Source organism: Tinamus guttatus, unplaced genomic scaffold (assembly GCF_059628265.1).
Source record: "Tinamus guttatus ecotype Peru unplaced genomic scaffold, ASM5962826v1 Tinamus_guttatus_pri_ptg001160l, whole genome shotgun sequence".
Classification (NCBI taxonomy): Eukaryota; Metazoa; Chordata; class Aves; order Tinamiformes; family Tinamidae; genus Tinamus; species Tinamus guttatus.
In genome coordinates, this window is record NW_028289694.1 from 289,313 (window position 1) to 359,749 (window position 70,437).

Genomic DNA, 70,437 nt, shown 5'->3' on the forward strand with positions numbered 1-70,437 from the left:
TACTTCTCTCTTTTACATACATCTTAAAATAATAAACGATAAAGACACCTAATTTTTGTCACGTCTGCACAGGAATCTCTCATTTAGCACTTAAACACAGACCATGATAAAGCAGGAAGCCAGGCTTCCCCCTTCACTAGTAGAGAGGGGGGATTCCCTGAGCCGCTTCTTTGAGCTCCCTTGGATGTGCCCAGTGCAGGGAGGAGAGTTTCCCTCTGCAGCGTCTTTTCCAGCACTGACACCAAGGGACCTCTGGGGTACAGAGTCACGGCGGGACAAGGGCAGGTGGGCTGAGACCAGGGGTCCAGTGTTGTTTAGGAGATCTCCGCTCTCGTGGCTATGGCTACAGTGTGATCTCCAATCTCTCTAATATGACAGAAATGGCAACCAAGGGTCACCACAGGTTTCCACGGTTGTATGCAAAGCTCCAACACACAAAACTAAACATGAGTGAATTGAAGGAAAGTCTAGAGGCAGCCTTCCCATGGCAGTTCATCTTTCCTGAAGACATATTCCAGGAGGGCAGCAGGATTTTCTCTATTTAGAGCTGTCCTCCTCATTTCCGTGCTTTCCTTCCATGCTTTATTCTGCAGATATGGCCCTGGAACTCTCAAAACCTGGTAGAGATAGGCTTGTTTTTCCCTCACACCCTGGAGGAACAGGCAGGACCAGTCTTTGGTCTCCCTTAAGACACAGCTGGACTCCAGAATAACATTTCCATAATAAAAGGGGATCTGCCCTATGATGGTTCTGAATGCGGCCTCTCTTTAGAAACTGGAATCCAAAAATACGCCCAAGGATGTGCAACCACAAATGGGCCTGCTCTTCTGCTTGTGAACTCCATGAGATCCAGGGGATGACCTCAGCATTCCAGGGTGATCTGTTAGCCTCAATCTAGGGTTCATCTCTCAGTGACCACTGCAGATAGGCAATGGTCTCTGCATTGCCTGTGCCAGGCTGCCCCACACGTGACTGTGCTGATGAGAGAAGAGTAGTAGAGGAGAAGAAAGGCAGAGGCAAAGGCAGAGGCATTTAGAAATATTGCCCAGCATCACATTACAAGGACAAGTGCGGGGTCCTGCACCTGGGGAGGAATAACCCCAGTCACCAGTATAGATTAGAGGTTGACCTGCTGGAAAGCAGCTCCACAGAGAGGGATTTGGGAATCCTGGTTGACAAGGAGTTAACCATGAGTCAGCAGTGTGCCCTCGTGGCCAAGAAGGCCAATGGCATCCTGGCCTGCATCAGGAGGAGTATTGCCAGCAGATGTTGCCCCCTCTCCTCAGCTCTGGTGAGGCCTCACCTGGAGTATTGTGTGCAGTTCTGGGCTCTGCAGTACAGGAGGGACATGGAGCTTCTAGAGAGGGTGCAGCATAAAGCAACCAAGATGATTAAGGGACTGGAGCATCTATCATATGAGGAAAGACTAAGCAACCTGGGCCTGTTTAGTCTGGAGAAGAGAAGAACGAGAGGAGACCTGATCAACATGTAGAAATAAGTACCTTAGGGATGACTGTAGGGAGGATGGGGCCAAACTCTTCTTGGTGGTGACCAGTGACAGGACAAGGGGTAATGGGTGCAAGTTGAAACACAGGAAGTTCCATCTCCATGTGAGGAAGAACTTTACTGTGAGGGTGCCAGAGCCCTGGAACAGGCTGCCCAGAGAGGTTGTGGAGTCTCCTTCTCTGGAGATCTTCAAAACTCACCTGGATGCCACCCTGTGCCACATTCTCTAGGTGTCCTTGCTTGAGCAGGTGGTTGGACTAGATGAGCTCTAGAGGTCCCTTCCAATGTTAACCACTCTGTGATTCTGTGAACTTGCTGCTGGGGACAGTGCCCATCATTTCCCTTACCACACCTTCAGAGTGCAATTCAGCCAAGTCTACATTAACTCACGCAGCAGACAGGGATGGGAATTACTGCAGCACAAGGAGCCTGGCAGTCATCAATTACTAATGCCACTACTCTTGTTACACCATGCTCACTCAGGCACTGGATTCATTTAGCAGCCTAAAAGGTCTTGCTGGACTCCCTGGTCCAATGGTAGCTGGCCACAAGTCTCTGCTCCTTGTCCACGTTCGCCAGAGAAGATCATGCTCACAGTGGCACAAATTCATGGTGCTAAGTGCTCCATCTCCCTCCTCTTGATTAAGGAGCTGCCTTTCTCCAGGACTGCAGAGCTCCGCAGGTGTCAGCCCCACCACGGGGCACCCTCAGCAAACCCTCTCGTCCCCGCCGCTGCTGCTGGGCCCTCACTGCTCTGGCAGCAGCAACCTCAGCGCCAGCACCCGCCGTGAGCCTCCTGCTGGCCCAGCAGCTCCTCGGGCAGGGGGACCTCGCTCGCGCACAGCCCAGCGTGGGCTGCTGCCACCGCGGGCTGCAGGGACACCAGGTTCCTCGGCAGAGCCGCCCCGGCCAGGAAGGGGCTGCTGACGTCACAACCAGCTGCGCGGCCTGGCCTATCAGGGGCTGCGGCAGCAGTGACGTCACCAGCCGACGCCCACGCGTCAGCACAGAGCCAGCCCTGCAGAGAGCAGGGGCCTCCCGGCAGCGTCCCCGCAATGGCCTCCGTGTCCCTGCCCGCTGCTGAGACACCCCTGGCCTCACAGGCAGCGCCTGCTGCTGCCCCGGCAGCTCCGCGCACACAAGGGACCTCCCCGCGTGTCTGCACCAGACCCCGCTGCCGGCCGCGCTGCTGCTGGGACAGGAGCGGCCTCAGAGCCCGTCCCCAGCCATGGGCCAGCGCTGGCCTCGCAGCTGCTCTGCCAGCAGGGACCTCCCAAGGAACTGCCCAGCCAGGCGCCTCTTGCTGGCCTGCCCGGGACTCAGCAAAGAGCAGAGCTCATGGTCACCCTCACAGACATGGATGGACCTGCTAATGCCTGGTGCTATCCAGTCAGGAGCACAGACAGTGTGACCTCCCTCCCAAGCAGGAGCAGTGCCATGTGCCTGCTGCTGGCCTCCCAGGTGCTTGCAAACATTGACTTGACCATCATCTGACTAGATGATCTCCAAACGTCCCTTGCAACCAGAGAAAGGTGCCTTCTCTCACTCAAGACCCCTTGAAGCTTGCTTATGAGCCAGAAATGTCCCCTTGCTGCCAAGAAGGCCAATGGTCTTCTGGGGTGTAGTAGGAAGACTGTTATGAGGAGGACAAGGGAGGTCATCTTGCCTCTCTACTAAGTCCTGGGGAGGCCACCCCTTGAGTCCTGTGTCCAGTGCTGGGCTCCCCAGTGCAAGAGGGACATGAAGCTACTGGAGAGAGCCCAGGATTGATCTACCAAGTTGATCAGGGAGGTGGAGCCTCCCTCCTGTGAGGAGAACGGGGCCTATTTTAGCCTGGGGAAGAGAAGGCTGAGAGGGGATCTTATCAGGGTGTGCAAATATCTGAAGGGAGGATGAAAAGGGCAGAAGAGGATGGCCCAGACTCTTTTTAGTGGTGAGTAGTGATGGCACAAGAGGCAACAGACACAAATAGAAGCACAGGAAGTTCTGTCTGAATTTGAGGAAAAGCATCTTGACTGTGAAGGTGACAGAGCATTGGCATGGATTGGCCAGAGAGGTTGTGGAGTCTCCTTCTCTGTAGATATTCCAGACCTGCCTGGACAGGATCCTGTGCATCGTGCTGTAGGTGACACTGCTTGATCAAGGGGATTGAACTAGATCATCTGCAAAGCTCCTTCCAACCTCAACCATTCTGTGATTCTATAAATGGTCTCCACTGGAATAGATCAGCTTTTTGAGCTGTAGGGATCTGCCTGTCCCTCAGCTTTATTGTGAGTGCTGCTCTAGTAGGATAGAAGGCATCCAGGGTCATTAGAGATGACCAAGGAAATTGCTGACCTGGCCTCCCACTGAAGCTCTATCTCCAGTGATTCCATTAGGACCTTTAGGCCAGGAGCTTGCAAGCAGACCATGTGCATGCATAGCCTGGTAAGGGGGAATCCCACCTGCCATGTATTTGGGGAGTTCATGAGTTAGCTGCATCCTTCTCCAAACCTGGCATTTCTGAACAGACATGTGGAGCCCCAATAAGCCATCTGAATAAGTCATCTGAATCATATACGCACCATGTATCAACAAGCTCCCTTCTTATCCCTGTCTGGGTGTCCTGCCTAGTTAAGAGATGTGAATCAGGACTTCCCGTGGGACATTTCTAACTTTGGTAGATAATCATTATCTGATGAAATAAACTGCAATGTTGGAATCTGTATCCCTGTACTCTTTAGAGCAGGAAAACAGCTTACTCTACTTGATGGAACATATCCCAGAAGGAGGAATCCCAAGGGACAGAGTAATTCATGAATTCAGCTGGGCCGCAGCTCGTGGCAGCCTGTCAGCACTGCCCAGAGACAGCCGAGTGCAGGAGCAGCTCCTGTGCCAAGAGCAGCAGGGCTGCGGGCACTGCCTGCTGCTGCGGACAGCAGAGGAGAGAGGACAGAGAGGTGAAAGGCAGCGGGGAGTGGGAGGACAGAGGAGAGCTCATGGTGGGAGCAATCTGTGACACGGTAAGTCACCGGCTGCAGGGTAATGCTACTGATGCTACTGCTAATGCAGCACCCCTTCAGCTGATGACTTTCTTTTTTGAGGATTGTTCTCCCTGCTTCTACTTTGCATACGAGGAGATGCTTCAGAACAGAAATTCCCTGTCCCAGCATCACAAGGTCAGGGCATCATGGCTACTTCTTCTGGAGCTGGTGCAGTACAGTGAAGGCAATGTGGGCACACAGGTTCTTCAGAGCACTGTTCTTCAGAGCAGTGTCCATGCGCCCCAGGGTGCTGTGTGCCCGGGGCAGTGATTCTGTGAGGATCAGCACTCAGCCTGCCAGGGCGCTGCAGGGAGAAGCTCTGGGTGGGAGGAGAGATCCCCCCGGGCAGGTTCATTCTCCTGCTGAGAGGCTGCTGTGTGGGGTCAGGGCTGCTCACAGCTCAGCCTCACCCACACCACATATCTGGAAGGGGCTTTTCAAGAGGACACCCTTGGGAAGCTTCTATGAAAGGGAAGGCAATATCCAGAGGCTAGGATTTTGTTTGGTATCCTTGACAAGGCAGCAAATGAATGGGACATTTTAGGTTTAGATGCCTGAAGGAGAGTTCTGCAGTGCTGCTCTGAGGGATCAATAGGTCTGCGAGGACCCCAGAATATTCCTTCAACTGCCTTTTCACCTGTGGGCAGCAGCAATATACCCTTTGCAGCCCTCCTCATTCTCATTGTGCTTAGTCTCACTCCACTCTCAAGGGGAAGGGCTCCAGGGCATTTCTGACCTCCTCTGCAGTCAGATTTCCAGAACAGCAGAGCTGCCTCTCTCCTGCCATGTGCCCATTTCCCATTGCAAGGCACAGGGGCTGAGAACCACTGCCCTGGGAGTCCACACTGTCTGGGAGGTGCAACCTGGGGACGGTGCTGCTCTGTCTCTCTGTCCTCCCTTGGCAGCAGTCACAGTGTTTCTCCTCGTTTCCCTGCCTCTCCTTTCTGCTCTTGTCCTGGCAGTCAGCTGGGGCTTCAGCTACAAATTCAGGTACTCACCCTGAGGTCCTGCCATGGAGGTGTCTGGAGATGGGCAATGTGCCCAGGGTGCTGGGCAGTGTCATTGGAGGGGCTGCAAAGGGGTTGACTCTTCCTTTAGGAGACTCTGTGGCTGTCAGGACATGTGACTGTCTCTGTTGTCCTTCTTGGGGTTGTGAGGGGCCCTCCAGAAGAGAATTCAGTGCACAAAGTCTTTGCCATGTCAGGAGCAGTGTCCTGTTCTCTCCATCACATATTCACCTTAAACTTAGAGGGAGAGCAAAGTTAAATGAGTGCGAAGAAGAATTACTGAGAGTTGGGAAGGGGTCAAGAAGGATTTCTATGAAAAAATGGAAAGTTTATTTCAGAGAAAATTCTTCTAAGCTATTATTGCCTTTTCTTCCCTACACAGTATTCCCGAGCCCAACAGAACAGATGTCCAACAGCAGCTCCCTCAACGAGTTCCTCCTCCTGCCATTCTCAGACACACGGGAGCTGCAGCTCTTGCACTTCTCGCTCTTCCTGGCCATCTACCTGGCTGCCCTCCTGGCCAACGGCCTCATCATCACAGCCATAGCCTGCGACCACCGCCTCCACACCCCCATGTACTTCTTCCTCCTCAACCTCTCCCTCCTCGACCTGGGCTCCATCTCCACAACTATCCCCAAATCCATGCACAATTCCCTCATGGAGACCAGAGCCATTTCCTACTTGGGATGTGTTGGGCAGCTCTTAAGTTTTACTATTTTCATGTCAGCAGAGTGTTATCTCCTCACAGTCATGGCCTATGACCGCTATGTTGCCATCTGCAGACCCCTGCACTATGGGACCCTCCTGGACAGCAGAGCTTGTGTCAGAATGGCAGCAGCTGCCTGGGCCAGTGGCTTTCTCAATGCTCTCCTGCACACTGGGAACACATTTTCCCCACCCCTCTGCAAAGGCAATGTGGTGGAGCAGTTCTTCTGTGAAATCCCCCAGATCCTCAAGCTCTCCTGCTCACACTCCTACCTCAGGGAAGTTGGGCTTCTGGTGGTTAGTGCCTGTTTATTCTTTGGGTGTTTCACTTTCATTGTGGTGTCCTACGTGCAGATCTTCAGAGCTGTGCTGAGGATCACCTCCGAGCAGGGCCGGCACAAAGCCTTTTCCATGTGCCTCCCGCACCTGGCCGTGGTCTCCCTGTTTCTCAGCACTGGTCTGTTTGCCTACCTGAAGCCCTCCTCCATCTCCTCCCCATCTCTGGATCTGGTGCTGGCTGTTCTGTACTCGGTGGTGCCTCCAGCAGTGACCCCCCTCATCTACAGCATGAGGAACAAGGAGCTCAAGGATGCCATTAGGAAAGTGATTTCGTGGACCTTTCTAGGCAGTGGTAATTTTTCCACATCTCTCCACAAATGACTCTTTCTGTATCCCGTAACTGGATTGAACATTGTTTCTTCATGTTATTTTTATTATGACTTTTACTAGTGATAATATTTTTTATTGTGTTGCTACACAACTACTTGTATTCATTCCCCTTTTTACAGTGTCTTCTCTGTCTCACCTGATACCCTAAATTCTGTCGAATGCTGGACAAGGACTGGCTCCCTAACAGTGTCTCTGTACGAAAGTAATTTGTATCAGTACAGTGCGTGAAAGCTGGGCTTTTCCTCCAAAGCTGGTGTCAAGAATAGGCCCAAGGACTTGCACCCCTCAAGGGCCTGCTGCACAGGATTCTCCATGGGTTCAGCAACACAGAGCTCAGGATCATGTAATGATCTTTCAGAGACCAAGGGCTGGTTTGAGAATTCACCTCTCAGAGTCCAAGGATAGTGGAGATGCTGAATGGTCATGGATTTACACATGCACAGCTCTCCTACGTATTAAGGCACAGTGTCAGACGGCTGTTCTCATGGAGGGGAAGCTGGATGTGTCAGGAGAGCACAGAGATCCTCCTGGGACAGCATATGCCTGGGATGGACTGTGAGTAGAGCCTCATAAAGGGAGAGCTCCTCAAAGATGGAGTTTCTTAGAGGTAAAGCACTGGGTATTCGCAGGCAAAAGAGGACTCTGCAGTCTCAGGAGAGGCAGGGAGGACTCAACTGTCAGGAAGAAGGGAGAACGGAGAGCCCTCTGGGTGACCATCTATCAAATACCAGGGGCAGGATGTATAGGCACAATGGACACAACGAGCACCCTTGGAAATGCTCTGCAGTCCAGGTGCCCTGGACTGTGCAGTCATCTGCAGTCCCCCGGGGGGATTAGAGGTCGTGATACCCATTTGGTTGGGTCTGACTCCTACCCCTGGTCACAGGGGCACTGAAATGTCACCCTTAGCCACTGTATTCTCCCCTCTCCCCCCTCCATATCCTTCCCAGCTCTGGATCTCTCTGTTCTGGCCATTGGGTACTCAGTGGTGCCTCCAGCATTGAACCCCCTTGTCTACAGCATGAGGAACAAGGAGCTCAAGGAGGCACTGAGGAAACTTCCTCAATGGGTATAATGTCAGTGCCAAAAACTGTCCTGTGTGCAGTCACTTGTCATTCCCATGTACTTGGCGTGAAACATGTGCTCCTCATTTATTTCTTTCTGAATTTTGACCTTTACCTTCCTGATAAAATAATAATAAATAATTATTTAAAATACAATACAATACAGTAGGAACAAAAGGCTGACTAGGGAAAATACGGGCCTGCTGCTAAATGGGCCAAGAGCCCTGGTGAGAGAGGACACAGAAAAGGCCACCTTTGCCACAGGCTTTAGTGCTAAGAATGACACTCAGGAATCCTAGGCCCTGGAGTCCATGGAGAAATGGAGAAAGGAAGACTTTCCCTTGCTGGAGGAGGATCTGAGTAGGGCTCACTTCAGCAAACTGGACACCAACAAACCATGGGCTCTGAGGGGACTCTCTTGCACTGTTCAGTGCCCACGTCTGACAGAACTCCATGAACTGGAAGAAATTGAGTCCCTCCAGTTACACTGCTTGTACTTCTGGTCCTTGGCAAGCGACCTTCACACATCAGAGACTCTCTGAGCACCGCCCGATAGATGCAAAAAGCGGCTCACATTGGAATGCTGCATTTATGGCACTGCATCTCGCACTGCTTTCATGCCTCCTGATGGTTAGCTTGCTTCCCTTTACCCCTTCTCTGTTTGTCACACTGCACCATTGCATGTGTCACGATCACATCTCAAAGTGCACAAGTGGCAGTTTCTGCTCTGGTGTTATTCCTGTGTTTCACACCTCAGACCACTTCACCTGCCACCTGCATGGTCAAAGTGACAACTGGGAATAGAAGAAGCTGAGCGCAAGGAAGGACCTTGCTCTACCTTGCTTGGTCTTGTTACAGGCATTGCCTGCTTCAGGCTGGGCTGCTTTTTCTTGGAGAGCAGCAAGAGAAGAGGCATCTTTCCCTTCTTTTAAAAGTCATCAGGCAATAATTTGCATCCTGCTTGTAACACACACTTGCTACTCAGGGCCATAAGGGCAGGGGGCTTGGGGCATGCAAAGCAGCACCATGAGAAATAATAGCACCGGCACAGCTCAGGAGCAGACAGGGCGATGGAAAGAACCAGACGCCACTGGAAAGAATGGTCTTATTTCACAATTAATATTAAGGCAGTACGGAATGATACATTTAACAAAATAAGCTTATTACACACTGGTTTTAGCAACAGACAAAATAATCAAGGTAATGCACATAACCATGAGTATATGAGAAAGAGAATAGTGATTAAAAGATACATCACCAATTGCCTAAATGTACCATCATATGTCATCATCATACAAATCCCCAGTCGCTGGGGAGTCCCTGTTTCGGCGATTTGGAGAACTTTCCCAGCAGCTGGGAGGTCTTACGTAGCGCATAAACCCGTGAGGTCTCCAAAATCGCAGCAAGAGTGTCCATGTTTTATAGAGCCAAATCAGCAAATCATGATAACTTGCATTTTGTTTGTGAGCGGTAACATCTGATGTGGCATACTTTCCCTATCATGTGGGATGGGGATCTGGTCAGAGCCCAGGGCTCAGATGGGAGGGTTCCCTTCAAGGTCAAAAACAGCCGCACGAGAGCTTTAAAAAGCTACTGTTTAATAAGCCTCCGTGCAAGCTGGCATGAGCAATTCTACAGGCGAGTGTTGTGCACTGCAAAGGCAGTGCCGTATTCATCTCTAAGTCAACCCCGACTCGGGCCTGTCGTTCAGGCCCTGGCACTTCAGTTCCTCTTGTTGCACTCTGTTGTGATACACAAGGTTATATTCGCCCCAAGTGAAGAAATATCACTTGAAGGGTAGAGCAGTGGTGCTACAGGGCACCCAGAGCGAGTCTGTTACCACGAATGGCTTTGTGTTTCAAGAAACAGCCACTGAGGATGGAAAAGCTCTCAGTGAAGGGAAGGAGTACCTCTTGTGAGAACTTGCTGGGGAAGGACATTAAGTGTGCATAGTCTGCAGGGACACAGGAGCAGCTATAGGATGACCTGTGGTAGAGATGGCCAAGAGCACTGCCCACGCCCCAACACAATGGAGGTCTTTATCCTCTTGACTATGGCTGTTGTGTCTGTCACCGAGGCCTACCCCGAATCATCAGGACTTCTTTGCCCCCTTTATCCTTCTGGGGACCCTGGGAGGTGTCGTGTGTTTGTCCTGCACTCAGCATTGCACACCCTCACCCAAACACTGATGCCAGGAAGAGACTTGGGCAACGCATGGAGGAAAGGATCTCCCTTCCCAGGTTTTCTCTGCCAGTGGTTGGCCAATGTGTGTTGACAAAATACATCAAGGGTGTGTTCAGCATCAGAGCCACATGAGTATTTTTTCTACCTATCTATTACCAGTGATTATATTTTTTAGCTTTAATCAGGCCCTGGTGAGTTGTTGTAGTTAATGGCCTCAGTGGGATCCATTAGCACTCTACAAAACTTTAGGGTTTCCTTCTGACTTTGACTTTTTCACGGATATTTTCAATCTCCTTTCAACAGCTGCAGTTCATGGACTCAGCTCCAAGTACTGCATGGAGCTCATTAAAAAGTAAAAAGCCCTGATAAACTCGGGCTCTCCCTGCTATTTCCTTCAAGTGTCCATGGCTAATTGGAGACGTTCTGTAAGCATAGCATGAAAGCTGAATACAACAATCATATACAAGTATTTCATATTTTTAAAGTTTTCTATTATTATTCTAAAGAATAGGTGACAGCACACCGTCCAATTCATAGCCATCCAGAGCGACTCCTAATGAAGGCAGCACATGTAGGAAAAGCAGTGTCCCAGAGATGAGGCACTGTATGCACAATCTTCCTCCCCACCTCCCCAGCCCTACCAGTTCCCTCATCAGCCTCTTGGGAATTTAAATCACTCGTGTGGAAAGCCAGCCTTAGTCCACCTAAGTCTGCACTCAATGTTATAGGTCACCTGCCCCAATTCTCACCTGCTTTACTTAGACAACTGGCTGCCAACAGGCACAGGGGGATCTTCTTTTAGCTACAAGGAAACAAAAAAAAATAAAGCAGAGCGGAGTTTCATGGAAAATAATGACACTCTTTGAATGTATGCTAAGTCCATACAATCCATACATATAGCAAGGGCTTGGCTAATGGGGCAGACTGCAGAAAGACAGAGCAAGCTTTAACCTCCCTAAAGGGCAAACCAGCCACTGAGTCTCTGAGTGAACAGAGTGTCGGGCGGAGTCACAATGTGTCCAGATAGTGCCCAAAAGGGGATGTTAGAAATTGTCACTTTAAACAGGACATGTTGGAATGGGAGACTTATGTAGATGCACAGGAGACAGGGGAGAGAATGGGCCAAGACCCCCAGCATGAAGAGCTGGGCTCACAGCATCACTGATGAGCTGCCACAGAATGAATAAGCAACCCAAAGAAGTCCTTCCTTTGGCAGTGACTTGGAAAGCCACATCTCTGACAGGGTTCCAGGGAGATGGGGTTTTCTTCTTTAAGATGGTCCCCAGGACTCTGCAGAGATGAGGAAGAGCATGAAGGGAGGTTGCAGGGATATTCACCAACTTCATCAGCTGCAGAGAAGGGAGCTGGTCATCTCACAAACTGCTGATGGAGTCAAATGAGGAGGGGACTGATGAGTGAGATGGGGACTGATGGATCAACACCAGCAGCCTGGACCTCAGTTCTTGTTCCCAGGGATCCTGCTGCTCTCCAACAAGGCTCCGAGCTTTGGGAGCTCCTTCCCGAGGTGTCACACAGAAACTGTCACTGCAAAGACCCCTGTGGATCCCAGGCTGTGGCAGCAGCTGCTCAGGGATGGGGGTGTCGCAGGAGTCCTCCCTGAGGGTCCCACCTTGCTCAGGGGACAACATGGTAGCCAGGACCCCTGGGGCTGGGGCTTCCCCAAGCCCCAAGGCTCCCGTGGGGCAGCTCCAACCCTTGTGTGGGTGCTGGGGGCAGAAGGAGAGAATCCAGGGCAGGTTTCCCTGGCACTGGCTGCCCCTCTTCTCCCCCACGCCGGGGTGGGCAGTGCTGGCTGAACCCAACACAGCAGCTCACACAGCCCCCCAGGCCCCCACACCAGCACCCCCAGCACCCGCAGCCCCGAGCTGGGCTCCCCTCCCTGCCCCGGCCCCGCACAGCCCCCAGCACAGCCAGGAGCCCCGCGGGGCCTCACAGCCAATGGCTGCGCTGGGCACGAGGAGGTCACTGCTGCCGCAGCCCCTGATAGGCCAGCTGCAGGGAGAGGGCGTGGCTGCTGCTTGGGAGGTCCCCGCTGCGGGCAGAGCTGATTGGGCAGCAGCAGGGCTGGCTCTGCCTGGTGACTGTGAGGTCACCGCTCCTGCAGCGCCTCATTGGGCAGCAGCCGGGCCCTGCGGGGCTCTGCGCTGCTGAGATCATCTCCGCGGAGCAGCTGCTGAGCCCGGGCTGGGCTCCTGGCGGGGAAGGGCTGGGGAGGCCATTGCTGCCCTGGAGGGCAGGGCCAGAGAGCTGGGCGGGACGGCGCTGTGACGTCATGTCTTTGTGAGTGCCTGATTGGCCGGCAGCAGGCAGGCAGGCGTGGGCAGTGGGTGGGGGGTCTCTGTGGTGAGAGGAGCTGAGAGGGCAGCAGTGGTTCCTGTGTTGCGAAGGGATTTGAGGAAGCTGCTGTCTCTGCAGCCCATAGGGCATCAGCAGGGATGTGGGGGGTTTGCACCTGTGAGGTCGCCTCCGTGTGAGCAGCTGATGGGTCAGGAGAAGTCCCATGTGCCTGTTGAAAGGTGCTGGTGGTCTAGAAGTGCATGGAATGGATGGAGACTTGGGCTTCCTGCATCTTGGGGCACTTTGTGGTGTCCTGTCTGATGCCATGTGTGGTGCTTAGCCCTGTGCATCCTTCATGCAGAGGCAGGTGTAGGCTGTCTAGGCTGTCCACCCTCTGTTTAGGTACGGAGGTTGTGGAGAGCTGCAGCGCAGGATGGCCCCAGGGTGTCCCCAGGGTCTAGGTGCTCAGAAGGGAGGAGATGTCTGGAGAGGGCGGTGCTCTGCGCCCAGAGCCCAGCCTGCCACCCCAGGGTCCTTCTGGGAGACCAGGCATGCAGAAACATTCTCCGATCTCCATCTTCAGGGATAATCCAGAGCTCTGCTGGGACCTGCCTTCAGCAGGGCGCTGGATCCCCCAATGCAGGTGCAAGGGATCTGCTCTTCTGAGACAGGCTGCACTGACTCTTTGCTTTTAAAAGGCTTGAGCAAGGTTTCTTGGTCTGTGGTACTTGAGATGGAAATGATACATCAGAAAAGGTCAATGTGCCTTTAACACGTCTTCCTTCCAGAGGGCTTTAGCTGGGACACTGGTTCCTGCCACACTAAAAACCATGGGTCAATCCAGGTAGCAAACGTGGGGAAGTTTTTCCAGATTCTGTGAATTTTGCCAAGCTTTCCTTTGTCTGACCCGGAGGAAATCCATTTCTTATCTTGGACCTTAGTTGGGCCTTGGGCTTTTCTGTGACACCTTCAAGTAGTGTTTCTCCCCTGGGTGTAGTCCCTGGCAAGCGGTCTGTCTTTTGGGTCCGTAGAGCACCTTGGATCTCCCACACATTTTTGCCTCTGGGCGCCTCAGGACGTGGCCACACACTGCAGTGCTGCCATGCAGACTCCTGTCTGGAGCCCGTAAGGCACTGCCGGGCTCAGGAGCTGCATTTTCCAATATGGTGTATTTTACCATGTTTTCTACTTGTCATGAAATCTTGAATGCAGCAACCAGAGAAATGGGCATAAGGTAACAGGGCTATGGAGTGAGCTCTTTCACATAGGAGGGAAGCCTTTGTGAACTTGTCAGAGGTGAGGTCTGCTAGTAAACATACATGCTGAATATTAATGGATTAAAAACTGTTTAAATATGGGACAGGTTGCCAAGAGAGGTTGCGGAGTCTCCTTCTCTGGAGATCTTCACAATCTGCTTGGGCACAGTTCTGTGCCATGTGCTCTAGGTCACCCTGCGTGTGGAGGGGTGTTGGACTAGATGACCTCTACAGGTCCCTTCCAACCTTAAGCTTTCTATGACTCTATGATTTTGACTTGTTCACAAGGTGGTGAGATGACCATCTCCCAGCTCCCCAGCTGCTGAAGCTTGTGAGCATCCCCACAACCAACGTTCCTCTCCTCCTAATCTTTGCACAGTCCTGCGGCCAGTCTTGCAGAAAGCAGACTCCATGCTCCTTGGAGCCTGTCAGAGATGGGGCTTTCCAAGCCACTGCAAAGGGAAGCACGACCTTTACTCCTTTATTTGTTACTTATTCAGCCTCTATCATCCTGTCTATGGCACACTGAGCACGCGTTTGGAGTTTCTACCCTTTCTCCTCTCCTCTCTCCATTGTCTCCTCCATGTCTACTGAATTACCAGGGTCATGGGAAGTGCTGGTTTAGGGAGCTCCCTTGAAGCTCTAAGTTGTGCATCTGAAGGCCTGATGGAGGCCTTCCTTTGACATCCCCATGTTGTGCTTGGGTCGCTCTGAGCAGCCAAGAAAATCCCTTTTGTCTAGGGACTTGCATCGGAGCTTTGTGCCTGCCTTTGTACAGAAGCACAGAGAGGTCTACGATTGCCAAGAGCGGCACGGCCCACACCATGGCCCAGGACGCCTAGGAGTTGTGTGGCTCTCCCATTCCCACATGTCCTGCTTGAACTGACAAGTTCTAACCTCACCTTCACAGCACACAAGGTGGGCATTGTAAAGCTGCAGGATTGGGAATCCTCCCATTACTCTTTATTCACTCAGCAAACCAGCTGCTGGTTTGCTTTGGACTCCCTGGGGTTGCAGAGTCACCAGATGCAGTTCAGACACCTACCCTGCAAGCTGTGGAAGAGAGGAATATGCATGGGAGTGAGGTGCTTCCAGTCCCCTCTACAACTCCATGAAATGCAGCCCAGGGGTTTAGGAACTGAGCTAACTCTCCCTTAAGCAAAGTCCATCTTCAATACAACTTCATTTGATCCTTTTGCCTGTAAAGTCTTAACAGATTGGAGGTGCCCTCAGGAGGGACCTTACTGCCTCCTGCCATCTCTGTGATGTCCAGGAGACCTTTGAAGAATCTGTTACAGAGACTGAGAGTATGAAAAAACGGTTTGGAAACTGCATACGGGCAGCTGAAAAGAGCCCTGCATATTCTTGCCTAGAAGCGAAGCTTGGAGACCTCCCTCAGGTGCCCTGAGAAAGGGAGAGAAGTTGGAGATTGGAGGTTTTGAAACTGGACTTCTCTGCTCTTAGGAGGGGCTGGGTTCTTTCTAGGACAACTGATTAGGGTGATCATCATGCACTTCAAAGAGGTTTGGGCACACAACAGCTGCAATCAAGGCTAATAGGCAGAGGAGCGCTCCTCACTCTGCATAACGTGACTATAAATCCATTTTCTCACGATTCCCAGTAGAAATGCTGAAAAATTCTGCCTCTGAGGAACACTCTGCAGAGGTGAGAAGGGCATCCCAAAGAAAACACATGTCAAAATAACTGTTAAAAATCCCCAAATTGTGCTCTCAATACACGTTCATTATAAGTGGTGCTGTAGATACTGAAAAGCCCTTCTACAAACCAGGGGGTTTTCACCTGAAAAATTGTGAATCTCAGAGCTCATCATTCCTCTTGTCTCCTTCCCACTACTGTAGAGCTGGACAGACTTCTCTGGAGCCCATGGGAAGGTGCCCCTGCTCCTCACAGCACATTCGGCCACCCCACGCTGAGACTCAAGGAAGGGAGCGGCACAAACATCTCCATGAAGAGAGGCAATATGGGCAGTGTATTAGAACTGGAACAAGTCGGGAGATATTTAACTTTAAAAATCTGGGATAACTGCTCAATATATTTTCTTTTCTGAACAATCCACAAAGCTTGGAGAGAGTGAAATGTCCAACAGCAGCTCCCTCAGCGAGTTCCTCCTCCTGCCATTCTCAGACACGCGGGAGCTGCAGCTCTTACACTTCTCGCTCTTCCTGGCCATCTACCTGGCTGCCCTCCTGGCCAACGGCCTCATCATCACAGCCGTAGCCTGCGACCACCGCCTCCACACCCCCATGTACTTCTTCCTCCTCAACCTCTCCCTCCTCGACCTGGGCTGCATCTCCACAACTGTTCCCAAAGACATGCACAATTCCCTGTGGAACACCAGGGCCATTTCCTATTTGGAATGTGCTGCCCAGATCTTCTTCTTCTTCTTCTTCTTTTCAGCAGAGTTTTCTCTCCTCACAGTCATGGCCTACGACCGCTACGTTGCCATCTGCAGACCCCTGCACTATGGTGTCCTCATGGACAGCAGAGCTTGTGTCAAAATGGCAGCAGCTGCCTGGGTCAGTGGTTTTCTCTATGCTCTCCTGCACACTGGCAACACATTTTCCATTCCGCTCTGCCAAGGCAATGTGGTGGAGGAGTTCTTCTGTGAGATCCCCCAGATCCTCAAGCTCTCCTGCTCATACTCCTACCTCAGGGAAGTTGGGCTTCTTGTTGTTAGTACCTCTTTACTCTTTGGGTGTTTCACTTTCATTGTGGTGTCCTACGTGCAGATCTTCAGAGCTGTGCTGAGGATCCCCTCGGAGCAGGGCCGGCACAAAGCCTTTTCCATGTGCCTCCCACACCTGGCTGTGGTCTCCTTGTTTGTCATTACTGCATTGTTTGCCTACCTGAAGTCCCCCTCCATCTCCTCCCCACTTCTAGATATGGTGGTGTCCATTCTGTATTCTGTGGTGCCTCCAGCCCTGAACCTCCTCATCTACAGCATGAGGAACAAGGAGCTCAAGGAGGCACTGAGGAAACTCATCCAGTGGGTACAAGGTCAGTGATAACAACTGTTTCATTCACTCACCAGGATATCTGGCATCAAGGCTGTATTTTATCCATTTCCTTTTTTAATTCTCTCTTTTACATCCATCTTAAACTAATAAATACTAAAATAAAGATGCCTAGTTTTTGTCATGTCTGCACAGGTATCTCTCTTTTAGCACTTAAACACAGACCATGATAAAGCAGGAAGCCAGGCTTCCCCCTTCACTAGCAGACAGGGGGGATTCTCTGAGCCGCTTCTTTGAGCTCCCTTGGATGTGCCCAGTGCAGGGAGGAGAGTTTCCCTCTGCAGCGTCTTTTCCAGCACTGACACCAAGGGACCTCTGGGGTACAGAGTCACAGCGGGACAAGGGCAGGTGGGCTGAGACCAGGGGTCCAGTGTTGTTTAGGAGACCTCACTCACGCACAGCCCAGCGTGGGCTGCTGCTGCCGCGGGCTGCAGGGACACCAGGTTCCTCGGCAGAGCCGCCCCGGCCAGGAAGGGGCTGCTGACGTCACAACCAGCTGCGCGGCCTGGCCTATCAGGGGCTGCGGCAGCAGTGACGTCACCAGCCGACGCCCACGCGTCAGCACAGAGCCAGCCCTGCAGAGAGCAGGGGCCTCCCGGCAGCGTCCCCGCAATGGCCTCCGTGTCCCTGCCCGCTGCTGAGACACCCCTGGCCTCACAGGCAGCGCCTGCTGCTGCCCCGGCAGCTCCGCGCGCACAAGGGACCTCCCTGCGTGTCTGCACCAGACCCCGCTGCCGGCCGCGCTGCTGCTGGGACACGAGCGGCCTCAGAGCCCGTCCCCAGCCATGGGCCAGCGCTGGCCTCGCAGCTGCTCTGCCAGCAGGGACCTCCCAAGGAACTGCCCAGCCAGGCGCCTCTTGCTGGCCTGCCTGGGACTCAGCAAAGAGCAGAGCTCACGGTCACCCTCACAGACATGGATGGACCTGCTAATGCCTGGTGCTGTCCAGTCAGGAGCACAGACAATGTGAGCCCCCTGCCAAGCAGGAGCAGTGCCATGTGCCTGCTGCTGGCCTCCCAGGTGCTTGCAAACCTTGACTTGACCATCATCTGACTAGGTGATCTCCAAACGTCCCTTGCAACCAGAGAAAGGTGCCTTCCGTCACTCAAGCCCCCTTGAAGCCTCTCTGCGCACCTGCAGACTGCTGGCAGAGCACCCCCTGAGGCCAAAGGTTCCTGCTAGGCAGAAGATGCCCTGAAGAACACGGTGGTGCAAAGCAGCTCTGCAAAGAAGGACCTAGGGGTCCATGATCTCCTGGTGTGCAGTAGGAAACCTGTTGCCAGGAGGTCAAGGGAGGTGATCCTGCTTCTCTACTAAGTCCTGGGGAAGCCACCCCTTGAGTCCTGTGTCCAGTGTTGGGCTCCCCACTACAAGAGGGGCATGAAGCTACTAGGGAGAGACCAGCACAGGACTGAAAAGTTGGTCAGGGAGCTGGAGCATCTCTCCTATGAGGAGAAGGTGAGAGAACTGAGCCTATTTTAGCCTGGAGAAGAGAAGGTTGAGAGGGGATCTTGTCAGGGTGTGAAAATACTTGAAGGGAGGGTGCCAAGAGCAGAAGAGGATGGCTCAGACTCTTTTCAGTGGTGACTAGTGATGGCACAAGAGGCAACAGACACAAATTGAAGTACAGGAAGTTCTGCTGAATTTGAGGAAAAGCATCTTGACTGTGAAGGTGACAGAGCACTGGCATGGGTTGCCCAGAGAGTCACCTCCTCTGCAGATATTCCAGACCTGCCTGGACAGGATCGTGTGCATTGTGCTGTAGGTGACAGTGCTTGATCAAGAGGATTGAACTAGATCATCTACGAAGCTCCTTCCACCCTCAACCCTTCTGTGATTCTATAAATGGTCTCCACTGGAATAGATCAGCTTTTTGAGCTGTAGGGATCTGCCTGTCCCTCAGCTTTATTGTGAGTGGTGCTCTAGCAGGATAGAAGGCATCCAGGGTCATTAGAGATGACCAAGGAAATTCCTGGCCTGGCCTCCCACCGAAGCTCTATCTCCAGTGATTCCATTAGGACCTTTAGGCCAGGAGCTTGCAAGCAGACCATGTGCATGCTTAGCTTGGTAAGGGGGAATCCCACCTGCCATGTATTTGCGGAGTTCATGAGTTAGCTGAATCCTTCTCCAAACCTGGCGCTTCTGAACAGACATGTGGAGCCCCAATAAGCCAGCTGAATAAGTCATCTGAATCATATATGCACCATGTATCAACAAGCTCCCTTCTTATCCCTGTCTGGGTGTCCTGCCTAGTTAAGAGATGTGAATCAGGACTTCCCGTGGGACATTTCTAACTTTGGTAAATAATCATTATCTGATGAAATAAACTGCAATGTTGGAATATGTATCCCTGTACTCCTTAGGGAAGGAAAACAAGTGACTCTACTTGATGGAACATATCCCAGAGGGAGGAATCCCAAGGGACAGAGTAATTCCTGAATTCAGCTGGGCTGCAGCTCGTGGCAGCCTGTCAGCACTGCCCAGAGACAGCCGAGTGCAGGAGCAGCTCCTGTGCCAAGAGCAGCAGGGCTGCGAGCACTGCCTGCTGCTGCAGACAAGAGAGGAGAGAGGACAGAGAGGTGAAAGGCAGCGTGGATGGGAGGACAGAGGAGAGCTCATGGTGGGAGCAATCTGTGACACGGTAAGTCACCGGCTGCAGGGTAATGCTGCTGAGGTTTCTGGAGGGGCCTGCAGCACCCCCTCCCAGCTGATGACTTTTCTTTTTTTGAGGACTGTTCTCCCTGCTTCTACTTTGCATACGAGGAGATGCTTCAGAACAGAAATTCCCTGTCCCAGCATCACAAGGCAGGGCATCATGGCTGCTTCTTCTGGAGCTGGTGCAGGACACTGAAGGCAATGTGTGCACACAGGTTCTTCAGAGCACTGTTCGAATTCAGAGCAGTGTCCATGCGCCCCAGGGTGCTGTGTGCCCGGGGCAGTGATTCTGTGAGGATCAGCACTCAGCCTGCCAGAGTGCTGCAGGGAGAAGCTCTGGGTGGGAGGAGAGATCCCCCCTGGGCAGGTTCATTCTCCTGCTGAGAGGCTGCTGTGTGGGGTCAGGGCTGCTCACAGCTCAGCCTCACCCACACAACATATCTGGAAGGGGCTTTGCAAGAGGACACTCTTGGAAAGCTTCTATGAAAGGGACAGCAATATCCAGAGGCTAGGATTTTGTTTTGTATCTTTGACAAGGCAGCAAATGAATGGAACATTTTTGGTTCAGATGCCTGAAGGAGAGTTCTGCAGTGCTCCTCTGAGGGATCAATAGGTCTGGGAGGACTCCACAATATTCCTTCAACTGCCTTTTCACCTGTGGGCAGCAGCAATATCCCCTTTGCAGCTCTCCTCATTCTCATTGTGCTTAGTCTCACTCTGCTCTCAAGGGGAAGGGCTCCAGGGCATTTCTGACCTCCTCTGCAGTCAGATTTCCAGAACAGCAGAGCTGCCTCTCTCCTGCCATGTGCCTATTTCCCATTGCAAGGCGCAGGGGCTGAGAACCACTGCCCTGGGAGTCCACACTGTCTGGGAGGTGCAACCTGGGGACGGTGCTGCTCTGTCTCTCTGTCCTCCCTTGGCAGCAGTCACAGTGTTTCTCCTCATTTCCCTGCCTCTCCTTTCTGCTCTTGTCCTGGCAGTCAGCTGGGGCTTCAGCTACAAATTCAGATACTCACCCTGAGGTCCTGCCATGGAGGTGTCTGAAGAGGGGCAATGTGCCCAAGGTGCTGGGCAGCGTCATTGGAGGGGCTGCAAAGGGGTTGACTCTCCCTTTAGGAGACTCTGTGACTGTCAGGACACGTGAATGTCTCCGTTGCCCTGCTGGGGTTGTGAGGTACCCTCCAGAATAGGACTCAGTGCACAGAGGCTTTGCCATGTAAAGAGCAGTGTCCTGTTCTCTCCATCACATATCCACCTTGAACTTAGATGGCGAGCAAAGTTAAGTGAGTGCTTTGAAACCAGTCTTCTATGATCTCAACAGAGTCCAGGTTTGTTTGGAGGAACAAAGCAGATGGGCTCAACAGCACTCCTCACTGTTCCCTAAGCAGCAGAGAGCCCATTTCCATCTCCAGCCTGCTTAATGTTCACATTTTCAGAAACAGAGACATCTGTCTTTATTTGCATGTCAATAAAGACATGCAAAGAACCTGACGAGATATGGTGACAGAATCTAAAAATTTCCCAAATAAGTAATTTTTAAAAAAAGTTAAACCCCCCTGCTGCACCCCAGACTCCTTGGAAGTGTGTGTGGGAATATTAAAAGACCCTTTATATTAAAGGTGGATGTCCTGTGACATCAACTCTGAAAAGGAGGGATATCAAGAACCAGTCCTTTATACACATTGGCGTAGAGTAACTCAGGCTCTGGCTCCTGCCAGAACACTCAGCTGGAGCAGAGACTGAGGAGCTGACTGAAGGTGACAGTGTGAAGAAGGAATTACTGAGAGCTGAGACAGGGATCGAGAAGCATTTCTATGAAAAACGGAAAGTTTATTTCAGAGAAAATTCTTCTAAGCTATTATTGCCTTTTCTTCCCTACACAGTTTTCCTGAGCCCAATAGAACAGATGTCCAACAGCAGCTCCCTCAACGAGTTCCTCCTCCTGCTGTTCTCAGACACACGGGAGCTGCAGCTCTTGCACTTCTCGCTCTTCCTGGGCATCTACCTGGCTGCCCTCCTGGCCAACGGCCTCATCATCACAGCCGTAGCCTGCGACCACCGCCTCCACACCCCCATGTACTTCTTCCTCCTCAAACTCTCCCTCCTTGACCTTGGCTGCATCTCCACCACTGTTCCCAAATCCATGCACAATTCTCTGTGGAACATGAGGGCCATTTCCTACTTGGAATGTGCTGGGCAAGTCTTTTTCTTCCTTTTCTTCGTATCAGCGGAGTATTTTCTCCTCACAGTCATGGCCTACGACCGCTACGTTGCCATTTGCAGGCCCCTGCACTACGGGACCCTCCTGGACAGCAGAGCTTGTGTCAAAATGGCAGCAGCTGCCTGGGCCAGTGGCTTTCTCAGTGCTCTCCTGCACACTGGGAACACATTTTCCCTACCCCTCTGCCAAGGCAATGTGGTGGAGCAGTTCTTCTGTGAGATCCCCCAGATCTTCAAGCTCTGCTGCTCACGCTCCCACCTCAGGGGAGTTGGGCTTCTGGTGGTTAGTGTGTGTTTAGGCTTTGGCTGTTTCACTTTCATTGTGGTGTCCTACGTGCAGATCTTCACTGCTGTGCTGAGGATCCCCTCCGAGCAGGGCCAGCACAAAGCATTTTCCATGTGCCTCCCGCACCTGGCCGTGGTCTCCCTGTTTCTCATCACTGTAGTGTTTGCCTACCTGAAGCCCCCCTCCATCTCCTCCCCAGCTCTGGATCTGGTGCTGGCTGTTCTGTACTCGGTGGTGCCTCCAGCAGTGAACCCTCTCATCTACAGCATGAGGAACAAGGAGCTCAAGGGTGCCATTAGGAAAGTGATTTCATGGACATTTTCAAGCAGTGGTAATTTTTCCACATCTCTCCACAAATGACTCTTTCTGTATGCTGTATCTGGATTGAGCATTGTTTCTTCACGTTATTTTTATTATGACTTTTACTAGTGATAATAAAAACACACAACTACTTGTATTCATTCCCTTTTTTATGGTGTCTGCTCTGTCTCACCTGATACCCTAAATTTTGTCGAATGCTGGACAAGGACTGGCTCCCTAACAGTATCTCTGTAATAAAGTAATTTCTATCAGTACCGTACATGAAAGCTGGGCTTTTCCTCCAAAGCTGGGGTCAAGAATAGGCCCAAGGACTTGCACCCCTCAAGGGTCTGCTGCACAGGATTCTCCATGGGTTCAGCAACACAGAGCTCAGAATCATGTAATGATCTTTGAGAGACCAAGGGCAGTTTTGGGAATTCACCTATCAGAGTCCAAGGATAGTGGAGACGCTGAATGGTCATGGATTTACACATGCACAGCTCTCCTATGTATAAAGGCACAGTGTCAGATGGCTGTTTTCATGGAGGGGAAGCTGGAGGTGTCAGGAGAGCACAGAGATCCTCCTGGGACAGCATATGCCTGGGATGGACTGTGAGTAGAGCCTCATAAAGGGAGAGGTCCTCAAAGATAGAGTTTCTTAGAGGTAAAGCACTTGGTATTTGCAGACAAAAGAGGACTTTGCAGTCTCAGGAGAGGCAGTGAGGACTCAACTGCCAGGAAGAAGGGAGAACGGAGAGCCCTCTGGGTCACCATCTATCAAATACCAGGGGCAGGATGTATAGGCACAACTGGACACAACGACCACCCTTGGAAATGCTCTGCAGTCCGGATGCCCTGGACTGTGCAGTCACCTGCAGTCCCCTGGAGGGATTAGAGGTCGTGATACCCATTTGGTTGGGTCTGACTCCTACCCCCGGTCACAGGGGCAGTGAAATGTCACCCTTAGCCACTTTATTCCCCCCTCTCCCCACTCCATATCCTTCCCAGCTCTGGATCTCTCTGTACTGACCATTCTGTACTCAGTGGTTCCTCCAGCACTGAACCCCCTTGACTACAGCATGAGGAACAAGGAGCTCAAGGAAGCGCTGAGGAAACATCCCCAATGGTTACAATATCAGTGCCAAAAACTGTCCTGTGTGCAGTCACTTGTCATTCCCATGTACTTGGCATGAAACATGTGCTCTCATTTATTTCTTTATGAATGTTTACTCTTAACTTCCAGAATAAAATAATAATAAATAATTATTTAAAATACAATAGAGCACTACAGCAGGAACAAAAGGCTGATTATGGAAAATATGGGCCTGCTGCTAAATGGGTCAAGAGCCCTGGTGAGAGAGGACACAGAAAAGGCCACCTTTGTCTCAGGCTTTAATGCTAAGAGTGACCCTCAGGAATCCTAGGCCCTGGAGTCCATGGAGAAATGGAGAAAGGAAGACTTTCCCTTGCTGGAGGAGGATCTGAGTAGGGCTCACTTCAGCAAACTGGACACCCACAAAACCATGGGCTCTGAGGGGACTCTCTTGCACTGTTCAGTGCCCACGTCCGACAGAGCTCCATGAACTGGAAGAAATTGAGTCCCTCCAGTTACACTGCTTGTACCTCTGGCCCTTGGCAAGCAACCTTCACACATCAGAGACTCTCTGAGCACCACCCGATAGATGCAAAAAGGGGCTCACATTGGAATGCTGCATTTATGACACTGCATCTCGCACTGCTTTCATGTCTCCTGATGGTTAGCTTGCTTCCCTTTATCCCTTCTCTGTTTGTCACACTGCACCATTGCATGTTTCACGATCACATATCAAAGTGCACAAGTGGCAGTTTCTCCTCTGGTGTTATTCCTGTGTTTCACACCTCAGAAAACTTCACCTGCCACCTGCATGGTCAAAGTGACAACTGGGAATAGAAGAAGCGGAGCGCAAGGAAGGACCTTGCTCTACCTTGCTTGGTCTTGTTACAGGCATTGCCTGGTTCAGGCTGGGCTGCTTTTTCTTGGAGAGCAGCAAGAGAAGAGGCATCTTTCCCTTCTTTTAAAAGTCATCAGGCAATAATTTGCATCCTGCTTGTAACGCACACTTGCTACTCAGGGCCATAAGGGCCCAGGGCTTGGGGCATACAAAGGAGCATGATGAGAAAGAAGAGCACCGGCACAGCTCTGGAGCAGTCGGCAGACGGCGCGACAGAAAGAACCAGACCCCACTGGAAACAATGGTCTTATTTCACAATTAAAATTAAGGCAGTACAGAATGATATATTTAACCAAAGGAGCTTATTGCACACTGATTTTAGCATCAGACAAAATAAGCAAGGTAATGCACCTAACCATGAGTATACGAGAAAGAGAATAGTGATTAAAAGATACATCACCAATTGCCTAAATATGTTACTGTCATACAGATCCGCAGTCACTGGGGAGTCCCTGTTGTGGTGAGGATTTGGAGAACCTTCCCGGCAACTGGGAGGTCTTATGTGGTGCATCCACCCGTGAGGTCTCCAAAATCGCAGCAAGTGTGTCCATCTTTTATAGAGCCAAATCAGCAAATCATGATAACTTGCATTTTGTTTGTGAGCGGTGACATCTGATGTGGCATACTTTCCCTATCATGTGGGATGGGGATCTGGTCAGAGCCCAGGCCTCGGATGGGAGGGTTCCCTTCAAGGTCAAATACAGCTGCACGAGAGCTTAAAAAAGCTACAGTTTAATAAGCCTCCATGCAAGCTGGCATGAACAATTCTACAGGTGAGTGTTTTGTACTGCAAAGGCAGCGCCGTATTCATCTCTAACTCAACTCCGACTCGGGCCTGTCGTTCAGGCCCTGGCACTTCAGTTCCTCATGTTCCACTCTGTCGTGACACACAAGGTTATATTGGTCCCCACATTGTGGGGCTGCCAAGAGATTTCCTTGGTAGTGGGAAGCCGCATGAAAAGTGAAACGGGACCAAAATACAGCTTGGGAAGCTCAGATTGGGCAATAGGATGAAGAAATATCACTTGAAGGGTAGAGCAGTGGTGCTACAGGGCACCCAGAGCGAGTCTGTCACCACCAATGACTTTGTGTTTCAAGAAACAGCCACTGAGGATGGAAAAACCCTCAATGAAGTGAAGGAGAACCTCTTGTGAGAACTTGCTGGGGAAGCAGATTGGGTGTCCATAGTCTCCAGGGACACAGGAGCAGGTCTAGGATGACCTGTGGTAGAGATGGCCAAGGGCGTTGCCAGGGCCCCAACAGAATGGAGGTCTTTATCCTCTTGACTATGGCTGTTCTGTCTCTCACCGAGGCCTACCCCGAATCATCAGGACTTCTTTGCCCCCTTTATCCTTCTGGGGACCCTGGGAGGTGTTGTGTGTTTGTCCTACACTCAGCATTGCCCACCCTTACTCAAACAATGATGCCAGGGAGGACGTGGGCAACACGTGGAGGAAAGGATCTCCCTTCCCAGGGTTTCTCTGCCTGTGCTATGCCATTTTCCTTGATAAAACACATCAAGGGTGTATTCGGCATCAGAGCCACCTGAGTATTTACCTAACTATTACCAATGATTATATATTTTAGCTTTAATCAGCCCCTGCTGAGTTGTTGTAGTTAATGGCCTCAGTGGGATCCATTAATGCTCTACAAAACTTCAGAGTTTCCTTCTCACTTTGACTTCTTCACTGATTTCTTCAATCTCCTTTCAACAGCTGCAACTCATGGACTCAGCTCCAAGTACTGCATGGAGCTCATTAAAAAGCAAAAAGCCCTGATAAACCAGGACTCTCCCTGCAATTTCCTTCAAGTGTCCATGGCTAATTGGAGAGGTTTGGGGAGTGTAGCTGAAAGCTGAAGACAACAATCATATACAAGTATTTCATCTTTTTAAAGTTTTCTATTATTATTCTAAAGAATAGGTGACAGCACACCTTTCAATTCATCGCCATCCAGAGTGACTCCTAATGAAGTCAGCACATGTAGGAAAAGCCGTGCCCCAGAGGATCAGGCACTGTATGCACAATCTTTCTCCTCACCTCCCCAGCCCTACCATTTCCCTCATCAGTCTCTTGGGAATTAAAATCACTCATGTGGAAAGCCAGCCTTAGTCCACCTAAGTCTGCACTCAATGTTATAGTTCACTTGCCCCAGTTCTCACCTGCTTTACTTAGACAACTGGCTGCCAACAGGCACAGGAGGATCGGCTATTAGTTACAAGGAAACAAAAATAAAAAATAAAACAGAGTATAGTTTCATGGAAAATAATGACACTCTTTGAATGTATGCTAAGTCCATACAATCCGTACATATAGTAAGGACTTGGCTAACGGGGCAGACTACAGAGAGACAGACCAAGGTTTAACCTCCCTAAAGGGCAAACCAACGCTGGGTTTCTGAGAGTATGGGGAGGAGTCACAATGTGTCCAGATAGTGCCCTAAAGGGGATGTTAGAAATCGTCACTTTAAACAGGACATGTGAGAATGGGAGACTTAGGTAGATGCACAGAAGACAGGGGAGAGAAGGGGCCAAGACCCCCAGCATGAAGAGCTGGGCTCACAGCATCACTGATGAGCTGCCACAGACTGAATAAGCAACCCAAAGAAGTCCTTCCTTTGGCAGCGACTTGGAAAGCCACATCCCTGACAGGGTTCCAGGGAGATGGGTGTTCTCTTCTTTAAGATGGTGCCCAGGACTCTACTGCAGAGATGAGGAAGAGCATAAAAGGAGGTTGTAGGGATATTCGCTAACTTCATCAGCTGCACAGCAGGGAGCTGGTCATCTCACAAACTGCTGATGGAGTCAAATGAGGTGGGGACTGATGAGTGAGATGGGGACTGCTGGATGAACTCGCGCAGCCTGGACCTTAGTTCTTGTTCCCAGCGATCCTGCTGCTCTCCATCAAGGCTCCCAGCTTCGGGAGCTCCTTCCTGAGGTGTCACACAGAAACTGTCACTGATAGGGCAGAAGGAGAGAATCCAGGGCAGGTTTCTCTGGCACTGGCTGCCCCTCTTCTCCCCCACACCGGGGTGGGCAGTGCTGGCTGAGCCCAACACAGCAGCTCACACAGCCCCCCAGGCCCCCACACCAGCACCCCCAGTACCCGCAGCCCCGAGCTGGGCTCCCCTCCCTGCCCCGGCCCCGCACAGCCCCCAGCACAGCCAGGAGCCCCGCGGGGCCTCACAGCCAATGGCTGCGCTGGGCATGATGAGGTCACTGCTGCCACAGCCCCTGATAGGCCAGCTGCAGGGAGAGGGCGTGGCTGCTGCTTGGGAGGTCCCCGCTGCGGGCAGAGCTGATTGGGCAGCAGCAGGGCTGGCTCTGCCTGGTGACTGTGAGGTCATCGCTCCCGCAGCGCCTCATTGGGCAGCAGCCGGGCCCTGCGGGGCTCTGCGCTGCTGAGATCATCTCCGCGGAGCAGCTGCTGAGCCCGGGCTGGGCTCCTGGCGGGGAAGGGCTGGGGAGGCCATTGCTGCCCTGGAGGGCAGGGCCAGAGAGCTGGGCGGGACGGCGCTGTGACGTCATGTCTTTGTGAGTGCCTGATTGGCCGGCAGCAGGCAGGCAGGCGTGGGCGGTGGGTGGGGGGTCTCTGTGGTGAGAGGAGCTGAGAGGGCAGCAGTGGTTCCTGTGTGGGGAAGGGGTTTGAGGAAGCTGCTGTCTCTGAAGGCCACAGGCAGCAGCAGGGATGTGGTGGGTTTGCACCTGTGAGGTCACCTCCATGTGAGCAGCTGGGTTTGGGGTTTAGGCTTTAGGGTTGTGATCAGTGGTGCAGAGCCTAGTTGGAGACCTGCAACTATTGGTATCAGGAGTCAGTCAAAACCTGTTCAGTTTATTAATCAGTGACCTGAAGGGACAGAGTGCACCCTCAGCAAGTTTTCTGGGGATAGAAAAGTGGGAGGAATGGCTGATAGCCTAGAGGTCTGTGCAGGCTTTAAGAGGGACCTGGACAGCTTGGAAGGCTGGGGGTAGAGGAACCTCTTGAAGTTCAACATGGGCAAGTGCAGGGTCTTGCAGCTAGGGAGGAATAACCCCATGCACCAGGACAGGCTGGGGGTTGACGTGTTGGAGAGCAGCTCCACAAAAAGGGACCTGGGAATTGCGGTTGGCAACAAATTGACCATGAGCCATCAGTGTGCCCTTGTGGCCACTGATAGTGGTGGCTGAGGTCTGCCGGTACTCAGAGTGCCCCACAATATTGCAATGGCAGGAGATGTCTTTGGGTGGCCAGTATCTCCAGGTTGTGGTGTTTCACTGCGGGTTGCAGGAATCGCCCTCCACTGCCCCCTCCCTGGGCCTCCTGGGTCCCCACTGCCTCTCTGGGGATTGCAGAGCCCTCCTTTCCCCATGTGCACCTGGGTTTAGTGCTCTACCTTCTGCTCCCTGCACTGTGAGTCATCCCTGTTTCGTTAAAGCTGCACTCAGTGCCCACTCCCAGGCAAACCCTGTGCCTGGAGATCCCCTGGGGGTTCCCTCATCAGCACAGTCACGTGTGGGGCAGCCTGGCACAGGCAATGCAGAGACCATTGCCTCTCTGCAGTGGTCACTGAGAGATGAACCCTGGATTGAGGCTAACAGATCACGCTGGAATGCTGAGGTCATCCCCTGGATCTCATGGAGTTCACAAGAAGAGCAGGCCCATTTGTGGTTGCACACCCTTGGGCATATTTTTTGATTCCAGTTCCTAAAGAGAGGCCAGATTCAGGACCATCATAGGGAAGATCCCCTTTTATTATGGAAATGTTATTCTGGAATGCAGCTGTGTCTTAAGAAAGCCCAAGGACTGGTCCTGCCTGTTCTTCCAGTGTACGAGGAAAAACAAGCCTCTCTCTTCCAGGTTATGAGTGTTCCTGTGCCATATCTGCAGAATAAAGCATGTGAAGACACATGTGAATGTGTCTTCACGAAAGATGAACTGCCATGGGAACGCTGCCTCTAGACTTTCCTTCAATTCACTCATATTTAGTTTTTTATATTGGAACCATGGTAACCTGTGGTGACACTTGGTTGCTATTTCTCTCCTATTAGAGAGATTTGAGATGACACTCTAACCATAGCCACGAGAGCTGAGATCTCCTAAACAACACTGGACCCCTGGTCTCAGCCCACCTGCCCTTGTCCCGCCGTGACTCTGTACCCCAGAGGTCCCTTTGGTGTCAGTGCTGGAAAAGACGCTGCAGAGGGAAACTCTCCTCCCTGCACTGGGCACATCCAAGGGAGCTCAAAGAAGCGGCTCAGAGAATCCCCCCTGTCTGCTAGTGAAGGGGGAAGCCTGGCTTCCTGCTTTATCATGGTCTATGTTTAAGTGCTAAATGAGAGATTCCTGTGCAGACATGACAAAAACTAGGTATCTTTATTTTATCATTTATTATTTTAATATGGGTGTAAAAGAGAGAAGTAAAAAAGAAAGAAATGGATAAAATACGGACTTGATGCCAGATATCCTGGTGAGTGAATGGAACAGTTGCTATCATTGACCTTGTACCCACTGGATGAGTTTCCTCAGTGCCTCCTTGAGCTCCTTGTTCCTCATGCTGTAGATGAGGGGGTTCAGGGCTGGAGGCACCACCGAGTACAGAATGGACACAACCATATCTAGAAGTGGGGAGGAGATGGAGGGGGACTTCAGGTAGTCAAACAGTACAGGAATGACAAACAAGGACACCACGGCCAGGTGCGGGAGGCACATGGAAAAGGCTTTGTGCCGGCCCTGCTCCGAGGGGATCCTCAGCACAGCTCTGAAGATCCGCACGTAGGACACCACAATGAAAATGAAACACCCAAAAACTAAACAGACACTAACAACAAGAAAACCAACTTCCCTGAGGTAGGAGTGTGAGCAGGAGAGCTTGAGGATCTGAGGGATCTCACAGAAGAACTGCTCCACCACATTGCCTTGGCAGAGTGGCAGGGAAAATGTGTTCCCAGTGTGCAGGAGAGCATTGAGGAAACCAGTGGCCCAGGCAGCTGCTGCCATTTTGACACAAGCTCTGCTGTCCATGAGGGTCCCATAGTGCAGGGGTCTGCAGATGGCAACATAGCGGTCATAGGCCATGACTGTGAGGAGGGAAAACTCTCCTCCAAGCAAGAAGACGAAGAAAAATATCTGGGCAGCACATTCCAAATAGGAAATGGCCCTGGTGTTCCACAGGGAATTGGCCATGGCTTTGGGAACAGTTGTGGAGATGCAGCCCAGGTCGAGGAGGGAGAGGTTGAGGAGGAAGAAGTACATGGGGGTGTGGAGGCGGTGGTCGCAGGCTACGGCTGTGATGATGAGGCCGTTGGCCACGAGGGCAGCCAGGTAGATGGCCAGGAAGAGCGAGAAGTGTAAGAGCTGCAGCTCCCACGTGTCTGAGAATGCCAGGAGGAGGAACTCGTTTAGGGAGCTGCTGTTGGACATTAGCTCCTTCAGGGCGCAGGAGTCCTGTCTGAGGAAGGAAAGAAAGCCAAAAGTTAAGGCAGGCTTTTCTGAGCCAAACCATTTCAGTTTCTCAAGGAACTCCCTACATTTCCTCTCTCCCTTATTTCAGCTTCCTTTCTGGTGCTCCACTTTGACCTGGCTGAGCGTGCCAAGTTCAGCAGGGACTCCTGCCCATAGCTCTGGGGTTGTTGTTTCTGCTTTGCTGCAGGTGGAAATAGATGCACTAGTCTTTGAGTGGTATTTGTGGAGATACCTTGGAATGGCATATTGCATTGCTTGGAATGGACTTAGTCCAGAGACCAAGTGGGAATATTCTCCATTCACCAGCATGAGAGCTGAATACCACCCTCACACCAGTTGCATCTGAATGAGAAGAGCTCTGTGAGGGATTCACCCCCATCACTCTTGCCCTCCCCAACAGAGATATTTGTATCTGAGTCTGCCACACCAGATCTCACTCCAGCAAGAGAGAACAACAGTCAAAAGGAAACAAGGATAGACCTTACCCTTTCTACATGTCAAGATGTCTAGAGATAGACCTTGTCCTCATGCCTCCTTTAACCCTGCACCCTGCACCCTTATTCCAGGCACTGCAGAGAGAAGGAGCAGCTTTGATGCATAGAACCTGCAGGAGACGATGTCCACCCCTTCTACGGCAGGGCTCTTCAACATTTAGAATTCAAATCTTCTCTGCAAAAGGACAAGTGGAGGAGTCTGTTGATATATAAGCATGCGTATAAATAATATATATGATGGTGCACTCACAAACACACAAAGGTGCCTACTCACTGTGGGAACATATTTTGATAGAGCAGAAATTTTTGGCGCTTCAATCATTCTCAGCATAAACCCTTGTATATCCCAAAAGGAAAAAAAAAAGAAAAAAAAAAACACCTTGTTAGGACTTTGTCATGGGACCTGCTTCATTGCTGAGCCTTGCCCCTCAGTGTCGTGTGCTTGCACCTCAATCAGATGAAGGACAACGATACTCACAGGTGAGCCCAGTTCTTCCTGCAGAAACCTCCCAGGAGCAGGAGACTGTGCAGGGGCACGCCCAGGTTTCCAGGTGCTAAGGAGCAGCTCAGATAGACTCTGATGCAGCAGCCCAGGAGAAGCTGGTGCTGTCTATGCACTAAGGGATGGCTGAGGGGACATTCAGATGTCCCTGGCAGACTCTTTGGCAGCTCCTTGAATCTCTTAATGAGTTTCAGTCTCTTGTTCAAATCTGCCAGTTTTGTTTCCATTTTCCTCTTACCAAGTGGAAGGAAATTCTAAGCACCATCTCATTGGCTTCTCCTTCAGGAAATGCCTGCCCTGCCTTTCCTTTTGCAAAGTGCCCCCTGAAATGTGCTCACAGCTAGACCTGTGAGCAGACCTGACCCCCGCAGCACCCTCCCAGCAGGAGAAGGAGCCTGTCCTGGCAGAGGATAATCCTCCCACCCAGAACTTCTCCCCTCAGTGCTGTGGGGAGCTCCCTGGGCAGGCTGAGCGCTGACCTTCACAGGCGACACAGTCACTGCTGCGGGCACACGGCACCTTTGGGTGCAGGGACCCTGCTCTGAAGTGCAGACCTCTCAGCCTGTCTGCACACCCCAGCTTCACATCACTGCTGTTTCTGTTGGGGAAGGCAGCAGGATGCCCTGCTCATAGGTGGTATGTTAGAGAATCCCTGCTCTGAAGCAGCTCCTCTTCCTCCGCACTGCAAAAGCCAGAAGAAAGAAGCAAAAAATGCTGCCAGCCATGGGGTGTGATGGGTTCTTATGTCCCCTTCACGCAGCTCCGTAGCATTGTCCTGTAAGCACAAACTCACCATGTCAAGAGCTGTAAATGTCTCCTGTGTGCTCCCGCTCCACACTGCCGTTCCCCTCTCGCTGCCTTCTCTCCTCTGCTGTCCGCAGCAGCAGGCAGTGCCCGCAGCCCTGCTGCTCTTGGCACAGGAGCTGCTCCTGCACTCGGCTGTCTCTGGGCAGTGCTGCCAGGCTGCCATGAGCTGCCTCCGTCCCAGGAGCCTGGCCCCGCTCAGGAGCAGAGGAACAGCTGAACTCACCAATTTCTCTGTCCCTTGTGTCCCCTCCTCCTGGGGAATGTTCACTGGAATAGACTGAATGAATCACCTGTTGTCTTTTCCCATTGAGTGGAGAGCAACTATTTCCAACATTGCAAGTTCTTTCATCAGAGCATGACTACCTATAAGAAATAGAAATGTGCTCCTGTGGAACCCCCAGTTCTCATCTCTGACCTAGGCAGGACACCTAGTTAGGACAAGAAGAGAATTCCTTGACACATGGTTCAGGGATTGACTCAGATGTGTCAGTCTTGGCACCTCATGCTGGTCTAGAAGCCCCTGGCATGAAGTGGGATTCAGAAAACTCCTGTGAGCTCCACAGGCAGGTCAAGTGATACCCCTTACCACAACTGAAGTGAGCACAACACAGAGGTCTGCAAGAGAGATCCTTCTCTAGGCTGAAATTGCAGTCACTGGAGATGGAGGGAGTCAGTTGATCACATATAAACACTCCCTGGTGACAGTCCAAAAGACTCAGGAGGTCCAAGGCCTGAGCCAGTGACCACTTGCTCTGATGCAGGTCCTGGGAGACCTGCATCATCCTAGAGGATCAGGGTGGGGGCCAATGGGGAATTGCATTGCCCGTCTGAAATGACCCCAGATGCCAAATACAATGGCAGCCCCAGGAACAATGAAGATGAAGCTTAGAAAGAGTATAGCATAAACCAGCAGCTCCGGTAATTCAGTGCAGATCCTTGATTTGATGGCATAGAAAAGTGCTGGCAGGGCCTTGTCACATGCCTGGGGTGACCAGCACAATCATGTGTCTCTAGCAAATGCAGCAGGGCACCTGCAGGAAAACCATGCCCCTTGGAGTGACTGCTGGGCAAGTGTCCCAGGGCATCCTACGTTTCCATCCTGTACCCAAAGACATTCCAGCACTGGCTGTAGGGAAAGTCCATCCCGTCTACATCCAGGGTGCTGCATAAATGGGAGGCATCCTCACCACGCCATGTCTCTGCTCCAGTTTCTGCCCTCTGAAACCTTTCTAGCTCTCCTCTCCTGAATTTCTGCTCCCTGTGCCAGATGATATGAACAAGGACTGGGATAATACCTCAGGCTTGGCAGGTGTGACAGTCACAAGTGGCCCATGTGCCCACCTACAATCCCTGCACACATACACCCATGGTCCCTACAGCACTGGCACGGCCTTTGGGTGCCTGGCACTCCCCGGGTATCCCCTTTCCCCTGCTTATTGGCTTGATGGGGCCAGCAAAGGTGCTGCTGGTGCTGTCAACAGGCAGAGTGGGCAAAGGCACTTTTGGAGCTTCCTCATAAGCTGCTGCTCTGTCCATGGGCTTTGGAGTCTTCAGCCAGTGCCATTGTGCTGGCCTTTGCTCTGGAACAGAGCAGTGATGCACAGAACATGCCTCCAGCAGCAGCATCCCTGCACATCTGGGCATGCACTGGTGCAAAAAGGAGAAACATGTCCTAAATATTCACGATTTTATTCTGCATTTCCTATACTATAATTCATATTGCTTTCATGTACCCTCATAACAGCTTATTACAAGATGAAATTGGAGAGGACAAATAGCAAGGGTCTTTACCGCTCTCCCCTCCCTTTTTTTTCTCTTCTTTTTCATTTTATTTTTTTCAGTAGGAGTTGGAGGAGGACCTGGAGCTGAGCCCACAGCAGGGCAGCAAGGCTGCAGGTTGTCACATATCCTTTGGATGGAGACTCTTCCCATCTGCCGGCCTGATGGTCATCAACCAGATGGCCAAGCCGGTGAGGAGAGCCTTAAACTGGGAGTGACTCAGGGGAGAAGACTCCAGCAAGAGTGAGGAAGTGATGGGCTGGGATGGCAGGGAAATGTGCAGGAGGTGTAGACAAAGGAAACCCTGGATAGAGCAGTTGGATGCAGGGAGCTCTGCTTAGGGACGGACAGAGAGCCTGTCGGGATTGTAGGGATGAGGATTAGTGGGCAGAGCAACAGAGCTGGCCTTGTGTAGATCTCTACTATGGATCTCTAGAAAGGCATCATGATGGGATCCCCATGGTTTTCACCAAGACATCGTGATGGCGTCTTTCTCCATGGTCTCCACCAAGGAATCATGATGGGACCTCCATAGTCCCCACAAAGGCATCATGATGGGGTCTGCCATGGTGTCCAGCAGGGCATGATTATAGGGTCCCTATGGAAACCAGCAGGGCTTTGTGACGGCAGTGGTAGCCTGCCCATAAGGCCATTGTGAGCGGGTGGTCCCCATGGTGACCATGTTCTTGTTGGGGGCCAAGGCCCCAGGTTCCCCACTCTGAGGAGAGCAGCTCCAAGCAGCTCTGAAGGGTGGAGGACCTCAGGAAAGGCAGCCATTAAGTAAGCATCTGTTAAGAAGAAGAATGCTCCATACAAACAGTTGGTAAAATTAGGAAACATCGCTGGAGCCCAGCTTGACTAAACAGGGAACTGGCATGTGGCCTTCAAGTCAGAAAGGCAGCATGTGGAAAGGGGAAGAAGAGAGAGGCTGCAAAGGAGGAAGTCAGAAATACTGTCTGGTAAAGTAAGGATGGTTTGGGGAAAGCCAAATCTCCCTGCTCCTGCTTCAGTGAGAGTAAAAGAATGAAGAAGGAAAATGTGGGCTCATGGCTGAATGGGACTGGGATTCTAGCATGTGCAGCCCTGCTTTGGCTTCAGTCAACCTTCACCAACAAGGTGAAGCTTGAGAAATGTCTGAAAGGGGCACCTGGAGAGGTCACTTCTCTCTCCCTGCCCTGGCAAGTGTGTGCCCTGAGCAGACCTATGGGATTGCCTGGGGTTGGGGCTTGGTTTGAGGGTTTGGCGTTTGGCAAGACAGGATCAAAGGCCTGTGGGATGAAAGAGCACAAAGTCTGAGCACAGGCTGAGATGAGGGTGAGCCTCAGCTCCATGATGACTGCTGTGGGCTGCTCTTTGGGTAGAAGTGCGATGGAGGACAGTCTGTGGCAGAAGACAGTCTTCCTCCTGGAGGCACCGAAGCAGGCTCGCTGTTCTTCAGTTCCTCAGCAGGGTTTCATGCACTGTGCTACTTAAGATAGAGGTGATAGGCCAGAAAAGAGCAAAGGTGCCCTTAACACAGATCCTCCTGAGAACTTTATCTAGGAATCTGCTTCCTGCCTTACTTCATTGCCATGGTCAGTGTTGTGCACCAATATGGTGCTGCCAAAAAAGAAGAATGAAAATGTATTTCATAGTGTTAAAAATGGCGCAAAGTTTTGGAAGGGATAATTTTTGTTATTCTATGAGAATGTTCTGACTTATGACTAAAATCTGCTGTAGGGGTTGGATTTAATTTGACCACATAGAGAGGCTGCTGCTGTTGGAGATTCCCTGGGGCAGTTGTGTTCCCCTGTGGTGCCGAAATCAAGTGTCTGTTAAGACCACTTATTCCCCTCCATCGACTAGAAAGGGAATTCCAGACAACCGCATTTGCAAGAGGCAACTACATGGATGGGGTCTGACACTTATCATTTTGAAAGTGCACATCTGCACTTTTCATGGTTTGAGTATTCCTTCTCCCCTTGCTCTTTATCATTCAGACACCTCTCAACTCTTCCCTTGCTGCTTTGAGATTCAGGGAGTCTTTCAGGAGACTCTGTTGTCTCTTAACCAGCTCCTTCACCGTGTGTTTATCCAGCCTCTACTCACTGTGAAAAGAGGTTCAAGGAAGGTTATTCCTTGTAGGCTGTGAAGCTCCCTGGAGGCAACTCAGGATTCAACCTACAGTTGAGGTTTGGATTTTGTTTCCTATTGACATAGGATCCAGGTTATTTTGTTTTATCATACTTCATACTTTTACATGTTTGCAGCTAGTTCAGGTGGGAATTGGTGCACATGAGCTGTAGCATTCAGCTACTGGAGTGAGAAAAACAGTTTGGTTTTAGCCAGAGTGATCCAAGTCCCCAGTGGCTGATGAGAGAAGTGGCAGGGCTGGGGAGCTGAGCAAGAAGGTTCTTCATACAGGTCTCCCCTCAAAAACACTGCTTTTCACACATGTCCAGACTTCATTGGAAGACACTCTAGGAAGTGGAGAACGTGCGTATGGCTGATTCAGAACATGGAACAATAAAGAAAGCTCAAAAAAATATATCTATCTTTCTTTTCCAGGTGCTCATTGTAATCAGTCTAATGTTAAGACACTCCTTTCCAATTAGCTATAGAAGATTTGAAAATTGAAGAAAATTATGGCAAGAATCGTGGCTCCTGAGGGGTTTTGCATTTGACTGATGCTTTGGGAATAGTTGGAGCTGAGTCCATGAACCTCTGATGTTGAGAAGAGACTGAAGAAACTTCTCCAGAAGTTGAAGTGAGAAGCACATCCCCAAGTTTCTTGGAGGGTTAATGGGTCCCACTGTGGTTCATTACCAAGCAAAGCCTCCCCAGGGGCTGATTAGAGCAGAGAGTTGGAAGTCGTGATTGCAGATAGGAAAAGGCAACGTGCAGGTTCCTCTGATGCCAAGACAACCCTTCATGTGTGTTAACAAGCAGAATGACCAAATAGAGGTGCCCAGTCCCTGAGTACGGACATCCTTTCCATCATGCTTTGCTCAAGGCTTTTGGTTGGAGCAGTGTGTGGGTGGGAGTGTTCAAGGCCTAGGGCAGGGCACTGATCCAGGACACCTTGTGTGCCTGGGGGAAAGCAGGCACAGAGGCCCTGTTGCCAGAAAGAAGAAGTGTCTTCTCCTAGGCCTCAATGGCAGACTCACCAGCCATGGCCAAGAGGATGTAGACCTAGTTCCTGAGGAGGTTTTTGGCACTGCCCTCCGCTGTCTCCTCCTTGGGCCATTTCCCATTCCTGTGCCTGTTCCCCTGCAGCCTGTAGACACCCAGGCTGCTTCCCCACCTTGTTCTCACCCCAGCATCTCTCTATCTTTTCCCATGTCTCGCTGTTCTTAGTGACTGTTCTTTGAAGGCATGGCTTGATCTCAGGTCCAATCCAGGTGACCTGTTGCACCACAGTACTGCTCTTAAGTGACATTTCTCTTTTCTTCAAGTCAAGTTGGTACCTCAAGCTGCAGTTGGTGGTTCTTTCCCCTTCTCAAACTCTTTCCCACTACCAGAACAACTTCCATCATTCCCGAAACCACCCTGCAGCCAGTCACAGGCTCCTACTCTCTTCCCATTAGCTGTGGCACTTGAGCAGGCTAAAGAAGCTCATGGCCCTCAGCTTCTCTATGCAGGCCATGTGCTTACCAGGCCTGAAAAGCAACCTCACAACAATAGAAGGGCCTGACTCTGGGGAGGCCATGTCAGGTGCTGACCCACAGACAAAAAGAAAAAAAAAAAAGATTTTTTTCAGCAGAACCGTTAACTTCTTTGCACTGAATAAACCCAAATCCTCTCCTCACAGGCTGGGCAAGTGATGCTCCAGCCCCCAACCTTCTTGGAGGCCTGAGACTGAACTCACTTCACGTAATGAGCAGAGAGCCCCAGTTGGATGCAGTATCTAGAGGTACTCTAATGAGTACAGAGTAGGGGGACTCCTGTTCATGCAGTCCAGGACACTGTGGCCTCCAAAGCATGTTGCTGGCTCACTGCCCACAAAGGTCCTCCAAAGAGCTGCTGCCCAGCTAGACATTCCCCAGCCCATATCACTGGGAGGGTTGATCTATCCTAAGACAGGACCTGGTTTTTGTCCTTATTGTAACACCATCCCTTCAAAGTAGACAATACTATCCCGTGTAGCCAAGCTGATTTCCCACGGTGTCTTCTAGTTTTAATGAGCATCGGGATGGACCATCCTTGTGCTGGGTGGCTGTGGTCCTTAAATACCTTCTAGTTTTCCTAAGCTCCATTGCCCTTCAGATTGTCAGATTCCCTCACCCGGAGGGAGCCTACACAAGCTCTCACCCAGACCTTGATCCACGCCATGCAAGAGCTCCTTCCATCTGAGCTGTCCCATCCCATCAAGGACATCCACCCCATCCTGCTCTTCCCCCCTAACCTTCCTGCCTGCAGAGCTTGTCCTCTGCCATCACAGTCCTCTAGTCATGTGAGTGGTCTCCATTATTCCAACTGCCTTTCAATGCAGTGACAGCTCATGCCTCTCCATCTGCTCCCCTCTGTGACCCAGGCTGCATGCACTTGTGTGGGATATTGGGGTTGGAAAGTCTCAGCTGTGGCACAGAGAAAAGATCTGCAATGGTGCAACCTGTTACCAAGAGTCAAGGACACTCTGTGTGCAATTGCCCAACTTGGCAGCAGGGACATGCTTGTGTAGAGAGCACTTGTCAGGGTTATGCTGAAAGGAGGTTCCCACAAAGAGAGCAAAATCTGTAATGCCCAAGGCCAGGGAGAAACAGGAGAGGGATTTGCCTCCTAGGGGTAATTAATGGCACCTTGGGCCTGTGACAGAGGTGAACCCCTCTCCGGAAGGACAAGGTGCCACTGAAGAAGTACCTGGATCTGAGCAGCCTGTGATTTGCCACACTGAGGTCATCATTTCCCTCATCTAAGTGTGGGAAGAGTTTCCACCGAGGGAGAGCTATAAGGGTGCGGCAACTAGAGTAGAGACCTTGATGTGATGTGGCTCTCCCGTTTATGAAGCATGCTTGGCTGGAGATAAGGAGGACTTGGCCTTAGGCAATGGTGGCATCCTGTTGATTGGATACTGGTAAGAAACATGAGTCACTGTAGGCCTCTTGCCAGCCACCACTCCAAATGGACATGCCAGGATTGTGCCAGGCCTTTTCTTCCAGCATTGCCTTGAACAAGCAGCTTGTGAGGAGCAGGAATTTCTCAGGCCCCATGGATACCCCTTCAGTCAGCTGTAGGGAGCAGCTGGGGGACGTGATCGGGTTCAGCACCGAGAAACTGTGGGTGCAGCAGCAGGGCTGGTCATCACTGGTGCTGGTGGGGCAGGGGTGGGAGAGCTCCTGGCAGGTTCCCTTCTCCCAAGCGGAACACGGGGGCTTCCATGTGTGCCCATCCCTGCACCCACACACGGCTTCCTGGCTCCACTGTGCAGACAGCACCCAGGGCAGGGTGCTCAGCCCTGGGGAAATGTCCCTCTGACATGGTCCCCATGACAGCCTGCACTGCCCTGACCCCCACAAACCCTGCTGGCCCCAGCCTTGCACCACGTTGGGGTTGGTGCAGAGCCGTCCTTGGCCTCTGAGCTGGGAGGGAGGCTGGGCAGGGCCGGCTGGTCCTTTGGCTACTGGCACCGAGGCCGGCAGGAAGGAGCTGCCCAGGCAGCCAAACACTGACACTGAAGGGGACCTCAGTGACTCTCCAGGCTCCCTTCCCTGGGCCTCCTGGGTCCACACTGCCTCTTGCAGCACTGCAGAGCTCTCCCTAGCCTGGACATCCATTGCTTTTGCCCTTTCCATTTGGGTGGCTCCCCTTGAGTTCCTGAAGCTCCATTCACTCCCAGGAACACAGTGCCCTTGAGGATGCCCTGTGCTCTCCTGGAAGCACCATATCCATCTCCAGCCCTGTCATATGACAGATACGGCTTGACCATTCACCACCTGCAGGAGCTCTGAGCACCCACAGCTGGAAACTGAATCCAGCCCACATTACCTAACACACCATTGCCAGGGGGCCCTGGAGAGTCCCAGAAGAGCAACAGACTCTGTGAAGCTTAAAGTCCTTGAGCACATTATGGACTCCAGCTTTGGAAGGAGAGGCCAACCTTTAAGCATCGTCCTGAGGAAATCCATTTTTATTTGAGTGAAGCCACGACTGACACAGAGACACAAGGACAGACATATTTACAGCATATATGGCAATTAGACTGAGTGGGTTCACCCCTCTGGCAAAGTAGCATGAATTAAAAACCTTATGTTAAAAAAAATATATATATATAAACACAGAGAGAATTCCCAAAGCACAGAGCTCTCTGAAATGCATTAGAAACCCCTTGTTAGGAAGGATGAGGAGCTTATTTCTAGCACCGACTGTACTAATTGCTTCAATGCATTCTTGAGACTCTTGTACCTCATGCTATAGATCAGGGGGTTGATCATTGGAGGCACCACTGAGTACAGAACAGAGAGCACCAGATCCAGAGCTGGGGAGGAGATGGAGGGGGGCTTCAGGTAGGCAAAAATTGTGGTGCTGGTCAAGAGGGAAACCAGGTGCGGGAGACACATGGAAAAGGTTTTCTGCCAGCCCTGCTCAGAGGGGATCCTCACCACAGCAGTGAAGATCTGCACGAAGGGCACAACAATGAAAATGAAACACCCAAAGCCCAAAGAGACAGTAACCCCAATGAGCCCAATTTCCCTGAGGTAGGAGACTGAGCAGCAGGGTTTGAGCATCTGAGGGATCTCACAGAAGAACTGCTCCACCACATTGCCTTGGCAGAGGGGTAGGGGAAATGTGTTCCCAGTGTGCAGGAGAGCATTGAGAAAGCCATTGCCCCAGGCAGCTGCTGCCATTTTGACATAAGCTCTGCTGCCCATGAGGGTCCTGTAGTGCAGGGGTCTGCAGATGGCAACGTAGCGGTCATAGGCCACAACTGTGAGGAGAGAAAACTCAGCTGAAAACAAAAATGCTACCAGGAAAACCTGGGCGGCACATCCTGAGTAGGAAATAGCTCTGCTGTTCCACACACAATTGGCCATGGATTTGGGGAGAGAAATCCTTTCCATTTCTCAAGGAAACACCCATATTTCCTCTCTCTCCCTTATTTCACCTCCCTTTTCTGCAACTCTGCTCTGCCCTGGTTGAATGTGTCATGTGCAGCAGGGACCCCTGCCCATGGCTCCAAAGCAGTTTTTTCTGCTGTGCTGCAGGTATAAATGAATGTGTCAAATGACTCTTTCAGGAAATGCCTGCCCTGCCTTTCCTTTTGAAAAGTGCCCTCTGAAATGTGTTCACAGTTAGACCTGTGAGCAGACCTGAGCCTTGTAGCACCCTCCCAGCAGGAGAAGAAGCCTGTCCTGGTAGAGGATGATCTTCCCACACAGAATTTCCCCCCTCGATCCTGTGGGGAGCTTCGTGTCCTGCTGGGCAGGGCGGGGGCTGTCTCTGGGGTCAGGAGCTCTATAAGTTGCATTTAAATAAAGGTCTTTGGTTTCACATCACTGCAGTCTGTGAATCCTTCATACGCTGCAAATTTCCCATTGTCCATCTTTTCCCTGCTGCCTCCCATGCAATTGCTGTGGCCTTCCAAGAAAATCCTGCTGCTCTGTGCTCTCCACAAGGTATTTGTGCACAGCATGAAGATCCCTCCTGGCCTTCTCTGGTCTAGGCTGAACAAACATCCCTCTTCCAGCCTCTCCTTACCTGCCCCATGCTCCAGCCCCTGACCAACTTCTCCTCCCTGTGCTGAACTCCCTCCCGTTTGTTTGTTTCCTTGCAGAACTGAGAGCCCAAATGGGATCTGGTATAGAGGCATGGGGTCCACTGTGCCAAAAAGAGTGGTAGAACAAGCATGTGGCCCCGCTGGCCGTGCTCTCCAAAATACAGATCCATGAGGATGGCCAAACTATGGCACAGGGACCCAAAGGGCCTCCCCTTGTTGACCACTAAGGCACTGAGATGAGATGTGGGTGCCCTTGGCCACCACCAGGATATACCCTGTGGGAGTCCCTATGGCAACGACCAGGGCTTTGTGATGGGGGTGGCAGCATGTCTCCAAGGCCATTGTGATGGGGCGATGCCCATGGCAACCAAGGCTGTGTTGGGCCAGAGCACCACCCTCGGGGTCGCACTCTGAGGAGAGCAGCTCCAGCAGAAGGAGCAGCTCGCGTTGGTCCCCAGAACAGCAAGTCCCCGGGTGCAGTGAGTGCCCTGGAGATGGAGAAGGAGAGGCAGGCGAACGCCTGCTCCCAGCCCAGCAATGGGCGTCCTCCCAGGCGCAAGCGCACAAGGAAAGTGAGTCCTGGGGCTGGAGGGGGAGGCCGGCAGCAGGGATGGGAGCTGCATGGAGAGCACAAGCATGGTGGGCCAAGCCAGCCAGGTGTGACCTCCTCTGGCCAGGGCCTGCTTCTTGCTGGCTGTGGGGATTTTCTCAAAGACAAAGCACAACTGGGATGCTCCAAGGTCTGTAAGGACGCTGGGAGCCCTGTGTGAAGGATCAGAGAGCCTCTTTGGACCACGTGTAGCTGGGCTGTGCTCGACCATGAGCTTCCCTTCGACATGGGGCTGGGGCTTCCCATGCCTCAGGGGCTGCTTGTAGCAACACAACCCTCTCCATCATGTGCCTCCTTCTTCCCGCGGGTGGACAAGCGGGAGCCGCACGCAGGGAGGCAATGCAGGCGGACTCTGACTTCGTCCCCACAAAAGGACAGGTGGCCTTTGCTGTCTGACCCCCAGGGCTTTGAAGATGTTGATCAGGTCATCGCAAAGGTACAGAGCTGAGCAGTGAGGCCGGCAAAGGCCCTGCTTGACTGCGCGGAGTTGCCAGGAAGCAGGCGGGAAGTGGAAGGAAGAGCAGCAGCAGCGCGTGCTCTGCACGGCACTCTGCAAGGCCAAGCTTCGCGCTGGGCCACGGTGCTGCTCCATGTGCCCATCTTCTGCCTGCCCCACAGTGAAGAGCCCTCTCCAAAGGCCTCTCTCAGTCTTTGGTGACAGGTTGGCAGCTGCCCGTGTGCTCTGTTACTCCAGGAGAAACCTAAAATGGGAGCAAATAAAAGCTTGCAGACATATTTTGGGGAGCTGAAACAGTACTACTGCACATGCCTGTCATTTAGTTGGTGTGTGGTAAATACGCTTTGCCCTTTGGCCCAGAGCCCCGTTCTCTGAGGATCCTTGTGAGCTCCCATAAACACCCCCCTGCAAGTGACATTATTCACTGGAGTCCGTAGAGGGATCCTATGACTGAAAATACCCGGCCCCAAGGGACCTGAGCTCTCCTGTTGGCTCTTCCCAGAGATCTGGATCCTCAGGTTTTGGAGCAGGAGGACGCATGGGGACAAAGTCTCCATTACACCTTCAACTCTACAAAGTGTCAGAGCTTCACATGTACTCCCTAAATCGACGTTTCCCATGGCCTTGGGGAATGGTGAAGACCTTGAGTAGACACACAGGAGATGGGAGAGAAAGGGCCAAGGCCCCAGGATGCAGAGCAGGGCTCACAGCATCATGAATGAGGTGCCACAGACTTAAACGAGCAACCCAAAGAAGTCCTTCCTTTAGCAGTGACTTGGAAAGTCACATCTCTGACAGAATTCCAGATGGATGGGTCTTCTGTTCTGTAAGATTGTCTCCAGGATTCTGCAGAGATGAGGAAGACCACAAAGGGAACTTGTGGGAATGTTCTCCAACTTCATCAGCTGCAGAGCAGGGAGGTGGTCATCTCACAAAATGCTGGTTGAATCAAAATGCAGATCCTGCAGCACTGCACCATCTTACAGGCTTTGCACCAAGCCCAGGCAGCAGCACTGCAGTGTGTAGCCATATCCTGAGTTGTCCAGGGTCAAAAATGCAGGAGATCACAGAATAGTTGAGGTTGGAAGGGGCCTCTGGAGATCATCTAGTCCACTGAGATCCAGGGTTCCACGGCTGTGCAGACCTCCAGAAGAGGATCCCAAGTCCCAGGGAAAAGTACACTGAAAAGTACGAGGAGCAGTTAAGGTCCAAGACGAGGAAGACCAATTTTGGAAAATAACATCACTGGTGGGAGGTGACTGCTTTCAGGAGACAGAGGGAAATGTCTCTGTTCTCCCCCTGCCTCGTCCACCTCCATGGCAGTGACCTACTGAGCCCCAGAGGACACACTGGGACATGCCCCACCACAGGGAAGTCTCCCTGGTGACATGGGTGAAGACCCTAATTTTCCGGTGGGTCCTTGTTGCTCCTGAGCGCTGCTCCCACACACCTCATGGCTGCTCTTTGCAGCAGCTCCATGGCATGGAGTGGGGACAGGAGGCAGCAGGGCCGCACTGGGAGCCCCCTTCATCAGGGCGAGGAGTGGGGGCATGTTGGAAAAGGAAGAACATCCCTCCACTCCATCTGGGCTCCCCTCCCTGCCCCATCCCCGCACAGCCCCCAGCACAGCCGGGAGCCCTGCAGGGCCTCACAGCCAATGGCTGCGCTGGGCACAATGAGGTCACTGCTGCCGCAGCCCCTGATAGGCCAGCTGCAGGGAGAGGGCGTGGCTGCTGCTTGGGAGGTCCCTGCTGCGGGCAGAGCTGATTGGGCAGCAGCAGGGCTGGCTCTGCCTGGTGACTGTGAGGTCACCGCTCCCGCAGCGCCTCATTGGGCAGCAGCCGGGCCCTGCGGGGCTCTGCGCTGCTGAGATCATCTCCGCGGAGCAGCTGCTGAGCCCGGGCTGGGCTCCTGGCGGGGAAGGGCTGGGGAGGCCATTGCTGCCCTGGAGGGCAGGGCCAGAGAGCTGGGCGGGGCGGCGCTGTGACGTCATGTCTTTGTGAGTGCCTGATTGGCCGGCAGCAGGCAGGCAGGCGTGGGCGGTGGGTGGGGGGTCTCTGTGGTGAGAGGAGCTGAGAGGGCAGCAGTGGTTCCTGTGTGGGGAAGGGGGTTGAGGAAGCTGCTGTCTCTGAAGGCCACAGGCAGCAGCAGGGATGTGGTGGGTTTGCACCTGTGAGGTCACCTCCATGTGAGCAGCTGGGTTTGGGGTTTAGGCTTTAGGGTTGTGATCAGTGGCACAGAGCCCAGTTGGAGACCTGCAACTGTTGGTATCAGGAGTCAGTCAAAACCTGTTCAGTTTATTAATCAGTGACTTGAAGGGACAGAGTGCACTCTCAGCAAGTTTTCTGAGGATAGAAAAGTGGGAGGAATGGTTGATAGCCCAGAGGTCTGTGCACGCTTTAGGAGAGACCTGCACAGCCTGGAGAGTTGCGGGTAGAGGAACCTCATGACGTTCAACACGGGTCTTGCAGCTAGGGAGGAATAAACCCATGCACCAGGACAGGCTGGGGGTTGACCTGTTGGAGAGCAGTTCCACAAAAAGGGACCTGTGAATCGTGGCTGGCAACAAATTGACCATGAGCCATCAGTGTGCCCTTGTGGGCACTGATACTGATGGCTGAGGTGTGATGGTACCCAGAGTGCCCCCACAATATTGCAATGGCAGGAGATGTCTTTGGGTGGCCACTAGCTCCAGGCTGTGGTGTTTCACTGTGGGTGCAGGAATCGCCCTCCACTGCCCCTTTCCTGGGCCTCCTGGGTCCCCACTGCCTCTCTGGGGATTGCAGAGCCCTCCTTACCCCATGTGCACCTGGGTTTAGTGCTGTACCTTCTGCTCCCTGCACTGTGAGTCATCCCTGTTTCATTAAAGCTGCACTCAGTGCCCACTCCCAGGCAAACCCTGTGCCTGGAGATCCCCCGGGGGGTCTCTCATCAGCACAGTCACGTGTGGGGCAGCCTGGCACAGGCAATGCAGAGACCATTGCCTATCTGCAGTGGTCACTGAGAGATGAACCCTAGATTGAGGCTAACAGATCACCCTGGAATGCTGAGGTCATCCCCTGGATCTCATGGAGTTCACAAGCAGAAGAGCAGCCCCATTTGTGATTGCACACCTTTAGGCATATTTTTTGATTCCAGTTTCTAAAGAGAGGCCAGATTCAGGACCATCATAGGGAAGATCCCCTTTTAACAAGGAAATGTTATTCTGGAATCCACCTGTGGCTTAAGGGAGCCCAAGGACTGGTCCTGCCTGTTCTTCCAGGGTATGGGGATAAACAAGCCTCTCTCTACCAGGTTATGAGAGTTCTGGGGCCATATCTGCAGAACAAAGCATGGAAGGACAGCACGGAAATGAGGAGGACAACTGCAAATAGACAAAGTCCTGCTGCCCTGCTGGAATGTGTCTTCAGGAAAGATGAACTGCCATGGGAAGGCTGCCTCTAGACTTTCCTTCAATTCACTCATGTTTAGTTTTGTGTGTTGGAGCTTTGCATGGAACCATGGAAACCTGTGGTGACACTTGGTTGCCATTTCTGTCATATTAGAGAGATTTGAGATCACACTCAAAGCATAGGCATGAGAGCTGAGATCTCCTAAACAACACTGGACCCCTGGTCTCAGCCCACCTGCCCTTGTCCCGCCATGACTCTGAACCCCAGAAGTCCCTTGGTGTCAGTGCTGGAAAAGCCGCTGCAGAAGGAAACTCTCCTCCCTGCACTGGGCACATCCAAGGGAGCTCAAAGAAGCGGCTCAGAGAATCCCCCGTGTCTGCTAGTGAAGGGGGAAGCCTGGCTTCCTGCTTTATCATCTTCTATGTGTTAAATGAGAGATTCCTGTGTAGTCGTGACAAAAACTAGGTATTTTATTTTATTATTTATTATTTTAAGATGGATGTAAAAGAGAAGTAAAAACAAAAGAAATGGATAAAATACAGCCTTGATGCCAGATACCCTGGTGACTGAATGAAACAGTTCTTACCACTGACCTTGTAGCCACTGGATGAGTTTCTTCAGTGCCTCCTTGAGCTCCTTGTTCCTCATGCTGTAGATGAGGGGGTTCAGGGCTGGAGGCACCACTGAGTACAGAATAGACACAACCATATCTAGAAGAGGGCAGGAGATGGAGGGGGGCTTCAGGTAGGCAAACAATACAGTAATGACAAACAAGGAGACCACAGCCAGGTGCGGGAGGCACATGGAAAAGGCTTTGTGCTGGCCCTGCTCTGAGGGAATCCTCAGCACAGCTCTGAAAATCTGCACGTAGGACACCACAATGAAAACAAAACACCCAAAGACTAAACAGGTACTAACAACAAGAAGCCCAACTTCCCTGAGGTAGGAGTGTGAGCAGGAGAGCTTGAGGATCTGAGGGATCTCACAGAAGAACTGCTCCACCACATTGCCTTGGCAGAGTGGTAGGGAAAATGTGTTCCCAGTTTGCAGGAGAGCATTGAGGAAACCAGTGGCCCAGGCAGCTGCTGCCATTTTGACACAAGCTCTGCTGTCCAGGAGGGTCCCATAGTGCAGGGGTCTGCAGATGGCAACGTAGCGGTCATAGGCCATGACTGTGAGGAGAAAAAACTCTCCTCCAAACAAGAAGAAGAAGAAAAATATCTGGGCAGCACATTCTAAATAGGAAATGGCCCTGGTGTTCCACAAGGAATTGTGCATGGCTTTGGGAACAGTTGTGGAGATGGAGCCAAGGTCGAGGAGAGAGAGGTTGAGGAGGAAGAAGTACATGGGGGTGTGGAGGTGGTGGTCGCAGGCTACGGCTGTGATGATGAGGCCGTTGGCCAGGAGGGCAGCCAGGTAGATGGCCAGGAAGAGCGAGAAGTGCAAGAGCTGCAGCTCCCATGTGTCTGCGAAAGGCAGGAGGAGGAACTCGTTGAATGAGCTGCTGTTGGACATTAGCTCCTTCAGGCCACTGCAGGACTGTCCGAGTAAAAAGAGTTGTGGAGAAATTAGAACAGATTTCCATGTGCAATTCTTTCCCATAAACCCTCTTCTAACACACGAATTTTATTAACTCCCATCTCAGTCAAACTGTCATTGAGGTCCATGTCTTGAGCTGTGGTTGGTGCTGGGTGAGTTTGCCATGAGGAGACAGAAATCCTCAGCACTGCTTCTGCACTCTGAGTAAATGGCTGTGGTTATAGAGGGGCAAACGGGATCACTATAGCATTAATGCAGAATGAGAAGAGCTGACCTCTTCCCAGCTGCCCTGTGTTCGCACCTTTGATATAGAGGACAATTTCCCTGATTTTACCATAGAAAGAAATCACTCGATGGAGTGCAGAGGAATCCAGGTTCAAAGTACTGATTGCCCAACCCAGCGCCCTATCTGAGAGTTCCTGAGAGAGGTCTCAGCCCTCCTCTTCAAGCCTGAAGCCCATTGGACTTATTCCAGCTGTTCCCATGCACCTGCCCAGCAGCAGTGCTGTGGCCTCTACCTAGAGAGCTTCTCCATGGAGCCCTTCATAAGACTCACCCGTAATGGGGGAGCTGTGCCCCTCTGGAGGGGCAGCTTGCAGCTCAACCAACAAAAATAAAGAGAAAAGGTCTAATTTCTTAAGGATGGGGTGTCCTGAAGGGAGAGTTGTCTCATTCCCAAACCCTCACTGTACATGGCTCCAAGCACCACAGGGCAGAGAGGCATTGGGCACCTCACACTCAAGGACACATCTGCATGGCAGGACCCACAGGGTCGGTGTCTGGACTGCAGCAGAAACCCCCTGCCCAGAGAGTCCAAGGGAAGCACATGGTGAAACACAGAGCAACACCCTGATTTGTGCCAAGAGAGGCAGGGCCAGGCAGGCCTTGGGGAAGGGAGCTCTCAGGGGTGTCTCCTTCACATCCATCTGCCAAGGAAATATGGTCTGGATGCTTCAGCTTGCAGAGCAGAGGGTTGTGCTGGTAGGGAGAGGGGAGGAGGTCCTGGAAATGAGAGTTTCCTCAAACCCTCTGGCCTTGACTCTGCTGCCTGGGGAGCCATCCCCTGTGGGAGCTGTTCCTCCATCCCTACGTGTCTGCCCTCACATGGCCAGAGACTCTCATAGACCTTATCCCACCCGCTGGGTCCTCAGTTCTGCCCTGCAGACACCTCCTGGAGGCAGGATCCTGCCCAGGGCACCTCCGTGTTTGCAGGTCAGACAAACCTTGCTGAGGCTGGAAAGGGGATGCTGGCTCTGTCTGTAGGCTGAGGGGTGGGTGAAGGCATTTGCTCACGTGGTCCCACTGCTGCTCTTCTCTCAGTGTCACCGTTTATGAGCCTCCAACCTGTGTATAAACCTGACAAATCCATGCCTGTTTCACCCAACCCAAAGAGAATAAAAGTGAGAGGACAGAGTCATGACAATTCCCTCTCTATCAGGTGTTCCCTGCCTTGGTGTTCTTGATGAAAAGTCACCTCCAATATGTCCCCAAGGCAGAAAATAGAGCATCCTCTTGATGGGAGGCTCAAGCTACCCTGCTGGGGGTTTCTCTTCTAACCCAGAGCTTCTCCTCACAGCGCCATGGGGAGCTCCCCAGGCCGGCTGAGCGCTGACACTCACAGGTGGCAGAGTCACTGCCCTGGGCACACAGCACCATGGAGCACAAGGACACTGCTGTGCACACCCCGGCTTCACACCCTGCAGCCACCCCAGGAGAAGAGAGCAGCATGTCCTGTCCCTGTGTTGGAGTGGCAGGAACGCTGCTCTGCAGCATCTCCCCGTTCTCTGCACAGGAGAAAGCAAGAGAATCCATGCCGATCTGTAATGGCGTGGATTGGGGTCAGAAGACCGCTCCAGGAACCTCAGTAGCATTGCCCTGTAGTCAGAGACTCACTGTGTCAAGGGAGTGATGATTTCTCCACCAGTTCTCCGCTGTCCTTCCGCTCCACACTGCTGTTCCCCTCTCACTGCCTTCTCTCCTCTGCTGTCCGCAGCAGCAGGCAGTGCCCGCAGCCCTGCTGCTCTTGGCACAGGAGCTGCTCCTGCACTCCGCTGTCTCTGGGCAGTGCTGCCAGGCTGCCACGAGCTGCCTCCGTCCCAGGAGCCTGGCCCCGCTCAGGAGCAGAGGAACAGCTGAACTCACCAATTTCTCTGTCCCTTGTGCCCCCTCCTCCTGGGGAATGTTCCCTCAAACAAACTAAAATAATCATCTGTTTTCCTTTTCTTGTGAGTGGAGAGAAGTTCCAACATTGCAATTTATTTCATCAGAGGATGAGGAGCTATGAAAGTTGTGAATGTCCCACTCTGGAAGAATGATTTTCATCTCTCAACCAGACAAGGATGCCTAGATGGGACAAAAGCCAACTCACTGAGAGATGGTTCAGATTTTGATTAGGATTAATCAATCTGGGCATTACAGAATTCAGACCCCCACGCCTGGGTCTGAAGTGATATTCAAATTATTCCCATAAGATCCACAGACCCCATCGGTGGGATTCTCCTTGGCAAAAACAAAGTGAGCACAACACAGATTTGTGCGTGTATGCACCTGTCTAAGATCCCACTATAATCATTGGGATAATCATTGGAGATGAATAATCATTGATAATCATTGGTAATCATTGGAGATGGAAGAGTCAGTCGCTTACACACAGATATCTGGTGACAGAGACAGATGTGGTCCAAAGCAGATGTGCCACACACAGATGTGGTGTCAGTGTCTGCTTGCTCTGATGCAGGAACTGGGGGACCTGCATCATCCTAGAGGATGAGGTGAGGATCAGGTGGGGAATTGTCTTGGCTCTCTGAAATGACCTCCTGGTGCCAAATACAACTAGAGCCCCACTCACTCCAGCTGAGGCATAGGAAGATTCCAGTATTAACCAGCAGCTCTTGTAATTCAGCACGGACACTTGATTTGATGGCATTGAAAAGTGCTGGAAGAGCCTTGTCAGATGCCTGGGTTGTCCAGCTCAACCATATGATTCTAGCAGATTGGACCTACAGGGAAACTATCCCCATTGGAGCACGTGCTGGGCAAGTGCTGCAGAGAATCCTAGGGTTCCATCCTGAACCCAAACAAATGAAATCCAGCACTGTCTGTAGGGGAAAGTCCATCCCGTCTACATCCATGTGTGCTGCATAAATGAGAGGCACATCACACCAAGGTATCTTGAGATTTTTTGCTCTCTCAAACCCTTCTTGCTCTCCTCCCCTCAACGTCTGTTCACTCCATCATATTATATGAACAGGGACTGGGCTAATGAGGACCTTAGCGTGGCTGGATCACAGGCTGTCCAGGTCCATGGACATCGGCAGGGGCACCTTGTCCTTCCTGGAGATTTGTGCAAGAAGTCTGTCATAGGTCCAGTATAGCCACAGAGTCACCTCAGGCAGAACCCCCTTTCCTGCTGTTTCTCAATGGCCCAGCTCTGTGTCCTCCTGGCCTCAGACACTGCTGGATTCACTTTCTTAGTAGGAAGCTGCTTCCACCACTGCATTGTTCCTGCTATATATGACGGCATGGCTCTGCTCGGAACTGGGCCATTGCACACCCAGTGTGTTTGCCTCTTGGTAACAGGTTTCTCTGTGACCATTCTGTTCTCTGTGCCACAGCTGAAGCTCTATAGCCCAAATACATGCAAGTGTAGGCAGCCTGAAGTAGAGGCAGGAGCACGTGAAGATGTGCAAGCTGTCACAGGCCAGAAATATCATTGGAATGATGATCAATGGACGATGAGGGAGGATGCCTTTTGTGTGAAGGAGCATATTGGATGTGTGGAGCTCTTCCTTGGAAGAGGCAAGGTTTGAAGAGAGAGCTTGTGGGTGAGCATCTCAGGAGGGAGCTCTCCTATTTCTCGGCAGTATAAAAATGTCTGTGGATCACTGGCCCTGGTTCTTGTTGGGCAGACTTTAATCCCCCTATCATGACCTGGAAAGCCAAACTGCAGGGTGCAAGCAGTCTGGGAGACTTCTGGAGGGCATTAAGGAGAACTTTTTTGCACAGCTGCCAGATGAGCTGATAAGGATGATGCTTTCTGATATCTGGACATTTCAAACAAGGACAAACCGATCAGTGATGGGATAGTCAGTGTCTGCCTTGCCTGCTGTGACCATGAGAATCTGGAGTGCCTAATGCTGAGGGGAGTGCAGAAGGACAGTAGCAGAATGGAGACTGGGCTTCAGAAGAGCCAACTTTCTGGCCTGTTCAGGGGACTGGCGGGGGATTCCAGGGGAGGCAGCTCTCAAGGATGTCAGAGCTCAGGAAAGCCAGCAGGTCTTTAAGGACAGACCTGCCAACCATAAGGATGGGTCATTCCGATATTCACTAAATCTATCAGATACCTCAGGGCACCAAAACCAGCAGATACCCCTTGGGTAGACTGGGATCTCCTTACTTAGCTCCAGAGTAATAGGGCAATGTAGAGGAGAAAAAAGGCAGAGGCATTTAGAAATATTGCCCAGCATCTCATTACAAGGACAAGTGCAGGGTCCTGCACCTGGGGAGGAATAACCCCAGACATCAGTATATATTAGAGGTTGACCTCCTGGAAAGCAGCTCTACAGAGAGGGATTTGGGAATCCTGGCTGACAAGGCGTTAACCATGAGTCAGCAATGTGCCCTCGTGGCCAAGAAGGCTAATGGGATCCTGGCATCTATCATATGAGGACAGACTAAGTGAGCTGGGCCTGTTTAGTCTGGAGAAGAGAAGACTGAGAGGAGATCTGATCAACCTGTAGAAATAAGTACCTTAGGGGTGAATGTAGGGAGGATGGGGCCAAACTCTTCTTGGTGGTGGCCAGTGACAGGACAAGGAGTAATGGGTGCAAGCTGAAACACAGAAAGTTCTGCTTGATCAAGGGGTTTGAACTAGATCATCTGCAAAGCTCCTTCCAACCTCAACCATTCTGTGATTCTATAAATGGTCTCCACTGGAATAGATCAGCTTTTTGAGCTGTAGGGATCTGCCTGTCCCTCAGCTTTATTGTGAGTGCTGCTCTAGTAGGATAGAAGGCATCCAGGGTCATTAGAGATGACCAAGGAAATGCCTGACCTGGCCTCCCACTGAAGCTCTATCTCCAGTGATTCCATTAGGACCTTTAGGCCAGGAGCTTGCAAGCAGACCATGTGCATGCTTAGCCTGGTAAGGGGGAATCCCACCTGCCATGTATTTGTGAAGTTCATGAGTTAGCTGAATCCTTCTCCAAACCTGGCGCTTCTGAACAGACATGTGGAGCCCCAATAAGTCATCTGAATAAGTCATCTGACTCATATATGCACCATGTATCAACAAGCTCCCTTCTTATCCCTGTCTGGGTGTCCTGCCTAGTTAAGAGATGTGAATCAGGACTTCCCATGGGACATTTCTAACTTTGGCAGATAATCATTATCTGATGAAATAAATTGCAATGTTGGAATCTGTATCCCTGTACTCTTTAGAGAAGGAAAACAGGTTACTCTACTTGATGGAACATATCTCAGAGGGAGGAATCCCAAGGGACAGAGTAATTCATGAATTCAGCTGGGCTGCAGCTCGTGGCAGCCTGTCAGCACTGCCCAGAGACAGCCGAGTGCAGGAGCAGCTCCTGTGCCAAGAGCAGCAGGGCTGCGGGCACTGCCTGCTGCTGCGGACAGGAGAGAGGACAGAGAGGTGAACGGCAGCGTGGAGTGGGAGGACAGAGGAGAGCTCATGGTGGGAGCAATCTGTGACACGGTAAGTCACCAGCTGCAGGGTAATGCTGCTGAGGTTTCTGGAGGGGTCTGCAGCACCCCTCCAACTGATGACTTTTATTTTTGAGCATTGTTCTCCCTGCTTCTACTTCGCATACGAGGAGATGCTTCAGAACAGAAATTCCCTGTCCCAGCACCACAAGCTCAGGGCATCATGGCTGCTTCTTCTGGAGCTGGTGCAGGACAGTGAAGGCAATGTGGGCACATAGGTTCTTCAGAGCACTGTTCTTCAGAGCAGTGTCCATGCACCCCAGGGTGCTGTGTGCCCGGGGCAGTGATTCTGTGAGGATCAGCACTCAGCCTGCCAGGGCGCTGCAGGGAGAAGCTCTGGGTGGGAGGAGAGATCCCCCCCGGGCAGGTTCATTCTCCTGCTGAGAGGCTGCTGTGTGGGGTCAGGGCTGCTCACAGCTCAGCCTCACCCACACAACATATCTGGAAGGGGCTTTTCAAGAGGACGCTCTTGGGAAGCTTCTGTGAAAGGGAAGGCAATATCCAGAGGCTAGGATTTTGTTTTGTATCTTTGACAAGGCAGCAAATGAATGGGACAGTTTAGGCTTAGGTGCCTGAAGGAGAGTTCTGAAGTGCTGTTCTGAGGGATCAATAGGTCTGCGAGGACCCCAGAATATTCCTTCAACTACCTTTTCACCTGTGGGCAGCAGCAATATCCCCTTTGCAGCTCTCCTCATTCTCAGTGTGCTTAGTCTCACTCTGCTCTCAAGGGGAAGGGCTCCAGGGCATTTCTGACCTCCTCTGCAGTCAGATTTCCAGAACAGCAGAGCTGCCTCTCTCCTGCCATGTGCCCATTTCCCATTGCAAGGCACAGGGGCTGAGAACCACTGCCCTGGGAGTCCACCCTGTCTGGGAGGTGCAACCTGGGGATGGTGCTGCTCTGTCTCTCTGTCCTCCCTTGGCAGCAGTCACAGTGTTTCTCCTCATTTCCCTGCCTCTCCTTTCTGCTCTTGTCCTGGCAGTCAGCTGGGGCTTCAGCTACAAATTCAGATACTCACCCTGAGGTCCTGCCATGGAGGTGTCTGAAGAGGGACAATGTGCCCAGGGTGCTGGGCAGCGTCATTGGAGGGGCTGCAAAGGGGTTGACTCTCCCTTTAGGAGACCCTGTGACTGTCAGGACACGTGACTGTCTCTGTTGTCCTGCTGGGCTTGTGAGGTGCCCTCCAGAAGAGGATTCAGTGCACAGAGTCTTTGCCATGTCAGGAGCAGTGTCCTGTTCTCTCCATCACATATCCACCTTAAACTTGGAGGGAGAGCAAAGTTAAATGAGTGCTTTGAAACCAGCCTTCTATGATCTCAACAGAGTCCAGGTTTGTCTGGAGGAACAACACAGATGTACTCAACAGCACTCCTTACTGTTCCCTAAGCAGCAGAGAGCCCATTTCCATCTCCAGTCTGCTTAATGTTCACATTTGCAGGAATAGAGACATCTGTCTTTATCTGTATTCCAATAAAGACATGCAAAGAACTTGGCGAGATATGGTGGCAGAATTTAAAAATCTCCAAAAGAGATTTTGGAGATAAGAAGTTCTAAAACAGAATGCTAAAACCCCTTGCTGCACCCGAAACTCCTTGGAAGTATGTGTGGTAATATGAAAAGACCCTTTATCTTAAATGTGGATGCCCTGTGACATCAGCTCTTGAAAGGAGAGATATCAAAAACCAGTCCTTTATACACATTGGCGTAGAGTAACTCAGGCTCCGGCTCCACCCAGAACACTCAGGTGGAGCAGAGACTGAGGAGCTGACTGAAGGTGACAGTGTGAAGAAGAAATTACTGAGACTTGGGACGGGGTCGAGAAGCATTTCGATGAAAAATGGAAAGTTTATTTCAGAGAAAATTCTTCTAAGCTAATACTGCCTTTTCTTCCCTACACAGTTTTCCTGAGCCCAATAGAACAGATGTCCAACAGCAGCTCCCTTACCAAGTTCCTCCTCCTGCCATTCGCAGACAGGCGGGAGCTGCAGCTCTTGCACTTCTCGCTCTTCCTGGCCATCTACCTGGCTGCCCTCCTGGCCAACGGCCTCATCATCACAGCCGTAGCCTGCGACCACCGCCTCCACACCCCCATGTACTTCTTCCTCCTCAAACTCTCCCTCCTTGACCTGGGCTTCATTTCCACGACTGTTCCCAAATCCATGGCCAATTCCCTGTGGAACACCAGGGTCATTTCATACATTGAATGTGCTGCACAGATATTTTTCTTCGTCTTCTTGTTTGGAGGAGAATTTTCTCTCCTCACAGTCATGGCCTATGACCGCTACGTTGCCATCTGCAGACCCCTGGAATACGGGACCCTCATGGACAGCAGAGCTTGTGTCAGAATGGCAGCAGCTGCCTGGGCCACTGGTTTTCTCAATGCTCTCCTACAAACTGGGAACACATTTTCCCTGCCACTTTGCCAAGGCAATGTGGTGGAGCAGTTCTTCTGTGAGATCCCCCAGATCCTCAAGCTCTCCTGTTCAGACTCCTCCCTCAGGGAAGTTGGGTTTCTTGTTGTTAGTATCTCTTTAGGCTTTGGGTGTTTCATTTTCATTGTGGTGTCCTATGTGCAGATCTTCACTGCTGTGCTGAGGATCCCCTCTGAGCAGGGCCGGCACAAAGCCTTTTCCATGTGCCTCCCGCACCTGGCCGTGGTCTCCCTGTTTGTCAGCACTGGACTGTTTGCCTACCTGAAGCCTCCCTCCATCTCCTCCTCATCTCTGGATCTGGTGCTGGCTGTTCTGTACTCGGTGGTGATTCCAGCAGTGAACCCCCTCATCTACAGCTTGAGGAACAAGGAGCTCAAGGATGCCATTAGGAAAGTGATTTCATGGACCTTTTTAAGCAGTGGTAATTTTTCCACATCTCTCCACAGATGACTCTTTCTGTATCCTGTAACTGCATTGAGCATTGTTTCTTCATGTTATTTTTATTATGACTTTTACTAGTCATAATAATTGTTATCGTGTTCCTACACAACTACTTGTATTCATTCCCCTTTTTACAGTGTCTTCTCTGTCTCACCTGATACCCTAAATTCTGTCAAATGCTGGACAAGGACTGGATCCTTAACAGTATCTCTAATAAAGCAATTTCTACCAGTACAGTGCGTGAAAGCTGGGCTTTTCCTCCAAAGCTGGGGTCAAGAATCGGCTCAAGGACTTGCACCCCTCAAGGGCCTGCTGCACAGGATTCTCCATGGGTTCAGCAACACAGAGCTCAGAATCATGTAATGATCTTTCAGAGACCAAGGGCTGGTTTGAGAATTCACCTCTCAGAGTCCAAGGATAGTGAGATGCTGAATGGTCATGGATTTACACATACACAGCTCTCCTACATATTAAGGCACAGTGTCAGATGGCTGTTCTCATGGAGGGGAAGCTGGAAGTGTCAGTAGAGCACAGAGATCCTCCTGGGACAGCATATGCCTGGGATGGACTGTGAGTAGAGCCTCATAAAGGGAGAGCTCCTCAAAGATGGAGTTTCTTAGAGGTAAAGCATTGGGTATTTGCAGGCAAAAGAGGACTCTGCAGTCTCAGGAGAGGCAGTGAGGACTCAACTGTCAGGAAGAAGGGAGAACGGAGAGCCCTCTGGGTCACCATCTATCAAATACCAGGGGCAGGATGTATAGGCACAACTGGACACAACGAGCACCCTTGGAAATGCTCTGCAGTCCAGGTGCCCTGGACTGTGCAGTCATCTGCAGTCCCCCAGAGGGATAGAGGTCGTGATACCCATTTGGTTGGGTCTGACTACTACCCCCGGGCACAGGGGCAGTGAAATGTCACCGTTAGCCACTTTATTCCCCCCTCTCTTCCCTCCATATCCTTCCCAGCTCTGGATCTCTCTGTACTGGCCATTCTGTACTCAGTGGTGCCTCCAGCACTGAACCCCCTTGTCTACAGCATGAGGAACAAGGAGCTCAAGGAGGCACTGAGGAAACTTCCTCAATGGGTGCAATGTCAGTGCCAAAAACTGTCCTGTGTGCAGTCACTTGTCATTCCCATGTACTTGGCATGAAACATGTGCTCTTCATTTATTTCTTTCTGAATTTTTACTATTACCTTCCTCATAAAATCATAATAAATAATTATTTAAAATACAATACAACAATACAGCAGGAACAAAAGGCGGACTAGGGAAAATACAGGCCTGCTGCTAAATGGGCCAAGAGCCCTGGTGAGAGAGGACACAGAAAAGGCCACCTTTGCCTCAGGCTTTAATGGTAAGAGTGACCCTCAGGAATCCTAGGCCCTGGAGTCCATGGAGAAATGGAGAAAGGAAGACTTTCCCTTGCTGGAGGAGGGTCTGAGTAGGGCTCACTTCAGCAAACTGGACACCCACAAAACCATGGGCTCTGAGGGGACTCTCTTGCACTGTTCAGTGCCCATGTCTGACAGAGCTCCATGAACTGGAGAAATCGAGTCCCTCCAGTTACACTGCTTGTACCTCTGGCCCTTGGCAAGCAACCTTCACACATCAGAGACTCTCTGATAACCCTCTAATAGATGCAAAAACGGACTCACATTGGAATACTGCATTTATGGCACTGCTTCTCACACTGCTTTCATGCCTCCTGATGGTTAGCTTGCTTCCCTTTACCCCTTCTCTGTTTGTCACACTGCACCATTGCATGTGTCACAATCACATCTCAAAGTGCACAAGTGGCAGTTTCTCCTCTGGTGTTATTCCTGTGTTTCACACCTCACACAACTTCACCTGCCACCTGCATGGTCAAAGTGACGACTGGGAATAGAAGAAGCTGAGCGCAAGGAAGGACCTTGCTCTGCCTTGCTTGGTCTTCTAATAGGCATTGCCTGCTTCAGGCTGGACTGCTTTTTCTTGGAGAGCAGCAAGAGAAGAAGCATCTTTCCCTTCTTTTAAAAGTCATCCGGCAATAATTTGCATCCTGCTTGTAACACACACTTGCTGCTCAGGGCCATAAGGGTCAGGGGCTTGGGGCATGCAAAGGAGCACGATGAGAAAGAAGAGCACCGGCACAGCTCTGGGGCAGATGGGGCAACGGGAAAAACCAGACGCCACTGGAAAGAATGGTCTTATTTCACTATTAATATTAAGTCAGTACAGAATGATACATTTAACAAAATAAGCTTACTACACACTGGTTTTAGCAACAGACAAAATAAGCAAGGTAATGCCCCTATCCATTACTATATGAGAAAGAGAATAGTGATTAAAAGATACATCACCAATTGCCTAAATATGTTACTGTCATCCAGATCCGCGCTCACTGTTGTGGCGAGGATTTGGAGAACCTTCCCGGCAACTGGGAGGTGTTGGGGCCTTAGTAAGAATATATAGGAAAGTGGAGTTTGTGGGGAACTGGACCGACGCCTAGCAACCAAACACCTGGAGGAGAACCAATCAGCTGGGAGCCTGTAGCCAATGAGTGCTGCTCCTCAGCGCATGCCCACCTGCACCGGTATAAAGCCCTGCTACAGACAACAGCAGAGTGGAGTTGACCTCACTTTGTGTGGAGGTGTTGTTTGCTCTGGCTTGTGGGGAGGGCCCTGGCACTTGGTGCGAGAGTGACCCTCGACATCTGGTGACCCCGACGTGATCGTGCGAGAACGCAAGGGATCTTACTGGAGAAAAGCGGATTGTGACCATGACCTGGTGAGTCAGAATGGGAATTGGCGCATCTAGAGTGAAAGTTGCTGCAACAGCAATGGAACATGATACTGTTGAACGCTTCGTAAGGCTTGCTCAAAAACTAAGATTGAGGTCTCGAAAACCGAGCTAACTGATTTATTACTATTTTGTAAGAAGAGAAAAATCATAGAAGAAGCTTCCCAAGCATATAAATTTGAATCATGGGAGCGAGTAGGAAGAGAACTATGGGACGGTGTACAATTAGGCTCGGAGGAAGCGTGGCGCCTCACAAAGACATTTCGTCTAATATGGCCTATGTTTGAGCGGTTAGTTGCTATTGCGTTTTGGGAAGCGCTCCATGGAGAAGAAAAGGAAAATGGGTCTGAAAGTTCTGAATGTACCAACAATACTGAGCCAATTCAGTGTAAGAAAATAGATAATAAGAGAAAGGTAACCTCACCTAAACAGGCATGTCCGGTAACTTTGGCCGAACAAGAAGTATGGGGGGGAGTGGATGAGTATCTCCCCCCGTGGGAGGGGGAGGAGCGACCACCCCCCACAGCACCTGAATGGGAAAAGCGACCACCTCCCACAGCGCCCGAAATGGAAGTGGACCCAGTTAAAGTACCGATCCCAGATGGATCGGACGATGATAATGCCGTGGTTCAAAACATGCGACAAGAACTTCGGGGACAGGCAGAGAAAATGACAGAATTATTAGAACAAATGCGGCGATTAGACGGTGGGTCCAAGGCCAGAGATGTGAAGGCAGCATATAAGGCTGCCCATAGGGCTATAGTCGAAGGGTTGGAAAATGTAGACAAACAATTGGAGCAATGGGAGGCACGAAAAGATGCTCCTAAGATTCAAAAGAAAGCAGCTGGAGCAAGTGACCCAGCTGAAGAAGGATTGTTGCCAGAGCTCCCAGCCACTTCCACTGCAGGTGGAAGTAATGATGAGGAAATGCCACCTGTTGATCCAACATTTAATGCAGGAGCACGGTATAAAGGGCTCATAGAGAATGCTCAGTTACAAGGAGAATTTGTATTTACACCACTAGCAGCTCCTGTAGTAACGGGAGCCCAGGGCCCCAGGTGGGAACCCCTCGATTGGAAATTTGTTCAAGGCATACAAAAAACAGTAATGCAGTATGGGCATGACAATAAGTTGGTGAGAAATCAGGTCTCTGCCCTGTTTAAATATTCCCATATGGTACCTGCGGATAGCAGAGCGATAATGGAGCTCCTGCTTTCCTCTACCGCCTATATGCTTTGGTTAGCAAAATGGCAGGAAAGATTAGAGGAAAAACAGTTGGAGAATCTAAATCGCAGTATGGACGATCCATTAAGGGTTGCCACCCTTGATCAACTAATGGGGAATGGGCGTTACCGGGCAACCGAGGCCCAGGCAGCGCTCCACCCCAGGATACTACAGCAATCAAAAAATGCAGCGCTAGCCACTTTTCTTGCACTACCACAAATAGGAACGCCACAGTTGCCATACACCAAAATAACACAAAAACCGAATGAGTCTTTTTTCAACTTTGTTGATCGACTGAAGGAAGCCTTGGATATGGCACCTAATGTGCCTGCGGAAATGAAAGCAATATTGGCAAAGGATCTAGCAGTTCAGAACGCAAACCAAACTTGCAAGCAACTGTTAGCTACTTTGCCACCAGGAGCTTCAATTGTCCAAATGATAGAGACCTGTGCCCGAGCGCCATTGATGGAGGAAGAACAAAAAGCAAAAATACATGGTGCGGCTTTGGCCGCAGCAATTAAAGGAGAAAGACTGTCTAGAAAGGAAGACAAGAGATTCCATGGGACATGTTTCCTATGTGGTCGATTAGGACACATGAGGAGGAAGTGTCCCAACAGATTCAGGATGGAGGATATGGGCCCGAGAGGATTCAATGGGACCTGTGCCAGATGCCAGAGGTTTGGGCATAAGGCAGCGGAGTGCCGATCACGGTTCCGCAAGAATGGCATGCCAATACAGGGAAACGGGAGCCGCCGCGTTGTGAGGGACGCGGCAAACAAGTATCCCCAGACGATGGCCGCCTCCACGAACTCTCCGCCGCAACCCGAGGAAGCACAGGAGTCAACCTCTCTGTGGCAAAATCCACAGTGATTAGAGACTGACGTGCACATATTAGAATTGATGTGCACTGGTCCCCTGGGGAGGAGCTGAGAGCCAGTGACCCCCCCCCCCCCCCCAACCGCCACCCTCTTCTCCTTCTCCTGCCCCCCCAAGCTGCAGTGTCGCTGGGAGCAGGCCAGGGCGGGCGGACGAACCGGACAGAGTAATGAGCAGCGGACAGAAGAGCAGATTTGTGGTCCTCTCAGAGGTGGCAGTGAAGTGCAACTTTAGCACGGGAAAATGAGTGAGCTTGACCAGTTATGCCAGGAGGCCGAGCAACTGAAAAACCAAATCAGGGATGCTAGGAAAGCATGTGCTAACGCCACCTTGACTCGGATCACAGCCAACATTGACCCTGTGGGGAGAATTCAAATGCGTACTAGAAGAACACTCCGGGGACACTTGGCTAAAATTTACGCAATGCACTGGGGGACTGATTCCAGGCTTCTAGTCAGTGCCTCCCAGGATGGCAAGCTTATAATCTGGGACAGCTACGTCTCCTCCTAGCTGGTTATGATGACTTCAACTGCAATGTCTGGGATGCACTGAAAGCTGATAAAGCAGGTGTCCTTGCCGGTCATGATAACCGTGTCAGTTGCTTAGGTGTGACTGATGATGGAATGGCAGTGGCAACAGGATCGTGGGACAGCTTCCTCAAGGTCTGGAACTGAAAAGAGCGGCAGACTCTGTGACTGGAAGAACTTTCCAGCGGTTGAAAACTAAAACTGATAGCATATCCAGTCTGACCATACTAACTTGGACCCCCATCCTCCCCAGCTCCAAAGGGCAAGATTTTTTCCTTCTCCTGTTGCTGAAATGAAGAGCACAAGAAGAATTTCTGTGGTTGTAAGCAAAATGAAATTGTGTATTCCTTTGGGACCATTTTCTTTTGTCTTGGGAATTTAAAAATGAAACATTATCATAAAAGTGTGACCAGAATGATCATAGTTGTGTTTGCAACTATGTTGCTTTGTTTTTGTTTATAATATTTTGATGCATGATATTGCCAATTTTTGTTTTTTGTAAAAAGAGGGGAAATGCTGAGGTTTACAGCCATGTTAATTTGTTTTTTGTAAATGCTGCAATGTTTATTGCTAATTTTTGTTTTTTGGAAAAAAGAGGGGGAGATGTTGGGGCCTTAGTAAGAATATATAGGAAAGTGGAGTTTGTGGGGAACTGGACCGACGCCTAGCAACCGAACACCTGGAGGAGAACCAATCAGCTGGGAGCCTGTAGCCAATGAGTGCTGCTCCTCAGCGCATGCTAGTATTATTCTAAAGAATCTAGTATTATTCTAAAGAATAGGTGACAGCACATCATCCAATTCATAGCTATCCAGAGTGACTCCTAATGAAGTCAGCACATGTAGGAAAAGCAGTGTCCCAGAGATCAGGCACTGTATGCACAATCTTCCTCTCCATCTCCCCAGTCCTACCATTTCTCTCATCAGCCTCTTGGGAATTTAAATCACTCTTGCTGAAAGGCAGCCTTAGTCCACCTAACTCTGCACTCAAGGTTATAGCTCACCTGCCCCAATTCCCACCTGCTTTACTTAGACAACTGGCTGCCAACAGGCACAGGGGGATCTTCTTCTAGTTACAAGGAAACAAACAAACAAAAAAATAAGGCAGAGCACAGTTTCATGGAAAATAATGACACTCCATACAATCCATATGACACAGTCCATACAATCTGTACATATATTAAGGACTTGGCTAACAGGGCAGACTATAGGGAGACAGAGCAAGCTTTAACCTCCGTAAAGGGCAAACCAGCCACTGGGTCTCTGAGTGAAAAGAGTATCGGGCGGAGTCACAATGTGACAGCCCAGGGAGCTGCCCTGTGAGCTGGGTCTGGGGGGAGCAGAGGGGGTGCCCAGAGCTGCCCAATCCCTTGGGACCCCTCTGCCCATGGCATCCCACTGTCATCCCCAGGCATTTGCCCTCTGCCATGTCTCCATGGGGAGATGCCGGCTCCTCTCCGTTTCCAAGTGCCAAAGGCACAAGGATGAAGTCTGCTCCAGCCCACGCCGCATTCAGCCCTGGGATCTGGATGCCGAGCGAGGAGGGAAGGGGCAGCCCCAGCAGCAGCCCCCTCCACACCAGGGCACGAGGCCCCTTGTGCCACACAAGCCCCCAGCTGCCTCCGTTCCCCCTGCCCAGCCCTGCTGCTACGGCCCCACAACCAGCCTTGTCCCATTGCCGTGCCAGCCGCAGGTCCCTTCCCTTGGGATGTGCATCCATGGACAGCCTTCCCCATCCCCAAACCCTTTGACCCTGTGTAACCAGGGGTACTGGGACCCTGAGCAGCAGCAGCTGAGGGCCAACACGTGTGTGTTCTTGTTCTGCCCATGTAGGAGGCCTCAGAATCCCAAAGAGGAGGAGAAGTCATTGTCCTCCTGCAGCCCCAGGCCAGACATTGAGCCAGGTACGTACCCACATGCAGAGCCCTTCTGGGGACAGTGGGATTGTCTGGGACAGCAAGTGGCACTGAGGTCGGCAGCAGGAAGCACTCGGGGCTCCCGTGCAAAGGCCACAGCCCCTTGGGTAGCCCTCGGCGGCAGGGACAGGCAGGTGCAGCCCTGCGCCCTGCAGCCCATTGCCCACAGCTCTGCTTCCCACCGCAGGCATCGCTGCCCTCCTGGACATCGCGGCTCCCCGGCGATGGCGCTCGTGGCTCAGGACAGCGCTTCGGGCTCTGCGCAGAGCGTTCTGCTGCCGCTGCATCGTGGGGCAGTGAGAGGAGCGGCGCAGGTGAAAGAGCCCGGCAGGGCCTGAGAGCGGGGCTGGTGCAGAACGATGGACACTGTGTCCTGGGGGCTACAGAGAGGCTGCTGCATCGTGCCCCATAGCAGCCATGTGCCCACATGAGCCCTAGGTGGAAACAGCCATTGTCAGCTCCAAATAAACCCCTCAGAAAGTTTTTCTCCCCTTGTCAGTTGTTGTCAGAAAATCTCCATGGAAAGACTAGTGGGGCTGTGGGGCCCTAAGGCCATGGGTGACTCCTGACTCCGCACTGGCCTTGGTGGCTGGGGTGGGAGGCAGATCTATCCAAACAGGACTGCTCAAGACTGGCACGGCTGGCACGTGTCCAGGCTTTTGAACGGTTCTCAGAGTGACCCCTGGGCTCTTGCAAGAGCAGGAGATGTTTTCAGGTGTGCATTAGCGCCGGCCTGTGGTGTTTCACTGCGAGTGCATGAATCACTCTCCAGTCCTCCTTCCCTGCGCCTCCTGGGTCCCCCCTGCTTCTCCAGGGACTGCCGAGCCCTCCTTTCCCCAGGCATGCCTGCATTTGCTGCATGGTCTTTGGGGGACTCTACCATGGGCTGCCCCATGTTTGGTGAGACTGCACTCACTGCCACCCCTAGGCATCCCCGGGGTTCCCCTGAGCTCTCCTGGAGCCTCAGGTTCCCTTCCACAAGGATGGGCATCTGTCATCAGCACTGTCACCTGTGCGACAGCCCCAGGCATTCAACTCAGAGACCATTCTGCACCTCCAGTGGCAGTGCTCCCAGGGACATGAACCCCGAATGCAGCCCTTGGTCCCTGAAAGACCACGCTGGGACTCTGACCTCCTCCCCTGGAGGCCACAGCGCGCACAGGCAGAGCAGAGGCCCTTTCATGCTGCAATCCCTTGGGTGTGTTGGTGTACTGTTGACCCCAGCTTCAGAAGAAAGACACAAACTTAATGTTTTTCTGGAGGCTAAGTCTGGCGTAAGGCTGCCCATTGCCTTGTCCTGCTTTACTTAGGAAACACATGGAAACACAACCCCACCACCACTCTGTCCCTTCAAAAGTCCAAAGGTGTCTGTGTGTGTCCAGCTGCCACCCTCTCTCCATCCCTATGGATTACGAGCTTAGACAGGAAGCTCCTATGCAGAGAGACATAAAATTTAGTCAAGGGGAAACCTCCTGTGAACTTGCGGAGCACAGAGGAGGGAACTGAACCCCGCTGCATCCCAGGAGCTTCTCCATGGGCATTTGGTGCATGGATTAACTCCCCGTGAAGAGCCCGAGGAGCAGGAGGAAACGAACCAACTTCCTGCTCCTGGGCAGGTGTCCTGTCCTCTCACGTGGCGGGAGCAGAGGCTTCTGCAGGGGGACATTTCCAGCCCACAGATGATCGTCCCCTGCTGGCACCAGCCACAGCGCTGGGCTCCAATGTTACCGATGTTATCGAATATTCATTAACCCACAGCCAATCAGGTGGCGGCGGCGGGGCCCAAGGGCGGGGCAGGTACTGCTGCGGCAGGTGGGCGGGGCAGCGGCAGAAGCAGCCAATGAGCGCGCGGCGGGAGGCTGGGGGCGTGGTGGTGCGTGCCGTGGGCGGGGCCAGCGCGTGACGCGGCCGTTGGGCAGCAGCGGCTGCAGGCGGCGGTGGCCCCGGGGCCGCAGCGAGGCGCGCGGCGGGCGGCGGCGGCTGCGGGCGGCGCGAGTCCCGCACGACCGATCCCTGCGCGATCCCCGTGCGGCCAGAGGCGCTCGGGACCGTGGGAGGCGGCGGCTGGAGGTGGCCCGAGGCGCGAGGGGCGGCCGGGGCCCCGCGGCCTCGCAGCCGGAGGCTGGGGCCGTTGCCGGCTGTTGTGGGCAGCGGCCGTTGGGCTGTGCGGGAGCGCGCGGCAGGCGGCGGGGCCCGGGAGCTGCGCGCGGCCGCCATGGGGAAGCGGAGCTCGGCCGGCTGCGTGCCGAGGTGAGCGGCGGCGGGAGCCGCCCCGCGGGTGCCGGCCCCGCTGGGCCCCCCTGGGTGCTGCCGTCCCCCGTGGCACCCCCAGAGCCGCCCCCTTGGGGCCGGGTGCCCCCCTGCGTTGGGTGACAGACACCCCGGGTGCCCCTTCCCCCCAGTGCCTCCTGTGACACGTGTGTGCTCGTCAGCACACTCGCATCCTGCGTGTGCAGGACACGTGTTCTCATGCATATGGTCATGTCACCTGTGTGTGAGACACGTGGGTGCCTGTGGTCACCGTCAAGTCACCCGTGTGTGAGACACGCTGCTGCTCGTGCACATGCCCATGACACCTGCTTGCAGCACACACGTGTGCTCGTGCGCACCCTGCCCGGGGTCCCCATGTCTCCTGCTGGGATTATGGGAATGGGCCCAGGCTTCGGGGCCCCGCTCTGTCCGTTGACTGCCCCCCCATCCTCCCCAGGTTCTTCAGAGCCTTCCTGAAGAGGCTGCGGATTGTGCGCAGAGTGGCCAAGAACCCCGACGCCACCACTGCCGAGCACCAGGTGAGACCCAAGGGGGTCCCGTGGGTGGGAGAGCCGGGACCGAAGGGTTCCTTCCCCCGGGGGGGACACCAGGGGATCTGGGGGGGCTCAAAGAGGTCTGTGGGGAAGGTGCCGAAGGGGCCCCTGGCACTTGAGGTCTGGGGGGTCCCATCGCTGTCGCAGGGCAGAGCTGGTGGGAGGGGGTACCAATGGGATGGATCATCGGGGCTTTTGGTGAGGGTCCCAGAGCACTGCGAGGTCCAAAGGGCACAAGGGTCCTGTCCTGGGGTGCAGGCAGGGGTTGGGAAATGGTTCCAGGGGCTTCCCAAGATGCCCGATGGTGCAAGAGGGGGATTCCGAGGGGCCTGGAGGGGCCCAGGGGTGCCCCAGGCTGCAGGCAGGAGGGTCCCAAGGGGATTCCAAGGGTGCAACGTGGGTGTCACAAGGAGTTGGGGGGATGGTGTCCCGTGGGTGCCCCGGGGTACCACATGGGGGTTTAAATGGGTCTGGGGAGATCCCAGGGTGCAACAGGGGTGTCCCAAGTGGTCTGGGGTGGGAGTGGGGGTTCAGTGGTTCCCTATGGTGCAACGGGGGGGTCCCAAAGGGTCCGAAGGGACCACAGGTCCTCCAGGGTGCACACAGGGGGTCCCAACAGGTCTTGAGGGGCACAGTGGTACCCCCGAGCATGGGCAGGATGGACCCAAGGGGTCTGGGAGCCCCAAGGATGCCCCAGGGTGCAACAGGGGAGCCGCAAAGGGTCTGGGGGGCCCATGGGTGCCTCGGGGTGTAGGCTGGGGTGTCCCAAGGGGTCAGCAGTGTCCCGTGGGTACCCCAGTTTACGATACAGGGATTTCAAGGGATCTGGGGATCCCGTGAGTGTCCCAGGGTCCAACATGGGGGTTCCAAGGGCCCTGGGGTTGCCATGGTGCAACATGGGGATCCCAATGGATATTGGTGGTCTGGGATGCAGGCAGGGGGATCTCAGTGTGTCTGGGAGGTTCCAAGGGTGCCCAGGGTGCTAGAGTGGGTCCCAGTGGGTGTGTGTGGGGCAGGGGGGGCAGGTCAAGGGTGCCCAGGATGCAGGCAGGGGGTTACGAGGCATCTCTAGCAGGGGGAGGGTTCCAAAGGTGCCCTGTGGTGCAAGAGGGGAATCCCAAGGGGTTTGTTGGGGTCCCATGAGTGCCACAAGGTGCAAGCAGGGGGTTCTGATGGGTCTCTGGGGGTTCCATGGGTGCCCCAGGGTGCAGCAGGGGAGTCCCAAAGGGTCTGGGTGAGCAAGGGAGTCCCAGGGTACCTGGTGGGGGGTCCCAGTGGGTCTGGAGGGCAACAAGGGTGTCTCAGGGTGCAGGCCTGGGGGTGACAAGAGGGCTGCAGGGGGGAAAAGGTGCCTTGTGCTGCACAGGGGGTCCCCAAGGATCTGGTGGAGTCCCCTGGGTGACCCAGGGTGCAGGCAGGGGTTTGCAAGGGACCGGAGATCCCCAGAGTGTCCTGTGGTGCCACAGGGGGTCTGAAGGGGTCTGGGGGTCCCATGGAGCCCCAGGAGCAGGTGGGGGTACCAAGAAATCTGGGCAAGACCAAGGGTTCCCCAAGGTGCAACGGGGGGATCCCAGTGGGTCTGTGGGGTTCCCAGGCTGCTCCAGGGTGCAGGCGGGTCCCAAGGCATCTGGGGCTCCAGTGGTTGCCCTGGGGTGCAGACATGGGTCTGGAGGGGATCCCATAAGTGCCCTGTGGTGCAGCTGGGGGTTCCAGTGGGTCTGGAGAGCTGCCAGGGGCTCCTGGGGCAGGAGGGAAACTCCATGGAGTGGCTGGGGCTCCAGGGGGAAGGGGGCCCTGACCCCCTGCACTGCTGGGTGCCTCCTGGTGACACCGAGCCCGGCACAGGGCTCCCCGCGGGTGCTGCGCTCCAAGGAGCTGGAGGGGGCCGTGGGGCCCAGCGCCCCCCCCGTGCCGGAGCTGCAGCTGCAGACGGGGCCCGCAACCCCGCGAGCCCCCGCACAGGTGCCCCCGCGCGCGGCACCCCTCGCCCTGCGGCCCCCGGCACCCAGTGCCCCTGGGGCGCTGCCACCGGGACCTGCCACCCTGGGGGTCCCAGCACGAGGAGCCCTCGCTGTGGGGCCACCTGCACCAGGAGCCCTCCCTGCTGGGTCCCAACCAGCAGGACCCGTCACCTTCGGGCCCTCAACACCAGGGCCCCCCACTCAGGGACACGTCCCACCTGGGCACCTCAACCTCGGGCTCCCGACCCCAGGCCCCTTCATCCCCAAAACTCCCGACCACGTCTGCATAGTTATAGAACCCCCACCCACAAGACCCCCCACCCCAGGCCAATGTCCCAGCGACCATTCACCCGTGGGAACAAGTCCCCAGGATCCCTCAGCCGCCTGCTCTAAACATCAGGCTGCTTCAGGCCCACGGCTAGGCCCAGGGGACCCTTCATCCATGGGACGGCGTCCCCAGGACCACGTCACACATGGACCCCCATTCCCAGGAGCCCATCGACCCCCACCTATGCAACCCATCACCCATGGGCCCTGGTACCCGGCACCCTTCATTTCTGGACCCCCACCTCCTGGCCCCTTTCCCCATGGGCCCCCAACTGTCAAACCCTTCTCCCATGGGTCCTGCTTCCCTGGGTCCTCCTACCGTAGTGCCCCCTGCCCTGGACCCTTCACCCGTGGGCCCCCGCCCTCAGTAACCATCCCCCGTGGACCCCAGATCCCAGACCCCACAGCCGGTGTTCCCCAGCCTACAGGACCCAATTCTCACGGGTGCAAAACTACAGCACCCATCACCAAGGGTCCCCCCCCATCAGCACCCTTACCCCGTGGGCCCCCACCTCCCAAATATTTCCCCTGTGGGCCCCGTTTCCCTGAACCTATGACCCGTGGTCCCTGGTTCCCTGACCCCTTCATTCGTAGACCCCCAACTCTCGAACCTGTTGTCCCTGGACCCTTCTTCCCTGCACCCGTCCTCGGAAGGGTCCCCTCCCCTGAACCCTTCACCCGAAGGCCCCAACCTGCAGGATGCTTTACCCGAAGACCCTGTTCCCCTCGACCCTTCATTTCTGGACCCCCGCCTCCCGGCCCCTTTCCCCATGGGCCCCCAACTGTCAAACCCTTCTCCCATGGGTCCTGCTTCCCTGGGTCCTCCTTCCGTAGTGCCCGCTGCCCTGGACCCTTCACCCGTGGGCCCCCGCCCCCAGTAATCATCCCCCGTGGACCCCAGATCCCAGACCCCACAACTTGTATTCCCCAACCTGCAGGACCCAATTCTCACGGGCGCAAAACTCCCGTACCCATCACGAACGGTCCCCCCCCATCAGCACCCTTACCCCGTGGGCCTCCACCTCCCAAATACTTCCCCCGTGGGCCCCGTTTCCCTGAACCCATGACCTGTGGTCCCTGGTTCCCTGACCCCTTCATTTGTAGACCCCCAACTCTCGAACCCGTTGTCCCTGGACCCTTCTTCCCTGCACCCGGCCTCGGAAGGGTCCCCTCCCCTGAACCCTTCACCCGTGGGCCTCCACCTCCTGAACCCTTCCCCCATCAACCCCCACCTCCTGAGCATTTTCCCCATGGGCCCCGATCCCCTGCACGCTTCTCCCATAGGGCCCCATCACCTGGACCCTTCCCCCATGGGCTCCCACCTCCACGTCCCTTTATCCATCGACCCCCGCCTATGGAGCCCGTCACCCCTGGGTCCCAGTTCCCTGAACCCTTCATTCGTAGACCCCCACCTCCTGAAGCCTTCACCCCTGGGCCCCGGTTCCCTGAACCCTTCATTCGTAGACCCCCGCCTCCTGAAGCCTTCACCCCTGGGTCCCGGTTCCCTGAACCCTTCCAAAGG

The 70,437-nt window shown here is 52.8% G+C and overlaps 3 protein-coding genes across 3 annotated transcripts; all 3 read left to right on the forward strand.

Annotated features, from left to right (window-relative positions):
• The first annotated feature begins 15,808 nt into the window (after positions 1 to 15,808).
• On the forward strand, positions 15,809 to 16,738 carry LOC148590680 (olfactory receptor 14J1-like). The gene has a single exon (XM_088538760.1). The coding sequence runs from the start codon at positions 15,809 to 15,811 to the stop codon at positions 16,736 to 16,738; it is 930 nt and encodes a 309-aa protein (XP_088394886.1).
• Positions 16,739 to 21,306: 4,568 nt separating this feature from the next.
• LOC148590681 (olfactory receptor 14A16-like) lies at positions 21,307 to 22,266 on the forward strand. The gene has a single exon (XM_088538758.1). It carries the CDS (start codon positions 21,307 to 21,309, stop codon positions 22,264 to 22,266), a length of 960 nt encoding a protein of 319 aa, XP_088394884.1.
• Positions 22,267 to 55,551: 33,285 nt separating this feature from the next.
• On the forward strand, positions 55,552 to 56,511 carry LOC148590682 (olfactory receptor 14J1-like). Its single transcript, XM_088538762.1, has one exon. The coding sequence runs from the start codon at positions 55,552 to 55,554 to the stop codon at positions 56,509 to 56,511; it is 960 nt and encodes a 319-aa protein (XP_088394888.1).
• Positions 56,512 to 70,437: the final 13,926 nt, after the last annotated feature.

What these genes read in the sequence shown, in the direction of transcription:
- LOC148590682 (XM_088538762.1), top strand. Translation starts at nt 55,552, where the DNA reads ATGTCCAACAGCAGCTCCCTTACCAAGTTCCTCCTCCTGCCATTCGCA.
- LOC148590680 (XM_088538760.1), top strand. Translation starts at nt 15,809, where the DNA reads ATGTCCAACAGCAGCTCCCTCAGCGAGTTCCTCCTCCTGCCATTCTCA.
- LOC148590681 (XM_088538758.1), top strand. Translation starts at nt 21,307, where the DNA reads ATGTCCAACAGCAGCTCCCTCAACGAGTTCCTCCTCCTGCTGTTCTCA.